Consider the following 62,482-nt stretch of genomic DNA (forward strand, 5'->3'; position numbering starts at 1 on the left):
ACTAGTGCTGCGTGTAGGCACGGTTCGAGCTTTTTTCAGGACGCCCCTCGTATATGTACTTTCAGAAGCTGATATTAACAGTGTTTTCCTGTTTTAATGTGTGGTTAGCTAAATCAGGTACCTATAAAATGCAATTCTATAAATTCCTTGTGTTAAATTTCTAATACCGACATACCCTTTTCGTCAGCAATAATGGTATAACTGCATGTTGTCAGTTTCACAGTACTACCATTGGATATACTGTACTGAAGCAGAAACCCCATTGATAATGTAAGGAAATATGACACTTTATTTTGTTCCATTCAATTGTTTCACTTATATGCAAGAGTTAAGTTGTTTGCTTTACAGAGAAGAGAGAAGTAGCTTTATGCATTGAAAAATGAGTCTGTACTCATGGTTCTTGCAAGCAGAGTGTTCCAAACCTCAGTGGAAATATCAACACATAATACCGAGAATGTATAAGGAGACTGATAAATTACAAATTGTATTTCTTAATCAATCACTCTTCACTCTTATCTCATTTAGTCGTAACTTTAAAAATAATCAAGCATTTTAAGATAAACTGCGTATGATAGAATTCCGTAATCCTTTCCTAGGTTGTGAATTGTAGTAATTTTCCAAATTCACTATTTTGCTATTTGAATTCAAATCGTAGAGAATAAAGCACTTAAGTAAATTTCGTAGAAGATAATATTGGTACTTAACAAATCTAAACCTGGATCTGTATGAGTTTATTAATTCCATTTGCAAAAACATCGATTTAGTTCAGTTTGTAATTGTCAGGAAAAAATGTAAATTTTGTCCTGGAAAAGTCAGGGAATTTCATTTCTGCTTGTTTGTAGCCACCCTGATAATGCAAAAAGTGTAAAATGTTCCAAATATTTAGAATGCAAAATACATTGACATGTGTAGAATACTTTCTATTTGTAGGGAACTGCTACCTCCCTTTTGCGAGTAGCTTCATCTTACTCTCAAAATGTCTGTGCAGGTTGTTTTAACAGTTGGCAACAAAATATAAAAAGTAAATGAAAAGTATATACAATGAAAATAATTACACAGGCATTTTTATAAGTGAGGCTTTGAGGAAGTCTAGTGAAGTTTTCTGAACTTCGGCAGCCTAAATTGTAACAAATGTGTGTGTGTGTGTCTGTGATATGACATAATAAAATAATTTGAAAAATGTAAAGTCACTAGGTTCATGTTTAGTAGTACTGATTTGCGAAGATGGGGGTGAGTGATGATAAGATGAAATTGATGAAGGGACACTCACAAATATCCATGCCCAAGCCAGGATTCGAACCCAGGGCCCCTGGCTTGGTAGCGCGATGTGTTAACCACTCCGCCACGGAGACCGGCTTTTGTAGTAGTACTTCTTTGCATGAAAGTGGTGATTAAATAGTAAACCCAATTTTAAATGGCAACTACAATAGATATAATTATGTTTGCTATTTACATTTCTAATTCAATATCAATAAAAAATAACACCCATGTACTCTTAATTGATTTCAATGTTTTATGAAAAATGAAAAGGCACGTAAACACATGAAATTTACGGCAAAGTATCATGGAATAATATCTTCGATTTTTACGGCGTATTCAATTCATCTGAAAAATTGTTACAAACCCTGCGCATTCGCTTATTTTACCTCAAGACTCACAGCAATCCCACTTTAAACTGTACCTGCTGCAGCGGATCAGCCCACTTATGTATAAAGTACACTCAAACTTCGGCAAATCTTTGACCAAGCTACACAAGGCTGGTTCCGATTTTTCATATTGAATATTTTGCCATTGTGATTTTTTAACATGGGATCCATTGGTTCCTTTCTCTTAAAAACGTGCAAATTTTCTTGACATTAGAGATTTAGCATCGAGAGGAGAAACTATAGGCTCTTGGGATTTGGATTTTTGGATTTGATTTATTTTATTTTACTTCGCGTTTTGTGCCTCTTGGCTAATTTGCGAAGATGGGGATGAGTGATAAAATTATGAAAATGATAAATGGACACTCACACACAACCATGCCCGAGCGGGATTCGAACCCAGGACCCTTGGCGTCGCAGCGCGATGTGCTAACCACTCAACCACAGGGTCCGGCTATAGGCTCTTGGGACAAGGACAATCTGGTTCCAAAAGGATTATATTTTTTGTGCGAGAAAGTGTCTAAAATTTTTTAAAATTAATCATTTTTATTCCAGAAGTGCAAAAACAATCACTGGAACAGGGAAGGTATAGTGTGTAAAGTTCGAGATTTTCACCCGTCGGAAAATTTCGAAAGCTTCTCATCCTGAAACTTGTCCGGAAATTGTAATTTTTTTCAGTCCCGAAAGGCAGGATTATATAAATCCTGACCAAAAATGTTCGTTCCGCACATCCCTAGTTAAGGCATTCAAAATTATTCTAGTGCCTGCTGTGAAAACGTCCTCTCGTTATTTTTTTAAACATGGCAGTAATTGCTGTAACTTATAGCCCGTAAGCTGTGTGCGAATTAAGCTCTTTGCTTTGGGGAGGATGGTCACTCAGTGCCGTATTTGTTATTTTACTTCCAGGGGGGAAGGAGTGGTTTTTTTTTAGATATGCAAATTTGTATATGTTACCAGTGTTTTCTACTATTTCCTTTCAGTCCTAAGTACATTTGGATGTAATATAGAAACCAGTGTATTTTCATTCTAAGAAAACCCAAACCCATACAACGAGAAAATTGACCAATATCAATTACGTGTTCAACTCAATGTTGGATTATATTTTAATTGTGCTAACCGTATTTGGATATCAACAGTCAATTGTTTGTAAAGTTGTTTGGATGTAAAAATGTATGTTCAGTCATCTTAGAAATGGTTTTGTAAGTTGTGTATTAAATCGTTGTTGTTATGAATCCTATGATGAACCTACTTGTGTGCATAAATTAACTAAATATGAAAAAAAAACATTATTCTTCATCTATGATTGCTAATTCAATAATATCAGACAAAAGGCAAAGAGTTCTGACATGCTATCACACATTTTTCATCTCTAGGCATCCATACCTTCCAAAAATATCATATGAGAACCCATCCCCCGGAGTGGTACCGAGGGCCTAAATTCAGGTCCTGGTATCCCTGATGCTCTTCATTTGCTGACTGTGTACTTTGCTTTGTACAGGGGATATTTTATCTTATCCCTTTAAATTAAGAAGTAATTTATCATAGCCTATACTTTATTAGGTGAACGACACATTACAATTATTGATTTTATTTAACTTTGCTATACTTCCACTTTTGGTTAATCACGAAGATGAGGATGAATTGTAATAAGATGAAGGGGACGACGAGAAAATCACAAACACACATTTGCAGTACACAAAACCACAAAACAAGCTCCACGTAGGATTGTACTGGCTGAGAGTCCCGACGCCAGAATCTCGTAAGTCTCCTAAATGCAGTGGAAGAAAGGCTGACATTTGGATGCCAGACTATAGTATATTGTTTAATTCATGCTACAATTATTGAAAATATGGATTGAAATCCGAATTGCCTCTGAAATTCTTTTTCCCTCCAATCCTCGAAAATCCTTTTCCCTCCGAAATCCGGATAGTAAATTTTTCGAATCCGGATTTCAAATTTTCCGAAATCTTGATTCCAGTTTTTCGTGGTCATCCCTACTCTCAACAAGCGCTCGAGTAGCATTAAAGGATGAAGTGATCCAACAAACGTCAAAACACGGCGAAGTTTTAGAATTGGATACAAAAACACTTCTGAAAGATACCGAATACACGACATCTACAATAGATTAGATGTGGTACACATCCGCTATAAATTGATTAACGATATTTTTAAATGTAGTTATGAGGCTCTAAAGTAACTGAGCTGACTCTATAAATGTTATGTATTTGGTAATGTACATAGTTTACATATTCAGTGTGTGGGAAGTAATTATAGTTTTAGACTTTGCACACACGCGCGTGCGCACACACAAACACACATACATGTGTGTGCATGTGTGTGTATACATGTATGCAGGGATGAGATGTAACTACACATTGAAAATTTGCTGTAGTTTTTGTAATATATAAGCAATCTCAACTAAATTTTCGTATATATACATTATGGAATTGGATTACATATGTGCCAGCTTAGAATTCAATGTAGTAACCCGCGGCATCCACCAGCTTCCTCCAGACGTTGGCTGGGACGACGAGGACCTCACGAATGGTCTGTCAGAAGTCCAGACCTTACTCTCTGTGACTTTTTCCTATGGGGCTGGGCAAAGGAGGAAGCGGACAAAACTCCGCACTGTGGAAAAATTGTACAATTGCTATCACAAACGTCCCGAAGGAATTCATGCAGAAGAAATCCACCCCCCCCCCTTTATCTATGTATATAGGGTGGTTTTATTTTTTTTCGAATTTAATAACGCATAATTGCTAATCTTGTTCCTTTCCCATGAATATGTTTTACTGCAAAAATTCAGCCAAATTGGAAAAAATTTAGAGGTCGCTCAAGTGACATGAGGTATTGCCATAAGGATGTATATATAACGTATAGCTATGGAATACATGGGGCGTTTACAACATTAAATAATTAATCAAGAAATTGTACTATTTGCAATATGAAATGAATTGTTATCACAAAACTACAATTATTTATAACAGAATTGCAATTGATTACAAAAAGAAATTAGATAAATTTAAATATTCAGTCGGTGTTCATTTTAAAATAAACTTCTATAAAATCCAAATCTAAGTGCCCGACGACCTGAATTAGGCTCTCCATTTGACTTTTCCCCCTTGTTAGTGACTCATTAAAGTTGGATATAAGAGCCACTAAACGTTCAACATTATCGTTGACAACCTTCAAGTGACAACGATTGTTTTGACTTCTAAGAATTTGTGCGAGTCAGTCCAGCTCTTCGGTTCATATTGGAACCTGAAATCAACATTAGCTGGTAGCAAACATTAGACTGAATTAATCAAATCGAACAGACCCTTTATTTCTAAGCTTTTACAGTCTGTCAGTTTCATGCATATTGAACTCCAGTTTTCAACACAAGCCTTAAGACAAGTTATCATTTCTGGCTTTTCCTTGGAAGATACCTTCTATCTAACCAGCTCAGCTCCAAATACCCCAAATGGGCCTCCAAATTGTTTCTTGCAGCTTGTGGATATGATACCTGCAAGCTAAATAGAACAAATTTCTTGCAATACATTGTTGCAACAGAATGCTGATATCTCTCATCGTTATGTCTTAGAGGCTGTTGTATCGAAACTCATGCATTCAATGTCATGAAGCACCTCCCAAAAGAGCAGCTAGCTCCTGAATATTATTTTCCTTCTGCATCTCCTGTTCCAGATGGTGCCTTTGCAGCACGTAGTATTTTGTCAACTTGATAACCTGTAACAGGTACGCACTGAAAGTCTATCCACAATTGCTTTCAGATTCGTTTGTTTTGTTCGATCTTTCACCAACGTACTATCCCAGTGCAAGACTAAGGGAAGTTTTTAGGTGTTACAAACTTCCTCACGCACACGTTTTGTCAATGATTTCTTGATGGGCTGCTCGCTTGTGCTTTACTGTTGAAACGTTATAGTTGAATTGTTGTTTTAAGTTTACTTTATGCAAATATATGCTTATCGGGACTGGATCTACAGTATAAAGTGGAATCCGAACCACTATGTGCCTCCACCGGTTATCGAATCCGGGACCCCTTGATTACAAGGCGAGGCCGCTACCACTGCGGTATCGGGGAGGTGGAATGTTATAGTGTTCGGCTGTCAAGATTGTGGCTATTTGCTGTGGCAGTAATAGCTGCTGTGAGCATTGTGAACTTTCTGTCCGAAAGGTCGATAGAATCTAAAATTGGAAGAAATTCAAAGGAACGCTTCAACTCCAGACCTCCCCCCCCCTTTCACTTGTACAAGAAATAAACACTCAAATTTGAAACAACGAACTGAGTTGCAGATGAAGTTCATTAAAATATTTACTTCTACAGGACCTTGTAAATGTCATCTTCACAATCAGTCCCCTACTTTTGCTTTTCATGAAGCGTTGACTCAAGCTGAGGGAATAATGCAATACCGCTGTTGAAATATATATATATATATATATATATATATATATATATATATATAAGTTTCCACATCAAGATTATTTACTCTTCAAATTATAAATTTATTTCTCGATCCCTCTAAGCGGAACACAATGAATATCTATGGAGGTGGAGATTGCATTTTGTACCCCACCCCAATGAAAATGTTCCTGCGCCACTATGTACGTTCATCAGATAAATTTAGTATTTTCCAGATATATTTCTATTTAAATTGAGTCGAGACCGAGACGATAACAAACACAAACGAGAAGGATCTCTCATAACACAGTAGACGAGACGAGGCTGTGAAAAGTCTCGACTCGTTCCATCTCGATGCCATTCCTCGGTGAGCAGCGATGTTTCCTAAAGCAAGGTGCGACTTGTGATTTTATCGGAGGGAGGGATGAATTTAGTGGATTTACTATCCCAATAAGGTTGTTGATGTTTTCCAGAAGTTCTCCAGAAACAGGTTTCCATTAAATTAAATTTTGCATGCAATATTTTTTTTTTACCTTACCTTAAGTATCGTTATAATTGATCATTAATTGTTTAAAATATAATTTGGATATGGAATGGAACACACAGAATCGTTCGAAGTTAAATTCTAAAATCAAACAATAACAAAATTATATAAATCAGATTAGACATCTAAATGGAACTGTTCCTGTGGGTTTTGCCAGTTGCCTTGCCAAGTGCACTGTGATGCTTAAATCCATTCTGTTGCAATTTCTTCTGCATCATCGAAGCAATGCACTGGAGGCCTATTTATTGAAAGGAGAAGCTGGTTTAAAAGTATTGTAACTTCTAAACGACTTCTATGATCAGTTAAGACTGATTCTTGGGAGCGAACTTGCTTTCACATTCATCTGTAGTATTGGTACAATTTCGTTTGGTTAAACAAGGTCTCGAGTGAGGTGGCAACCTTCTTTGAATTTTCTTTGTATGCCCGAAAATATTTTAACTAGTGACGCCGCACATGCTTTTGCTTGACTTAAAGCTCACCTTTTCACATAAAACGAGGGATTGATATGTCACCATAAAACACACGTTGACACTCATCTGAAGGCAATGTATGTAACTATATCCGGAAAGAAATCTAACTCTGAATCGGCTCTTCATATTGTTCACTAAAAATTTGACTAAAAATAATCTTTCGAACGTATATGGTTTTCCTCTAACTACGAATCACTGCCATCACCTTACACAAGGTGAATCAATCGTTTTCAATGTTTCGCTATCCTCATGTTACCTGGTTCGCTGAATACTTTACTAGAACATGTGGGACGCATACTTGACCCTCTTGTTTGTTTTACATTATTTGCACACGTCGAAATTTTTCGGTGGTTTCACGCACGTGGTTGACTTTTGCTTCATTACCAAAGAATGCACTTTTCACGATTTTATTTCAACGAGCACACCATTTAACATAGCGATAACACGCTTCCGTAGTTTATCACGCAGGAGTCCCTACATACGGCGCTCACAAGATAAAACTAGCCGCTCAGCGCTCTTTTACTGTATTTGCAATTTACATTAAATCGACGTCATCTCAACCTCAAAGAACTTCTGTCCCGAACTTTAAGAACCTTTTCAAGCAGACCTCATCTCGAGGAAGTTATCAACTCGGGTCAAACTCCGTCACCTACCGACCTGTTGGGTGAGAATGAGTCAAGGCAATAATTTTAAATACCTTCTGCTCCCCCCAAAATAGGCAATAGTTCGAAGGAGGAGGAGCAATATATGCTACGTGTATCAATTTCAATTACCACTTGTCCGAACATTGTGTTACATTATGTAGTATCAAAATTTGAACAATAAGGTGTTCTACACTAACCTGTCCTATTGATGAGTGGTATTTAGCATTTTTGTGACATTCAGACCTCCATAACTTCTAAAGTATGTGACATTGATGTAAATATATGACCAATATTTTAGTTTTCAAACGTAGATTCGAAATATCTAATCAATCAATATATGCTCAATTTAAGTCTTTCTCACATCTTATGAAAACAGAAAATGATTAGTTTCTTAGCTGTGAAAGTATTTCTTTTCATTGTCGACGTTTAACTACTCATCTTGTGTCTGTCCGTCGCTCCATATAATGATGCAGTTTCACAAACACATAACTAATCCCCAAAATATGTTAGCTCCGGGAGCCGAGAGAACGTTTGCAACTCCGAGAGACTGCTATGTCTTCTTATAGCGATTATAATTTCTCTATTAAGTTAACAATACCAAAATATCTCTCCTCTCTATTTGGTGACATTTGCTAGTTTGCCAATAAAAATATTTTTGTTTCTGTGTTTGTGAAAGATGCCAGATGATGAATAGTGATGCGTTTTCCAAGACTTGCTCTCATCCGGTCGTTTTGTGCCACAAATAGTTCTCCCTTAAAAAGTCCCACCAGGTTAACATCTAGTGGCTGGGTTTGATGAGTTCACTGAGGGGAGAATGTTACTGTAGTTCTTGTCTACTCTTACGGCGATCGCCCTACATGCTGGTAAGAGAAGTGGAGAGGGGGGACATAGCAGCCTGTAGTACAAGGTGCTGTAAGGAGTTCTCCTGCATCGTCGTAACTCTCGGCGCCACCGCTGTTGTCTGGTTCGTCTGCGACATATTCCCCGCTCCCCACTTCCATTGCCAGCATGTAGGTCGCTCGGCGTAAGAGTAGAAAAAACCTATAGAACTATTCCATTATCTTTGGCAAACAGAATAGCGTCAAGAATGCAATGGCTGTCGTGGCTACCTATTAGTAAAACAGTTCGCTACATCCAGCAAGTTTCGTAACATGTTCAAGAGATTATGAAAATAAAGTTCCTTTCATCCATGAACTACCATTTGCAATCGCGTGAAATGAATTAGTTCATATTTTATAATGATCTTACGGAAATTTCGATCACTATTCAAATGTGCACCGAAAGTGCTGTTCAAATATCCCCCTTCCCTTCCTCTCACGCACGGCTATGACAAACAAATCCACGCACCATGGGGAAAAGCTATACCGCGTTTGTTACAAACTGTCCGGTTTCCCGCGCTAGCGATCACTTGACAGTTTCTGTGGCAATGAGAAACTGAGATAAAATCGTCTACTGGGCAGCGTGGAGCGAATGGAAGCCAGAAGAGGTCAGATTTAAGCAGATGCTGTTGCCACGTTGCGATCTAACTCCCATATGTTTTGTTTGTGTCTGCAAGAAGCTTGCTTTGTAAACGTGGTGCTGATAAGTGTGGTGTTGAATTTGTGAATTCTCGTGTATCTTATGCGCAACCTGGCCTCGGAAAGCGCGGGAAACGTGACAGGATCTACCAAACGCGGTATAGTAGATTTACGTTTCACAATAGTAGCACACAAATCTAGCAATATAAGCACATGAGCAATAATATTCCGTAATCAAACGCAACCTCTTGGCCTTCTACGTATCCTTATTACAACTTTTGAAGGGAAGACAGGGTAGGGTGGTTGGTTACTAACTTGGAATTTCTTGATTTCAGGGAATTATACGTGAATTGTTCGCTCCGGGAATCATGCGTGCATTCTGCGCAAACTTTTCTCCGTACACGTGCAAAATTGCAACTTTAATTAATAGAAATCCCATTCGTTGTATACATACGTATAAATGCTCTCAGGCAAGTTTTTCACAGTTTAGATTTTATATTTATCGAGGAAGGAAAATAAAGCTGCGTGGAAAATAAAACAGAATTCTCTTAATCAGTTTACTTTGTTAGTGTTCTTTTCAGAACAATCTACCTGACAGCTGGGAGATTATTGCAAGATAAGATATCTTGAAATCGATTAGGTAAATTTGAGTCGGAAATTATATATTACAATTAACAATTTTTCGTAGATTAGTATGTACCGTAACATTTGTGTCTTGTGTTTGTAGATGTATTTCGAGTCTGCATATGTGAAATAGCATAATTAAATATTTTAAATATGTATACATTTTAACTGAATTAAATTAGAACCTTTCGATACTCTGGAATCACACAGACTCTTCATATTAATACATTTGTATGTGAGTGGTGAGAGGCGGTAATACGTAAGGTTGAAATAGAGAAAGCATATGCTTGTACCCTTGAATTTTTGGAAAGTTTGCCTTGAAAACCGGGAATTATACTTGGATTTTATCATGGTCCTAGAGTGGCCACCCTAGAAGATTAACTTTTCAAGGAAGGGCATCCCCGATTGCACGTCGTTGCCTTGTAATCAAGGAATCCCGGGTTCAATTCCCGCTGGAGGCACATGGCACAGTGGTTCGGATCCCACTTTAAACTATAGGTCCAGTCTCGATTAGCCTTACTGTGCATAAAGTGGACTTAAAACAACAATTCAACTTTGCAATGAGTCAGAAGCACGATATCACCCTACATGTTTAGGAACTAATGTATGGTCCGACTATCGGCTCATGGCGCTGTCATATACTACTACTGCTGTCAATTCCGGACAATTTATTCTCTCGTACAGGATTCTCTTACAAATGTGGCACATTTTCTTTTCCCAAGTATTATTAATAATTGTGGCTTTTCTCGATGCAAGTCCATTGTCTTGTTCGCATTATATAGAGTTTGGTAATTCAATGCTTTCAGAAGATACATACCACAAGATTATTCTTACCTCTTTGTTGTAGTGTGCTCTTCTTCAACTTTGATGCTATAAGTGGACAACGAGATCTGTGTTGAAAAATCGTTATTTGACGTAAGTAGATAAAAACTTCAAATAAACTTTCAGGGAGTGGCAAGTCAATAACTAACAGATAAGGAAATGCGTATTTGCTGAACATCTTACGTGAGAGAAGGGTAGGACATTTGAGACGTTCCTATTTGGGTCCTGGGAGTTCTGACAAAAAGGAAAAAAAAATCCACCACCAGAACAGAGGCGAGTTGTCGATGTAAATAATTGGAAAATTGACTGAAAGCAGGATGTAGATATTTTCGCAGTGGAATGATTCCATTAAATATTGGACTTACCATTTCACATACAACCAAGGGTTGGAAATCCTAGGAACTACAAAACTTGGGAATTAGTATAGGCGTAAGCGCTTGCTCAGCAACATTTTGAAACTATTACAATGTAATCAATTATCAAAAGGAGAATTCTTAATGCCTCATTTTGTAAGAAAAAAATAAAATACTTAGTTTTTATTAACATTTAAGAAGTGTCGAGTATGTAGATAAAGAACATACCTCAGTGATTGTGCCGACCTCTGTGTCAGAGTAGATACCTTATCGCTCTACGAAACCGGGGTCGCGGGTTCGAACCCAAGTCAAGACATGGGCGTTCTTTGTAAATGTGCCATCATCAAATTCATCATATCATCTCACATTCTCCTCTTGGAGATTAGCGAAAAGAGATTAAAGTGAAGTAAAATAAACCAAAATAATCAATCAATCATTGTACTCACGTTAGGGTTCCCAATCTTTTTTTTTTTTTTTTTGTCAAAACAAGATAAACTTTGATGCCACATCATGACTCCTATGAATGTTACCTCAAAACAATTTTATTAAATCAAACAAACAAACTGCTACAAAATTACCGCAGATATTTAAAGCTATAACTAACTCCCTTACACTATCCGTTCTTGATGTATGGATGTAATATTTTTCTTTTCTCAACTTACCTATCCGCACAAGAAACAACAAAGTCCAGTATATCCGTGCCGCAAACCCGTTAAGAACGTACTTTTACATCGCAATACAGAGTCCACGATTACTTGTTCAACAATAATTTTCATATTTGCATAGTGTGCTCTTCTTCAACTTTGATGCTATAAGTGGACAACGAGAACTCAGTGTTGAAAAATCGTTATGCTAGTTGGATAAGCAACACAAACTAATTTTGGAAGTTTCCACTCTGTTCATCATCTTGATCCATCACCGGGCAAGCATTTTATCAAGAGAAAAGCTATTTTCTTCATAATGGAAATCTTCAAACTCTTCCCAATTGTTACAAGAGTAACATTTAAGAGTGCGCCTGCGTCAGTCGTGTCCATCGACGCAAAGTGTGCTAATTGGGAGAGTCCATGGCAAAATAGGGGTGACTGGTACAAGTGGAACGCAGACAGGGAAGCAGGTTCCCTGAAAATACTCTGCTGCTGAAACAATATTGAATTTTCGCCTAATGAGTGATACAAGTTGGAAAAGCAATCGCAAACCGTACAAAAACAGCGAATATATTTAGTTTTCTCTTTGTTAACTTCCAAACCTATCTCTTTAGCAGTTTTGAAAAATATTTTAGCATTATTCTTAATTGTATTCACATCATCCCCCAATAAGTCTACATCATCTGCATATGCTAACAACTGAGTCACACCATTTAATTTTAGTCCTTCTTTAGTTTCTTTTACCTTCCTAACAGCATATTCTAAGGCAAAATTAAAGAGCAATGGAGATAATGCATCTCCTTGTTTTAACCCATCATGAATTGTAAATTTGTCAGGCACATTAATACCCAAACGAATTTTACTTTCTGTTTCACTGGTGCATACTTTTATCATACTAACAAGCTTCTTAGGTATTCCAAACTCTACTAATATATTATATAATTTATCTCTTTTGACCGAATCATATGCTTTTTTGAAATCAATGAATAGCTGATGGACATTTTGATTATATTCCCACTTTTTTTCAACTGTCTGTCACATGAGCAATAATATTCCGTAATCAAACACAACCTCTTGGCCTTCTACGTATCCTTATTACAACTTTTGAAGAGAAGGCAGGGTAGGGTGGTTGGTTACTAACCTGGAATTTCTTGAATTCAGGGAATTATGCGTGAATTGTTCGCTCCGGGAATCATGCGTGCATTCTGCGTGAATTCTTCTCCGTAGACGTGAAAAATTGCAAGTTTAATTAATAAAAATCCCATTCGTTGTATACATAGGTATAAATGCTCTGAGGCAAGTTTTCCTCAGTTTAGATTTTATATTTATCGAGGAAGGAAAATAAACTGCGTGGAAAATAAAACAGAATTCTCTTAATCAGTTTACTTTGTTAGTGTTCTTTTCAGAACAATCTACCTGACAGCCGGGAGATTATTGCAAGATAAGATATCTTGAAATCGATTAGGTAAATTTGAGTCTGAAATTATATATTACAATTAACAATTTTTCGTAGAGTAGGTTGTACCGTAACATTTGTGTCTTGTGTTTGTAGATGTATTTCGAGTCTGCATATGTGAAATAGCATAATTAAATATTTTAAATATATATACCTTTTAACTGAATTGAATTAGAATCTTTCGATACTCTGGAATCACACAGACTCTTCATACTAATACATTTGTATGCGAGTGGTGAGAGGCGGTAATACGTAAGGTTGAAATAGAGAAAACATCTGCTTGTAGCCTTGAATTTTTGGAAAGTTCGCCTTGAAAACCGGGAATTATACTTGAATTTTATCATGGTCCTAGAGTGGCCACCCTAGAAGATTTACTTTTCAGGGAAGCAGGTTCCCTGAAAATACTCTGCTGCTGAAACAATATTGAATTTTCGCCTAATGAGTGATACAAGTTTGAAAAGCAATCGCAAACCGTACAAAAACAGCGAATAAACAAAAGAAACCGAACGCATGGGAACGAAACTCTGATCTGAAACCTCCACCATTGTTTCCTGTGTGCTGCTTCTTCCTTCTCCCCTTTCGGGTGTGAATTCGTCTCCTTCACCTAGTCTCGTCTTCTGCTGTCGGACAATAATATCTGCTCCAGTAGCATTTCACTCTACAACACAAAAAGGGGGCGGGGCACTTTCAAATCAAGATCGTATATACATACTTCTCAGAAATCTACTTGCTGCAAAAGTAGGATCATACCTGACAATCATACTTTTAAAAACGTCGAGAGATGAGAGACAACAGTGACGCCATCTTATTCGGACGTATGGGGCTCGAGCCCACCAAATAATTTGCCTGTAATTATATTTTAGTAAACAAAATGTTTCACCATTATACATTTAGAGAATTCTCACAATTTAATTTCTGAGTGTTATCAAAATATTTCATAATGATTTGTTACGTCTTGTCCTTTATTATTTACACAGGAAAGCAAGGGAGGATAAGGGACTTTAACCATGATGAGGATCGTTAGGCACTAAAAACACTAAAATTAGGCGGCAAAAAGTACCGGGAAATATTAAATAGGCATTGAAACTGACTAAAACTGAAGATTTTTCATACCAGTTATCTTCAAGGTAGGCATATATGAAAAGGAGAAAAGAGCCACTTTAAAACTCGTGTGTTTCTCTCAGATATGGACTGAGAGGATTTTAAAGTAAAATCATATATTTCCTGGCCAAGGAACAAAAAAAAAAAAAATGGCATTTTAGGTCAAATATTCAACCTGCTTATGACATATATACTTGCATTATATTATGAAAAATCTAAGAGTTCAGCCCTTCCATTGTTTCTCATAAGTTGGTGCTCCTGGAAGACTAGTAGGCAAATTATTATGCAGCATTTATCGACATACATGGTAAAGAAGCCTCTTCTCAGAAAAAGTCTGGGTGATGGATGGGTGCGTATTTCAATTCAGCGTGATAAGTTATTAGAAACGCCGACCCAAAAATCGTCCCAACCTGTGTTATTGCTTAATGTAATAAGAACAGCAAATTTAGTGACTATCATGTAGCTGTGAAAATAATTGTCGATCACTGAAATCATCTGTTATTTTTACTTCCTACTGACGTGCAGATACCAAACAGAAACATTTTACGCAATTTGTCGACTCTAAATCTCCTGAAGACTCATATGCATCATAATGACGTTGTTCATGACCTGCTGTTCATTCTTTAGATGGCGAAATGTCATAAATAATACAATCACAATAAAAGTCAAGATGACACCGAAGACAGAAAACAATATAGGCACGTATATAGGGGCAACTGCTGTGATGGTTGAACGAACGGTCGTTGTGTTGTTTCTTCGTGACACTGTTGACATTTGAGACTTCCTTCCTGATTCTTCGCAGGAGTCTTTAAGATATTGAAGAAGCAAGATAATCTCATATTGAGTTTCGTAGAATTGCGAAATCGAACCTAAATGTCTTTGTAACACACAGGCATTAGTAGATATATTCATGTTCCAAGTCCACTTCATAAAACTGTATATGGAACAATCACACAAGAAAGTATTCCCTTGAACAGTCAGCACTTTCAATTTGCCTAACTGATGAACTGCATCAAGATCACCGATTTTCAATTTGTTACCGTCCAAATTTAAAATTATCAAATTATTCACCTTAGAAAAAGTTCCCTTTGACAAAGTTTCAATGCCACATGACCACAAATTCAGTTTCTGCAAAGAGGGTGAGTTCAGAAAAGGTTCATTGTCTGGTATTTGCAGCTCACTGTTCAGCGACAAATCAAGAGATCTCAGAAGTGTGTTTCCAGCGAATGTGTCAATATGAATCCAAGTAATACGATTATTACTAAGAGATAGATGAGTCAAGTTTCCAAGCCTCGAGAACGCAGTGCGTGAGATTGCCTGTATGTTGTTGTATTCCAGCCACACAACCTGTAGATTGTGGAGGCCGACGAAGTCATTGTAAGATAAGTTGGTGATTTTATTGTAAGCACATGATAGAGAGTTGTAATCACCTCGAAGTCCGTATGGAATACTGTATAGGCTTTTTCCACCACAATCTACTGAGTCTTCGTAACATTCACACACTGAACAACTACCTTCAGCTAGTTGAATGAATGTTGCCGTTGTTAAGATGAAACACAAAATGGTGTCCATTCCTTCTTGATGATTGTGTGCAAGTTTTTTATGCCTGCAAGTAAAATAAGACTTTATTTCGAAATAATCTCTGTTAATCTTTCTTCGCAATAAATATGTCAATAAGTACAGAAACTAATAATAGGGAAACTAACTTATCTTCAAGAAATAAACAATAGTGTCTGAGGAGGGACATTGACATTCCATGACAAAGTGCCGCAGGCGCAACCACGAACTTTTTTCTGAGGGGGACAGGTACCGGGATAAACGTACCAATAATAATAATAATAATAATAATTATTATTATTATTATTTGAATAAATTTTAGTAATAATAATGTTAATAATGTTATTATTGTAACATTATTATTATTATTATTGATTTGATTTATTTTACTTCGCTTCTTGTGCCACTTTTGGCTAATTTACGAAGATGGGAATGAGTGATGAAATGATGAAATTGATGAATGGACACTCACAAATATCCATGCCCAAGTCGAAATTCGAACCCGGGACAAACATTATTATTATTATTAGTAGTAGTATCAAAAACGTTATTAGCCTCGTAAATTATGCAAAGAAGGGGGTAGAGGTTGTTGCTAAAGCATTTGTGTTCGAACAAAATATTTGAATTATTTCTTCAACACGTATAATTTCACATTAATAATAGAAAAGAAACACACAAACTATTTTTGAAAGACAGAAAATGCTTGATAAATGCATTCCAAATATTTTTTTTTTACATTAACATGTATAACTTTCATCGATATATGTTTCACACATATGCAACATGGAGCGACGTGGACACTAAATTGTGTAAGCATTCAAAGTATCTTTAATACATATTATGTACAACATATATTATTTAAATACATTACACAACCAATTCATCCATCTCATAATAAACCAACAGCAAAAATTACATAAATTGTGTCTCAAATGTGCACGCTCCCTTTCCTCCAAATAATTGTTCATGCATTTAAAACAAAATCAATTAAGACAAGTCTTATTTCTCTGTCTGGAAATTTACAATGCATTACAGAGAATAACGATACAATGCGAGCGAAGAGAGCAAGACATTTTTTGGACCCATTTATCTTGCAGATTGAAATCAATATTAATTTAATAGGGTACAAATAATTTTACGGGACGCCAATGCATTCTCTCTTTAACAACTTTTGTGCCTCCCCGATGGTGTAGTGGTAACATGGCACAGTGGTTCGGATCCCACTTTAAACTGTATGTCCAGTCCCGATTAGCCTCTCTGTACGTAAAGTGGACTTAAAACCGCAAATCAATCAATCAATCAATTTTATAACTTATTTTCATTTAGATCGTTCGGCGCTCAGGGCCGACTCCCACCGTCCCCTAGCTACAGTTCTGAACTTGATAAGATTAAGAAAACGAGGCATTGCGAGCGAAGCGAGCAAGAAAATTTTGCGAAAAGCATTTTACTTGTATAAAATTTGAAGTTGTGGGCGGTAATTTCCCCCTGCAGGTACACCTGGCCGTCAATGTTTGCCCCCCCCCCTAGAACTCATTTCCATCCAAGGTTGGGGGGGGGCAATCCCCCCTGTGGTTGCGCCACTGCCGCTGAAGCTCTATTTTTAAAAATAAATGCAATGCTGAAATTTTATCTTGTGAGTCAACAATCATTAGGATAGAAATTCAAGTATTATGCATAATTCAGTTAATTGTAGAAGGTATTTTACATATTTTTTGTTTACTAGCTGATTACCCGGCGTTGCCCGGGTATTTATTTATCCCAATCTTCTATTAGACAGGAAAATAATGAATTCTAACTATAGTGTAAAATGAACTTGGAGTTGAATGGCATTGGGAGTGTCACTATTTATCTTAGCGACCCCGAAAACTATGGATTCCACACTAATATCGGTCGTTTTCGATTACTTTTACAGGTCACTCCCTTCTCACCCCACCCCTAGTTGTGCCAGGGGTGTCTTACCCTCACCGTATTTCTTTCCAGATTGTAAGTGATATGTGTACCAAGTTTGGTTGAAATTGCTCCAGGCGTTCGAGAGTTATGCTGGAACACACACACACACACACTCATCCATTTTTATATATATAGAATTTAATTATTTGATTTACTTTTGTATTGTGTCCCACCCGTGTCACCAAACAACAAATAATTTATCCTGTAACTGTTACATTTTCCTTCAAATACAATAAAATATCCAAAGGTCAATTACGCCCTCCCTATGTCTTAATTTATTTCTCATAATTTGAAAATTCACAGAAATTATAATAAGGTTTTTATTAAGTAAAGAGGAAGCGTTTTATCTTCCCACACGTCGCAAAAAATATTCACCTGTAGCTATAAATCTATAAATCTGGGAAAGTGTTCTAAGGGTAGTTAGTTTAATAAACAGTGCTTAGTGTAATAATTTATTGCACAGAAAATTCTAAGAAAAATGTTGCTTAACTGTTCAAATAATAGTTACTTTTGGAGATAGGGAGGAACTAGCGCTCTGCTTGGAATGCTATGTATTTATATATAAATAAATATAATTTTGTGGCAATCAAAGGAGTATGAATAACGTTAAGTTGGATTAGCACATGGTGTACTGAGGGTTGGCCACCCCTTGCTTAAATGACACCCTAAATTTGCTGAGGTTTTAGTTTCCTTACGAAAATGAAGTCAAACAGAGAGACATTGCCGAGAAATTTCCACTTGAGATCACCTACTCTGGGAATCATAATTTTAATTTTCTCTAACACTCAGAATCCCCACTGTTCACACCACATTAGCTCCGAAATAAAGAACAGACTAAATTGTTCTTACCTCTAAGTTATGTGCTTCTTCACACCCCAAGTAGTAGATCAGCAAAGAAAACAAAATATCGAAGATTTTTTTTATAGGCGACTCAAGTGAGATACGGTATCAGATCATCCTTCATAAAACGATAAGCCAATAAATATCACATAAATATATTTTTGTTTTCGCAACCTCTTATTTGTCCTTGGTAAGGGAATGGTGGGGTAGGCGAGAATTTGTACTGGGAGGAATATTAAACCAGAAGGAAATGATTTCTGATATCAGGGGTGAAATCTGAGTGTACATATTTTTTTTTTTCCGAGGAAATGTTTAGGTCATGTTTACGTTATCATAAGAATGAACGTTCACAGAAGAGAGAAAGAAGATGCGATAGAGAATGAGAAAACAAATAATCCAGATAGAGAGCGAGCGGGTGGGGAGTAAACGGAAGATACATAAAAAAGCTAGGGACAGGCATACCAATAAAGAGCGAGAGAGAGTTGAAGAAAAATGAAAAACCCAGGTACAAACACAGAGGAGGAATTAAAGAAAATGGAAGAGAAGTAAAGAAGCGAGCGAAAAAGAATGAAATGAAGAAAAATATAAAGGAGCCAGAGGGAGAGAGAGAAAAGGGAGAGGTAACGAAATAAATGAGAGAGAAAGTAACGGAGGTGCAAGATAAACAGAGTGAGCATGAGAAACGACACACACAGAATGAAGAGAGAGAGAGAGAGAAAGATACAAGGATAAAGAGATGAACGAGACAAAGCGGGAGAGAAAATTAAAAAAAATATAAGCAAGACGGGTTGCTTCATGAAATAATCAATCCTAGTGACGAATCAACAGTGTGTTGCAGCACATTAGAAATATATAGCGGCCACACTTGCTATACGTAGTATAATACAGCATGAAAACATGGCGGACACTTCCCTTGCTCATATCCATTCCATCTTAACATAAAAATTCTTGTTTCGCAGCAGGAAAAGAAGGTTTGCTTTAAGTTCACTTTAGCTTAATTTTTGTTCCAAGGTAGATTATAATTAGAATGTACCTCACAAAAATTTCCCTACCTGCAAAAATTCTCAAGGCTTGTATGTATCTGCAAATTAAACATGCCAAACCTTTCAAAAAAGAATAGATGTAACATGTATACATTTATTTGCTTCCACTAACATAATTAAACAGTCTATGTTTTGCTACATTCAATGTACGTACATTTAAGAAAACAGAAACAAAATTATAGTTTTTCGCCATTGCCCATGTTGCTACTTCCTTCATAACAAAACAATAAAGCATACAACGTACAGTGGGATCCATGAGTATTACCTTGCAAATTGTACATGACCATGTTCGTGCACTTTATTTGACCCAACAAGAGCTTCAAGAATTAAAAGAAAACTCAAAACAAGCTGTTGACAACTTCTGCACTAGCATACATAAAAATCCATCGCTTAAAAACAGATAGGATGGAATAGAAAAATTAATGAAAATAGTCATTGACAATTTGCACGGTAATACTCATGGATCCCACTGTACCTGTAGTAGTTAGAAATGTAAAATACGTCGAAGTGTCGAACCAAAGCTTCAAGACACTAGAAAATTAAAAACATCTGAACGAAGAACAGGCAACGTGAGGGAAGAGATGGTGCAGGTAGCTGGTGAACAGAAAATAATTCTTCAGATTTCATCTTCAATATATTTTGAAGCTGCCTAGATCATCTTCTTCCCTTGCCTTGCTTGTTCTTAAAATCAAGTTTTAATCTTTTAGCCAGTAAGAAAATCCTTAGTGCTTCAGGTCTAATCATAAACTATTTTACGGTTTTAACCATGTTAGCTTGTATTTATAAACATATAACTTGTGCATGTGAAAAACCTAAATAATCACAACAGTGATATACGTTAAGTATGAAAAACTCAATATGCTCACCATTGCAGATATTTATTTTATTATAAAACATAAACGTAACGTTTCAACCTGCTAGCAGTTTCAGATAATATCTATTAATGTTAATACCATAAAGCTGCAAGAAGTATGTAAGATAATACAGTCAGAAAATTCCCATTGCATTTAGATAATTTGTTAGTCAATCGAAACTAATGCTTCAGGTTATCGTGTCGGATGTAGAAAATGTTAAGGACACCTTATCAGTCATCATTTATTGACCTTCCATGGTAAAAATGTTTTAGAAAATACACGAGCCAGAACTACCGGGTAAAGTTAAAGTCCTGATTCGAACGCCACTTGACTTTTAAGGAAAGTCCGAAATATAAGATTCCCTCTGACAACCATGTGACAAGTCCACTTGAGCCCAGTAACCACCCCCCCCCCCTCAAATCTTTCCCACCAATAGCGTCTGTTGTAGGAATGTACAGTACTTGTCAAGTCCACGTGGAGTAAATGAGATGTTGCCAATGCAATTTCTTTAGAGATTTCATAACGTCAGGTTGAGGTTATCATTGCTAGGTTGTGTTATTTTGTTGTGCTACTTTTCTTTTTTTATATACAATGTGGAGACCTTGGGAGTTTAACGTCATCGCAGTTCGTGTTCGATGTCTAAACATTGCAGGTAAAAGTTACAACAGCGCTTCTCAGGAAAAACAGGTGCTGGCTCGAAACCAGATACGCGTCCTGTCGGCTTCCTAACGAGCTATGCCGAAGATACCCAACTGGGGTTCGAATCAGGACTTCAACTATACCACTATGTGTCGCCCCTGTCAACACATGTTTTTTCGAGCACAGAACTATTCAATCTGTATTGTATTAATCTATGTTGGAATCTTTTCTTTAAAAAAGTGTTATTGTTAATGTTACAATGGGTAACGAATTGTTTAACTTAAATCAGGAAAAAATGTTGAAACTATAGAAATACTAAACAACTATGTAGTAACCTTGGTAAATTGTAAACAATGTTATGATATAAAAGAGCTAGATTTTTGTAAGTCTACGGGACATTCTCCTGGTTGCCGAAAGGTTGATGGTTCAGGGGACGTTGGGGAATATCTTGCTTCAATCTTCGGATTGGCTGGTGTACTTGTACTCCACTTTGGCAGATATTCTACAAACCCAACTCTGAATAAGGTGTTCTCTTGCATCATCAAAAGACCAGGGTTATAAACTTCGGTATAACTAATAGGTTTAGGCCTACAAGTTATACCGGGTGAATTGTCTGTTTGGAAAAAGTGTTTGTATAACATCAGAAGTTTAAATAAATCTTCGAGTAAAAGATCTTAATGATCTTTTATTTTAAACCTACGTAGGTGATAATTAAAAATAAATCGTACACCACAGACCTCGCAAGGGCTTGGTCCTACTAACCCTTAGAAGCCTTTGAGAAGTCCGATAAAAGGGTTGTAACTGACTAACATAAAGCCCTAAAGGCAGAAGGTGCGTGTCAACTAGCGTACGCTGGATGTTTTTTATGGTGGGGTCTGGAATTGTAAAGATGGGTATCACATACCTGCTCTCTAGGTAGAGGGGGATAAACTGCAAAATATTTTGGAATTACGGTCATATTAAGTGGAGTCTGCATAATCCACTATTTTTTAGCAGCTGGGGCGACAGGATTGATCATCTAGTGGTGCTGAGGGGGTGCGGAATAAAATTTAGGGGGTGCGATGTTGAAAACAAAGAAAATATGTGCATCAAATGCCAACCATGACATCAAATACCAAACTTTTAGGAAAATATGCCAACGAAACTAAAGACTTGCTTAATTTTTTCTTGCTTTGTCCAAAACAACCACATGTTTTGCAATTTGAAACGAACAAAGCTTGTTAGGGCAGGCTAATGGTACTATGTCTTGCAAACTTGCAAAATACGAACCAATGCTCAACAACAATAATGACGAAAGCTGAAAGGAAGACAATAACTGTTGATCATTGTAGGGACTGCCCCAGTACAGGAAAGTAAATGCGGCTTCTTTTTCAAATTAGGATCAATTGCAGTCAATTGTATACAACAATAACAGCGGTTTCCTTTCAATATCAAACGTTCTACACTCAATATGACGACATGGATTTAATAAGTCATAGAGTAATGTGACAATGAAAGAATTAATTGTTTCTTCAGTTGAGACTTGGCTTCTGAAAAGGGTTGTGCAAGCACCCCTTCGCACACCCTGGCTCCACCCCTGATCTGTAGCCCTATCAGCTATTCCTGCGTACGCCATTGCCGGGTTGGAATCCCTGCATGAGTGTTTGGGAGGGTCTCTTCATCAACTTCAACGTAGCATCACTCATCCTCATCGTCGCAATTAGCCACGAGTAGCAGAAAAATCAAAACGAAAATAGATGACAATCATCTTATAATTATTTTCCAGCTACTTATATATCCATGTTTGCGACTCTTCCTACTGACAGAATGCGAACGTGAGAAAAATACAAAATTGTTATCACTAGTTCGTGGGCTTGACGCTGAAAATCGTGTTGATCTTTTGAAGTTTGATTACGGCAAACTAGTGCGGTGGTTATCTGATTTAAACGAAGAGACTTGATATGGATTGATTGATTGATTATTACAACATTGAAGTAAATTTCAGTCGAGGACACAACCGACATCTGAGTCATAACTGTCGCCATCTTGAAAAGTGTACATCATATTGCATATTTTCCGATTTGATATATCTCGGGAACGGTGGCATCTATCACCGCGAGGATTTCTAAATACAAAACAATAGCCTTTCAATAGTTAAGCTCATCTTTAATTTAAATAAAGCCTTCCAACAAGCGTTTCTAAACCTTACAATGGTATATAACGTGGAACAAATTTTTGATTCGAGAATTATTAACACTGAATTCGCAGTTATTCTTATGAAATGTTATAAAAATGAGTTTTTTTCCTGAAAATAACTATTTCTTATTGTAAAAATCGTTCATCGATTTATTATGAAAGAGTGTTTTTTTACTGTGAAAATCTCGAGTTGATAGATGCCACCGTCCTCGAGATAAATTAAAGAAAAAACTATGCAATATGACGGGTTCTTTTCAAAATGGCAGCCACCATCATGCAAGTGGCAATTGGTTTCATGACTGTCCTTAAATCTTAAAATTATTTATCCTGCCAAGTCTTTTGCTTTTGTTACAAAGTACAACATTTTTTTTCAGTTAGCAACCGGACTAAACATACATCCCTTTGAACAAAAGCGTTGTTAGAAAAAAATGTTCAATATTGTTTATGAGCCATACATTATAATATTTATTCTACAGTACAGTGCAAATTTCATAAGTAGCAAATTATATTACATTAGAGAGAGGAATATTTCTTTCATATATGTGAAATATTTTGGATATATGTGTTATGTGAAAGCTGTATATTATTGAGCATAGTTACGGCCTTTGTCTCCATTGCCAGACTGAGCAAACTGTGGATTGTTGCTGTTGATGTCATCAGAAAATTCACGAACTTCCCTCTCCTCTGCGGCAAGGAGTTCCTGTGGATGTTTCAGGGACAGACCATTGACGTCATTTCTCTGCTGTCTTGATGCAAGCTGATAGCGGATGCATGGTATCACTTGGACAACCTTGTCCGAGTTCTTGCTGAAGAAGTAGAACATCGTGAACAGCACCGCAAGAAGTATCGATCCTGAAAGCACACCAACGAAAAAGCCCCACCCGAAGCTATTCGATGATGTGGTTGGTTGTGAGAAAGAAGTTTTGTTGGTGTTCAAGGATACTGCTTCCACACAAGGGTTCTTAAGGGTTTGGGACCACGATGAACCATTCACGCTAGCTGGTGCTTCACAATGGACGCGTTCACCATCCATATGGAGTGTCTCTGTGTACCATACGTGAAGATCTGTTTGGTTACAATCGCACACCCACGCGTTCTTGGACAGATGGATGGATTTTAGATGGTCGAGGACTTCAACGGTATCCATACTTAATGTCTGCAAGGAGTTGCTGGAAAGATCCAAGGTTTTAAGGTTAGGCACTTTGTGGAAGAAATCTTTTGGGATTTTCTTTAGATGACAGTTCGCAAGGGTGAAATACTCCAAGGAGGAGATGTCTAGAAAGACCTCGTCGATACTCAATGGGTTGTTTTTCAAAGCAAGTCTCTGGAGTTTTTGATTGTACTGGAATGTCCTTGCAGGAAGCCTAGATATTCGATTTCCTCCGAGGTCTAACTCAAGAAGGTTGCTCAAACCTTGAAAGCCTTCGCTCTCAACATTGGTTATTCGATTGTAGGACAGTGAGAGTTGCTGCACTCGATTGTGTTGCACAAAACTGTTGTTTCTGATGCTGGGAATGATCATATCGTGAAAGGAGAGTGTGACATATTCCGGTCGCAGTTCACTTAGAATAACACGTATTTCACCTTGAGCACATTTAGCACTTTCCTTGACACAGTGGCAGGTGTTAGGACACAGAGCTGTTTCGTTGTCCTGTGACGTAGCTTGATGCACTCCGACCACGAGGAGCACCAGTGGGAGGACGATCAGTGGATGTTTGCACCAAGGCATGTTGGTCCAGTTATCTATTCTTCATTCCATTAGGGCATAACGTGAAATAGATACCTGCAAGGAGATTAAGAAGAAAGTTATAAGTGTTTCGTTTCTGAACACAAGAAGCAACTTCCGTACTTTTATATTGAATGGAATAAGTGCTAATAACATTAATCTATATATATATATATATATATACACACACACATGCAAATTCGGTGACCAATCGCGTTAAGCGGTGGACTTTCGATTTCGCCACAACGGGTCCCAGGTTCAAATCCTGATGTGGGCGTTAGTGTTTCTTGTAGGTGTCAATTTTATCTGATCATCACTCACCCATGTCGCGATTAGCCAGAAGTGGCACAAAAATGCAAATATTAGAATTTTATGGTTCTTGATTACCTTTGTTATGCATTTCAACATCATTCATCGTCATCATCATCGTAGTTAATCTAAAGAGGTAGAAGAAAAGCGACGTAAAATAACCATGCATGAACTTATCATGATGTTCTAAAATTGAAGCATGGGCGTAACCTTGGGCTTAATTCAGCAAAGGGGGGGGGGGGACGAAGAATCGAAAAGTTTTCCATCTCACAAGAATAGCGTTCATGATTATGTCCTAATTAACTGTTCCATTTGCGAAATCACAAACATTATTTGTTATTACTTTTCTCTCCTCGGGTCCTTGAAAATTATGGAGGGGAAGTGCCCTCTTGTCCAGCCAAGTTACGCCTATGAAAGAAAGAATAAGAGCAATCTGAATTTGCAACAAACAAGTGCAAAATAGAGCTTTCATTGTTTAGCATTTTCTTTGTGTTTTGTCAGTTCCAACTGTTTTGAAGCCAACAAGACTAGCACGATATCTATTTATTTAGAAACTCTACAGTAGTCACTTACTCATGAATAGACTTTCTATATCTCTAAGATTGATTACCAGCCATAAAGTTGGTTACGTATATAAGGAACTTTCTCATGTGGCGTAGGTCGAAAACCCTTTAAACATTTTCACAGAACATCTACTTAGGTATTCAGGAATGTCGCTTTTCAATTATGACATCCCAAGAATAATTCAACATAAGTTAATTTGTAACTTCGTAAATAAGGTTAAATAATTGTTAATACATTTTAATCCCAATATCCTTAAGAAAGTCAGTGGTATTATCTATTGAATACACATAAAACGACCGCTCTGGAGTACTTTTTCAAATTTAAAGTAGGCTATTCAATGCTAAATTAACGCAAGTTAATTTGTTAATATTGTAACTCCATAATTATTCAGATAGTCAAGAGCCTACAAGTAATGACGTCATGTATACGTGTTCGTTGAACAACTCGGACGAGCCCCCACTTGCATAGTCTTCATCATGGATGTATAGCATAGATTACTAAAAGAAAACCTTGCGCTGGGCGGCCATGTTAAGGTCACACTCACTCTGCTGGAGAAAATGATTTCAAACTCAGTATTGATTGCTAAGATCACATCAGTTTTCGAACTGGTTTGTGAAATATATGCTCGTGAAGCAAATTCGATTCCACATTGCACTTGATAAGAACTTCACGTACTCACTCCTAAACACATTTGCTAACGTAACACCTAAGGTAGATTCTGGAACATTTGTTGTAGGTAAAAAGACAAAGAAATAACTAGTAATACTCACAATTCTTAGTGCTTCTAGCAGTACCATGTTTCAATTACTTGCGAGGAAAATCTGTCGGACGAGATGAAGACGTCACATTATTGAGCGAATAACGCAGTTCTCTATCTCTGCTATCTGGATTGTTAGGCACTTATCTGAAGCCATATTGATTTTAAGTCATCTTATCAGGAGTCGCAATGTATCAGCAAGAACGGTATCTCTATAACCGGACATGTGACTTCTGATTATTGTGTTTTGCAATAATCCATTTTCAGGAATTGTAATTTATCTATTCTTCATTAATACGTCAATTAACTTGGGTTAATGTCAACTCCTTTTAAATATTTTATTTGCAAAGTCTGTACAAATGAAACAAGAGGTTTCCACATGAACTGGGTTTTATGGTGTAGCGATTAACAAATCACGTTCTCAAGCACAGACCTAGGTTCGAATCTCTTGCAGGTTTTGCTTCATTTAGTTCATTATTCGTTTCAAGAACGGGTAGAATATCACATAAATAACTTTGTACAGTGTATATATACAGTATGCATTTAGCCTCTTGCATTATTTGACGCTCAAAGGTATTATTTAGTAAGAACAAGTAATGGAATTCCGAACTTTCTGTGATTGTTCAGGTTTTTTTTTATTATTTGCAAGTCCACTTTATGCACAGAAGGTTAATCGGGACTGGTACTACAGTTTAAAGTGGGATCCAAACTACCTACTATTTGCGGTTTGATTACAAGGCGACGACGTTATCGCATTCGTTGGGCAAATTTCAGTGTATATCATATTGGCAAATTTTGTAATAGAAAAAGGTTCAATGAAATGACGAATTAACTAAATCAGCCTAACCTACTGAGGATTATTTTGCGTTTACTCACACAACTGTCCCCAGGAGGGTAAATGTTTTAAACCAGAGAATATACAAGGAATTAGAGGGGGAAACCGCCCCTTTTCTTCTTCATAAACCACTATGTGTGAAACAATTCTTTTAACAGTGTTCCTTTTATTTCTTTTCAGATGATGACGCCAGCAGGAAACCGAAGGTAAGTTAAAAAAATTGAAATAGGAAAATCTTTTATTTTTCCAGGTTCCTAGCTTCCTTTCAAGATTGAAATTTTCTAATTTATGAGTCTTTGATGTAGTAACTATCAGTGCCTTGGAATCGCTGGCTATTCTAAAGTCTAATTGTGTTTATTTTCTCGACAATAGATGTCTGTATACAAATTATTCCTGAAATTTCGCGAATTTATTGTTTAACGGGGAATTATCCATGTATTCTGGTTGAATGTTTTTCTCCCTTAAAAGAGGCAGCAATGAAAATAGCTGAAACTGCGTCATCCAAATTATTAGTCATAGGAATTGTAGTCTTAGGATTGTAATCTTAAACAGTTATCACTTTTCTACAATGGTGTGTAAATATATTTATTAGATTACAAGTTTATCAATCCATTTGAAACTTTTATTCTAGCATTCTCTCGGAATTGGCAACAAGAAATTTACATTTACACCAAACACGACACCTTAGACATGTAATATTAAAATATTGATGTATAGGCTGAAACTGATTGAAATTCTCTTGCATCTTAGGCTACACCTTCTGCTTCGTCACAGAATCCTAAGATTTTGTTGTGGTATTTTCTTATGCAATAAACTTGACAGCTAGGTACATAAACATCTAACTACTTTACGAAGGTTTTACTAAATGAACATTTGCCACCCAATGAAATCGAAGTTATTTTGTTCTGGGATCTTTTAATCTTATAAAGAATAAGACTATTTTTCGTCGCCTTTGATGCAATCATTTAGTGCTAGGTTACTGTTAAAATCCATATTTGATTATTAAACTAGTTTGAATATACATTATCGAAGGTAGTTTGTCAAATAGGGATGGTCATGAAGTACAAGTACCTAGTATTGAAGAAGTTGAATTTGTAATGAAGAAAATGAGTAATAATAGAGTTCCAGGCGAGGATGAGGTGATAATTGAACTTATCAAACTTGGTGGTAACGCATTGTTGGCAGCAATACATAGATTGATTGTAATGACATGGGAAAATGAAACAATGCCACATAAATGGAAATCTGGAATAATATGCCCAATTTATAAGAAAGGTGATAAATTGATATGCGGAAATTACAGAGGCATCACACTTCTTAGTGTGGTCTATAAGATCTTGTCAGGATTGATCAGTGAGAGAATAAAATGTTACACAGAAGATATACTGGGAGAGTACCAATGTGGATTTCGCCCTGGCAGAAGCACTACTGATCAGATTTTTATAATTAGACAGATGATGGAAAAGTTTTATGAACATGATGTGGATTTGCATTTTTTATTTGTTGACTTCAGGCAGGCTTTTGACAGTGTTAATCGAAATGAACTGTTTAAGATACTTGAAGAGTATAATATTCCCCTCAAAATAATAAGACTAATAAGAATGACTATGAGTGGTACTAAGGCACGAGTGAAAGTTTGTAGTAAACTGAGTGAAGAGTTTAAATTCAATACAGGAGTGAAACAAGGGGATGGCCTTTCGGCAGTATTATTTAATCTAGCATTGCACAAAGTAATGAATGTAGTTGATCAAAAGGGAACCATACTTGGAAAATCCAGTCAAGTATGTGCATATGCAGATGATGTTACAATCATTTCTAGAACAATAAGAACACTTAAGCAAATCTATGAGCAAATGGAAAGAGAAGCAATAAAAATAGGGGTCAATGTAAATGAAAAAAAGACAAAGTATATGAGAATGTCTAACTCTGAAATCAGAAGAGCACCTCAAGATCTGACAATTGGAGATAATAAGTTTGAGGGAGTTCCTTGTTTTAAATATCTGGGGACAATGGTATATAGTGATAATGATATGAGTAAAGTAATAAAGGAAAGAATACAGGCAGGCAATCGTGCATATTTTGCAAATATGCAGTTGTTTAGAAATAGACTGATCGCAAGAAATACAAAGCTTAAAATTTATAAGACACTGGTACGACCAGTTGTCACTTATGGATCAGATAATTGGACTTTGAAACTGTCAGATGAAAATGCCCTCAGAATATTTGAGAGAAGAATATTAAGAAAGATATATGGACCTGTGAGGGAAGATGACGACTGGAGAATAAGATATAATGCAGAGCTAGATGATTTAATAAAAGGCCAAGATATAGTTAGATTTGTCAAAGCCCAGAGAATAAAGTGGTTGGGGCATGTGGAGAGAATGATGGACGATAGGATGCCAAGAAGAATGTTGAAAGAAAAGCTTCACCACGCAAGAAGAAAGGGCAGACCACGACTTCGATGGATAGATGACGTCGCTGCAAACTTGCGGACAATGAAAATTAAAGGATGGAGGAGAAGAATTGATGATAGATTGGAATGGAGGCTGATTGTGGAGGAGGCCAAGGCCCACCAAGGGCTGTAGAGCCCGAAAGAGAGAGAGAGAGTTTGTCAAAATGACAACTTTTAAAAATGCTCGTAAAATGATTTCCATACTTGGAAAAATAGATCCCACTTATTAACTTGAACACTCCTAACGGTTTGCGCAGTGTTAGCGTCGTCGCATTGTAATCAAGGGTTCGATATCCGGTGGAGGCACATAGTGTTTTTGATCCCTCTTTAAACTGTAGGTCCAGTCCCGATTAGCCTATCTGTGCATAAAGTGGATTTAAAACTACAAATTAATCAATGGATCGTACTGTGTCGAAGGAATGAAAGCTTTTTATATACTGCTGGACAAAAAAAGCCGGACACTTGCATTTTTTGTCATAACGCAATGGGTCGATAAAAGCTCTGGTACAAGGGCTAACTAAATGTTGCAGAAACTGAATTAAGTACGAATGCATAAACAAAGTCCGAGCCTATGAATGGTGCATATGGTACTACATGATCTGCCGAACATTCTGTAATATACCTGCGAGCTGTTATTGCAATTCAGATGTCAAATATTAAAGTGTCCGGTTTTCATTGTCCAGCAGTATAGTTTATAATTTTAATGAAATGTGTATAGAGGTACCAAAAACGTTTTTTGGGTTTCAAAAGTGTAAGTGTACAGTGACATGCGCAAATATTCTTCGGCAAATTATCTCTGACTATTTTCATTAATTTTTCTTTTGCACTCTACATGTTTTTGACAATTTGATTTTTACGTATGGTGCAGAGATTTTCAGCAATTGTTTGGCTTTTTCTTCCAATTCTAGAAGCCCTCATTGCGGAAAACAAGGAGAATAAACATTATGATGGACAATTTTCTTGGTAATACTTATGTATCTCATGAATAAATCACATGAAACAATGAGTTGGAATGCACAAATTACAGAAGACAGTTAATTAGTTTATTATATTATTACAAAGAGAAGCGACATTTTATTTCTTCACAATGCTTCCGTTGACTTGGTCCTTCTTCTTTGGAAAGTTCACTCATCTGCTATTTCTAGGGTGAAGAGAAATGCGATTATATAACACAGAAAAAGTACAAGAGGTAACTTATATGCAAGACAATAAACCTCCTTTTCTTCCTCTATTTGATAGAATTGTGCAAAACAGTTAACTGAAGTATATGGAGAAAATTAATAACAATATATTTGCCTCATGTTGCACATACCCCAAAATCTGTAAATTAAGAGAAATTGAATTGTTTCTTCTCATCAGTTTTTATACCTAAGGGTGTTGATCAAGATTTATAGTCAAGTGAAAGTTAGTTTTCGCAACCAAAGAGAAATAGCTTGTAAAAGGGTTGGAAAAATTAATGGCAACATCGCAGTCACGTGACCTGTGGGTGTCGGGTGTACATGATTATGGTAGTCATGCCTGTTTATGTAACAGTGCCAGCTCCCTAAATACATATTTATTGAAGTAGAGCAACGCTTTTGAAAAAAAAAACGTAAAGGAGAGAGAAGCCGTTCAGTACACGGCACGCCCAGATTGACCATTCTTATTCATGATAATCCACCACAGTGCTGTCTTCCATGAATCTCCTGGGAGATAGAACAGCCTGTATACTGTCCCGACTGAGCCATTGACAAGGAAATAAAACCATACCAGCAGTGCTAGAAGTGAATCAGGATGTGGGGGTATGGTATCCCCCAGCTAGCAAAATGTTCGCAAAGTATCCTCCAGTTGTATCTAGGGCTCGGAATTTGAGGAAAAATCATTTTTTCCCTAGTGTCCGAAGATGAGGCCCAACATAATATATGTTCATTTTGGGTCATTGAAGGTCAGAAAAAGGTGGGTTTTATTTGTCCTCTTTTGCTTTTTTCGGCGATTTTTGGCTTATTGGTCCTTTTTTAAGTCTCTTTTTACGTCTTAACGGTTGTTTTTTTTGCAACTTCACCTTCTTTCGACTACGTTTTTACTGCCCATTCTCAATTCGAATCATGATCAGTTCATCACCTCTTAAACATCCTTTCTGTAGTAAAGATATATATATAAAAAAATAAATATATTTGATCCATCCCTGAAGCGAGAGAAAAACATTTTTGGACGACTGAAGCAGGTACGGTACAAGGTCCTTTAACCATAACTTCTCTGGAAGGTCGCGCTGTAAGTGGCCACTTTATCTTGTTTTGAAGCTTTCAGCACGGTGTATACGACCAGACAGCACGCGCCTGCAAAGATCTCAAGTCAGATAAGGATAACTAAAGTTAACTGATGTTATTAATTAATTTGGATCACATTTATACGTCCTTTTTTCCGTTTTTAGGTCTTTTTATAGGTCTTTTTTGGCAATTAATAGGTCTTCAACTTGCGAGCCCTTCCACCATATTAAACCATAGGAGCATCGCCCCTATGGCTCGTCCAAACATCTCCTTAGCTAACATTTTCCACTTCAAAACACCATCAAACAGCAGCACCTAGTTTTAGATCTCATCGCTAGATGTCAGTAGTAGGCGAGGCATGATCGCATGCTCTGTGTTCTTGATAGAAAGTGAAACTGATAAAAAGGCTTTGTTTACATCGCAAACACTAGGGTACGCAGGATTTTATTATCTGGATGCATGGACGTTTGCATGGATTTTTTTCCAGGTGGGCAAAAGAGGTACATTTTCCGCAATAATAGTGTTGTTCCATCAAAAAACATTGCTTAAATTTGAATTTATCATATTCATGCAATAATTAAAACATATTATTGTGGCGGAAATGAAATTATATGCGACAAATATGTAATTTTTGGTTGACTTTCATTTCCCAGGGGGGGACACGGCCTCCCCTTGCCCCCACCTTCCGGACGCCTATGTCTGGAGTAGGAAAAGTGGATATTATTAGCTAAAAGTGGCAGAAACGCGAAGTAAAATAAATCGTCCACTCATTCATTCACATAACTGCATTCTGGGGGGGGGGTGTCCGTATACACAACAAAATTTTGCGTGATTATAATTTTTAACCTTCGTTTTAAAAGTTCTTCAAAGGTTAAAATGGTAATCGGGGGCCATTTTAAGGAACGGGTTCCAACTTTATTTTCCACGAGTTCTTACTGCTTTCTCTCTTTTTCAAAGTTTCGGGGGAGGCTGTAGCCCCATTGTACACCAGTGGTCGCAAGCGTCGTATTCTGGGAAGTTATTTTCGGCTTCCATGCAGTTTTATACATTGTGGAAAAAATCGTTCAAGATTGAAAAAAAAAACAATCATCACTTGCGTCATAACCTCGCGTCCCAGCTCAACCAACTTAAGAATCAAATCAAGTGCAAAAGGATGGCGAGATACATGACACGCCTAAAATTTAGCTAAAAATCAGCCTCACGAATGCCTAAAATTATGCTAAAAACTAGTTACAGATGAACACATTCGCACACAAGGCTGGTCCGTTGCGTTCACAGCAGATTAAATGCTTCCTCCAGCATTTTTATCTGGTGCGTACTTAACGGGCCGGCTCCGTGTGCGCATATCTATTCAACACTACCGTATCATGAAGACACGTAAGGGGTAGAGAAGTAGGGTACCACATATTTACCATATTTGAGTGATATGATCAGCATCATGCACTGGCTGCCTACACACCCTCCCAGGTATCCATTGATGAGAGGAGAAATGGACCCCAGAACCTTCAACTGGGCCTTTTTAACATCCTATACAAAAATTGAAACACTGAATAGTTCAAATCTAGTTCAAGACTTGAAAGATGATACCCCGTATGACTTACTGATGCATCTTTCCTGTTTCCAAGGAACTGTGAAAAGGCTTCCCTCCTTCCAATTGACAACGCACAACATGTCGTCTCCAGAACATGATGTTTTGCTGTTATTTTGGCACAAACCATAAGAACCTGTAACGAAGTTTACATTATTTAATTCAAAATTCCTAAAACTATTCAAAGATTTTTCGTCTACAGGTACTACAGGACCTTGAGGATCTTTACCTTAATCCTCCTCCATTGGTCCATATCCATTTTCCTACTCCAAACAGCATTCTCTTTCCCTGTAAGTCCCATTCCACACAGTTCCACGAGGGACGGCGTTAAGGAACAGATGACCAGGAGGTAGATCTTGATAATTTTGGGCTGGTAGACTGGGTTTTGCAACCTCTATGTCTTCTCTATTCTCATCTTCCTCGTTCCTTCATGTACCCCTTTTATTTTACTCTCTCAGTATTTTTATGTATTTCCTTCTATCTATCATTATGCTCGTGTGAACTTCTTTCACTACATCTCTTGTTCTATTTTTATCCTATTCTTAATTTATTTTCTTCTCCATATTCTTTCTATCACTCCCTCTCTATTTCTTAGCGCTCCCTCTTTCTCTTTTTACCTCTTCTCTATTCAGATTTCCAGAAACAAACACTTGAAATAGCAAGAAAGAACTAAAATTTAGTTATATTAAATTTATATTTTGAATTTGTTGGCATGTCATCCAGCCATCTTGATTTGCGTCTGCCTTGTATTATTGCGCCTTCTGGCCTATAGTAAATGACACCTTTCAGTAAACATTAAAATTATATGTACATATACAATCCTGGTATTAAACACTGTTTACATCAAGTGTTTTATCTTTCAAGTTTGCACATAACCTGCCTGCTGTAAGCAGAGTGTAAATAGCGATGTATCATTTGAGTCATATTTTCTAACATTGTGAATCATATCCAATCGTGATTGGATAGTTTACTTTCCTAATTTTGCACGAATATCTAAATAACAGATTCTCAAGCAGAAACATTCATCTCTTATTTAGATTATGATTATTTTCTTGAATGTTGTTGTGGAGGAGAGACATAGTTACCAATAAATACCGTGAGTGATACAAATAACAATGTTGTTACCTATCATATAAAAGCCCTCAGGTTTGTTATTGGGGATATTGGCTGCGAGAGGTACACTTAGAGCTTGGGGGTAATACTCCGGAGAAACAATGGTAAAACGTAAACAAGAAATGGGGGCTTTCCACTGTGAAATAAGAACACTTTAAACATTAGGTTTTAACACTTCGATGGTCTGGCAGGGTTGTGAGAATAATAGAAAGGGGATAAAGGAACGTTCGTTTACCTCTGGTGTCCTGTAGAATTGATGGTCTCGATGATCCAGTAGACAAGGCACGGTCCTGAAATAAACTTCTTTCAGTAGCGCAAGTCCCGTGGTAACCTTTTACGTAACAATTCGGATAAATCGGAGGCAACGACTGTTCACGCGATAAAATTCTGAGTACAACTGGGTGTGAGAAATTGTCTCTCTACCTATTTACGGTAGATTGAAATTTTCGATCGTTAAAACCGTTGACAAGTCCGCGTCTGCCGTTAACGGTGTTTTTAGCATAAGGCTGAGTTTACTTCATTCTTTTTAGTACTATTTCCTGTAGAATTCGTGTCAGCGGATTTTTCAAGATCCGCTGAAGATTGCTGGTGTTATGTGCTTGTAAAAAGTTCTTTCCCGCGTTTCCACAGGACCGCTTTGGTGGAGTGATTATCGAGTTATGACGCCAGGGGTCCCGGATTCGAGTCACGCCTTCGGCGTGATACCTATGTAGAAATTTTAGCAAAGAATGCAGGCTCGAACAGGACTCGAACCCAGGTATCTGATCGAGCCTGCATTTTTCACTAACATTTCTACATAGTACATCCCCTGTGTGTGCCAAATCGTATGATAGTGTTACCTAACCTAACGCAGTGTAATATATTAATAATAATAACGAACCGTTCTTCATTGGTGTTCTTCTTTAATAGTTACCTAGGATAGTTGATACTTACTTTTTTCACACGTTCCTAAATCCAAGGATGCGAACCTTCCTACTGCCATTTGCTGCCAACAGACTTTGCCTGAAGAACAATCTTCCTTACACACCTTCCTCCTCCTAGTTTCTGAAATAAATAATTGGAGATTGATTTTCAGAAGCATACCCAGGAATTTCCTGAAGGAGTGAGAGGAGGGTTCGAGTACTAAAAATTCCATTTTTGAAATGCAATATCGAATAAGGAAATTATTTACATTGCTCCATTTACTTTTGCATGTAAATTTTTTTGGGCGGAAGATAGTTATTCGTTTTTTGCCGGGAACATGTATGGTTTATTATTTTTATAATATTTTGTTCCTGTTGAAAGGAATATCGCACTACGACGCTAGGGGTCTCGGGTTCGAATCCCGGCATGGGCACAAAAGCGAAGTAAAATAAAGCCAATCAATCAATTATTTTGGGTGAAATATTTTATTTTTTATCACAGACTAGTTTGCGGTATATAATATTTCGCTACTAATGCATTAGAGTAACAGCATGTTAGTTCGAATGTTTATGTTCAAACTAATTTTAAATGTAATTATATACACACACACACACACACACACACACACACACACACACACACACATCATCATCATCATCATCATCATCATCAAACTATTATTCATTGAAATCAAGCACAACGGCAAATGGAAGAACATATCTTATGCATGGGTTGTTACCGCGGTTGCAGCTGGCTACGTATACACATTGTTTAAAACGGCCTCTTTGTGGTGTAGAGGTTCCAATTTTGAAACCATCGACATCGTTTCAGCAAATGACTTACCTTCAATACGTTCACACGACGTGGACACTTTGTAGTAGTCGTTTCGTTCTACAACTTTGCGGCTGCAGAACTTCTCCTCTGGACACTCCACGTCCTCACATGCCTCTCTCACCCCTGTCGAAAATGCAAGAGTTAAATATTTGGTTTAGTTGATTAGTTTTTTCTACCCCAAATTAATCGTCAGGTGGTCAAAGATTCCTGTGAGAAAATGAAACTGAAGGAAACATCGATCCTAGGATTCGAGTCTCTCCGGTACAGTTGTGGATGGCATTATGGACTTTTAATCAAGGTGTCTAGGGTTCTGTTAACGACGGGGACACGCAAAACCTTCAAAATTTCTCTTTAAGCTGTAGTTTGAGTTCTGAGTATAAAGTGGGCTTAAAATAAGCTCCGAAAGCAAACTTGGATTCATCTGAGCGTGCAACTGAAGTTTTGTTATTTTAGTTTTACGAGTAGGAGGAAGAGTTTGTGTCCAGCGAGACACGAGGACCCTAAACCGCTCCTCCCTCACCGAATTTTCCCTGCAGCGAACTGGAGAAAGAGAGGATCTGTGCACTGGGCGGTTGTAGCAGGGGGAGAAAACTTAGAACTACGCTTATGGAAGTATTACTTTTACTTGTTCTCTTGGGAATATCAAACTTCTGATGGCGTAGAAATACACATGAACGGAAAGAGGACACGTTGAAAATTTTATTTGTCGTCGGAGAAGTAGAAAACTGTATTTCATTAGTTGTAACTTGAAGTTGCATTTTTCCTCCATAAGGAAGGCATGAGCTATATACGTATAATATTTTTCAAACATCGTGTCTAACTTAACAATCAACTTGAATAACCGCTTCCACTTGCAACGTGGGGAGAAATTCATACTCCCTTGTGTGCTTGGGTTTCTTCTTAGTGGCCATTCCGACGATATTAAAGTAAGTGAAAACCTGGTGCGAAACTGTCACTCTTCGCCTTAAGTCCAGTTTTATGCACAGATAAGCTAATCGTGACTGGACCTACTGTTTAAAGTGGGATCCGAATCACTATATGCCTCCACTGGGTATCGAACCCGGGACCCGTTCACCTCAAGTACCCGAGGGGGAGTCACACAAGAATCTGGCCGTGTCCATGGATAAAAACCGCATATACGTGGTGATCTCTCGAATAGTCCTAGTAACTTCTCACCCATAAGACAAAAAAATGAATCTGTAGTTTTCATCTTTTCACTTGTCCATGGACGTCCGAGAAGGCAATGGAGGGTCACACTCCTACTGGAAAATAAATGCCAGGCTAAAATTTTATATTTCATGGATATAATTTCATTTCAGTGATAGCAGCGTTCATTTGTATGAGGCACCGACTGATACAAATTAAAGTAGTGTTTCATGAGCTGGTGTCACGTTTTCGTAGCGTCAATATGCCTTGCCTGCTCCTTGGATAAAACTCTGCCTACGTCCTTGTACGTAATCATTGGCGTACCCAGGGGGAGCTCATAGGGCTACAGCCCCTCACGACATTTTGAGAATATCAAATTTTTCAAATGAAAGTAGTAAAGAATTCTGTAGAAACCAAAGTGGTAAATGCAACCCCCTCCTCAAAATAACCCCCGATTACTATATCTGTTTTGAACAACTTTCAAAATGAAGGTTAAAAAATTATAATTACGAATTCAGCTTCGAACGCAGCTATGTGATATTCACCTTTAAAATTCCATCTCCCCCGGAAAGATAATCCTGCGTACACTATACACTGTCCCAGATAACTGTAGAGCAGGGCTGCGCATAGCGGCAGAGGAGGAGGAGGGAAATGGAGTAGCGAAAGCGCAGCGTTGCCAACCTTATGGCCAGACCTTAATCCGTACGCTAGATGCACGGCTTGTCAAAATTTGCACTTGCAGTTTTATCCCTAATATTTCCCTAAGAAATTCTTAATCCAAGCGTACGGACCGGGAGACAAAAATACGGTCCATTTGCCATGTGCGTACGGTATTATCCTTTTCAAAGGTTTGCAACGCTGACAGAAAGGAGGACGAAATCGGGTAACTCCCGTCGCCCATTACACAATCCCGTTTCTCTCACTGTTCATTGGTGGAGCCGTTTCGCGTCACTACTTGCGCTGACACTTCTTCTCGTTCGCGTAGTCTACAGTTAACTGGTACGGAGTTTAGTGTACGTAACTGACATATTTATTTTAGAATAGCCCGACCAGAAGAGTGCATGTAGCTCATATAAAGCGGTCCGTTACTTTTTCACAATTATTGCTCATTTTTCGGTGCAACATTTTTTAAAGAAAAATCAGAAGGAAGCAGACAAACGTAGCTATTTCTAGTTAGGAAAATACTAGTAATTGTACTAGATTAAAACACACAGTTTGCTTACCCTTTCGTATAGATTTATCGCTGAAGGTGTCCTTTTTCGATTCCGCTCTGCAGACATTAGTAGCGGCGATGATGATAAATAAGGCAAGGTAAATTGCGCATCGCGAGTCTCCAGCCATTGGAATTAGAAAGGGTTTCCTACAATGCAAACGTTAGTATGAATATTTAATTAAGGAACCTCTCAATGGTTTAATAAACTTGTAATGAATTTACATAGACACAAAACAAACCAATTCAGAACTTACCAATAGGCTATCACGTAACCGGTTACACGGTGAAATGGACACAAGAAGTCTCCTAGAGAGAACAGTTTTCATACTTCAAGCCCAATTGAACAGTTTCCTGATTGCATGTAAGTGGCCCTTTTTCCACAAATCATTTATGAAGCAGTTGCGTTTTCGAAAAGAACAATGGATTCTGTCAGTATGACATCACTTGAGAACTACTATTGTTTTCGGAATGATGTCGAAAGAAAATCTCGTGTTTCTGGTCAATTTCGAATCTATTGTGTTTTTGTCATAATACCTTGCTAATTGTGTCTTGAACGATGTACTAAGTTTTACAGAGGAGTCTGTAATGTACTACTTACAACAGACAATTTCGAGTAAGTCTTCAACCAGACACAACCACGCACTGTGTGGTCTGCTGATGTTTATAATAAGGATTGTCGGCGGACGACACCAAAGGCAAAAATGTGCTAATATGAGTCCTTTATGACAGTCGATGATCAAGCGGTGTCTGGGCGTGACTAATCATCTTCTGCATCAAACGATGGCTGCTTGTCAGTAATGAGTCGGAAATAATTAAGGTCTTGTTATTACGGAGATTGACAATGTGGAAGCAAGATTAGCGTCAATAAAGTGCTTTGAAGTAGTCAGTGGAAGAGTTCTGTAAAGTTAATGAAAAGTTTATAAGCTTCTTCGCTCAGTCCCATGACTATGTAGGGATATTAATTTTCAGGTCAAGCAATCAATTAGTGTCTTTTAAGCCACGTTCTTTGAATAATAGCTCCGATATTGCTGAATCCTGAAGAATTATGCGTTTTAAAATGCTCTTGGGACATTTATGAGGAATCTATTTTTTGTAAATTTGTCTCTCTTGGCGACCAGAAACTTGTGGCGGTGGTACCATAAGAAAGGAGTTTCTAATCAAATCAATTTCTCGGAAATCAAATCATATCTACATGCTTCTTCTAAAAAACAAAAGACAATTTTGATGCGTCTAACGCAGTCTTAAGTCCGTAAAATGTGTGCGTGTCTTTTTTGTGTGAGTGTGTGTGTAAGATAGTATGCACTATAATCGAGATCCGCGGTGGCGTCTGAAAACGTAATGGGGAAAATTCCGGGATGAAAATAAAATGAAACTGTCAGGATGATGATGACTATGATGGGAAACTTTACCGTTTTCGAATCAAAGTTATCTTGTTTCAGAGTGCACTATACTAGCGCATGTAATATGGAGGTTTGAACCTAGAATTGAACACACCTTCAATTCAATGAATTTGCACAATATATCTTTACTATAATGTTTAAACTCCCATGTTATTTGATAAGAACTTCTTATTTGGATCGCGTTATAACACTGCGAATATGAAAGTACATTTTTATTTATCTATAACAGCCATCCAATGACCCACCCACACCAACTACTGGACAAGAGTTGTATGCTGCTGGCTTTATAAGAATCCTTCATGTTATATTTACAGGCATATATTAGTTGACTCATTGTGCGTAAGTTTGTACCTTATTTTATAATAGTTAAGCTAGAATTGAGCTAGAATTCGTTTAGATTAAAACTTCACAGATATCAAGTCACATTTATGAAATGTAATATTGTAGGGGAGACCGGGGCACATTGTCACAGTAGCAATTCTGAGAAAAGCCTAAAGTAAGAATCACGAACCTTCCGACCTTCTGTAAACAACCGTCTCACTTCGAGTAACGTATCACTCCGCGCTAACTGTTCGTGAATGACGCGACCATCATATGCTGCTCACTCGCAACCTTTAATTTTACGTAAGATGGAAAAACGTATTCTTATTTTAACTGATAATCTACACATTGAAGTATAATAAATTTTCTAGAAGTGATTAAATAGGTGTTCTTGTTCAAGAATGAACATATTTTTCTACGCCAAAAGTTACATTTATCTGACTCTGGGTTAACAGATCCCCCTTCCCCCCCTCCTCTCTCAGTATGACAGCGCCAAAGTTATACGTACAAGAGAGTGAGAGATTCGTTTCAGTAAATTGAAGCCTTTTGGTTTTATTGCTTCTTCTTCCACCAAATTATTGCCCAACATTGTTGACATGTAGAGTATTGTTTTCTCCTTTGTGCAACAGTTTTAGCAGAAGCTAAACAAAGATAAGCCGGGAATAAAAATATATTGTTTATCTTTCTCTCGGTTTCTTGTGCACTAGAAAACAAGCAGACGATAATAAGCACATTATTTACGCACGTCTCATGCAAGTAATGTATTTTCTTACCTTGATTCAGCAGTTGAGGCATTTTCGGCGCTAGACATCATCCTGTCACAGTACGGTCTGTCAAATTTGCTTCCCAAAAAGGAACTCAACGTGGCACAAGAGGCGAGTTAACGTCGACTGCTAAAATTGGGGAGATCGTCATCAATCATCACTATCAACATCTTCCCCAAAGTGGACAGGACGGCTCTTTGATTGAAAGAATACGAAAGCACCTCGCGTTATATTGCGCTTCTCAAAATCGGTGTACTTGTTTATACGAGCAACAACGTGTTTTTTTCGAGGGACTCGCAACTTGACCGGTAGTTTTCCTTTATTTCACCACACCGAAAACACAAAGACGCAGACACACAATTACACTTGGACACCAACTTCACTGCTTGCTCAGGATAGCACCGACACAACGTCACATAAACGTTAAGAACAACCTGCTTCTTGCCACTTTTCAAACGGCTGTATTCAGTGGCGGATTAAGCTTCCTCGCTGCCCCTAGGCACAAACTTAATGTGCGCCCTTCTTAAAAGAAAAGTAGTAACTTATTTGCAGTATTTTTACAGGCTAATATAAAAATTAGTGAACATACTACTGAAATAAAAAACAAAGGATAAAAATCAAGAACAAACAATTCATTTTCTGTATGTGCTATTCCTAAAATGATGTAATGTATTGAGAAATTAAATTCACCACTCACCAGTCATAAATGAAGCCGCTTCCACCTGACTTTGGTTGCTTGTCTTACCTGCTATGAGTCTTGCGATTTAGAAAAATCGTTTTCAGCATTCTGATTAATTCCGCGTCTTAGAAGGATGTCAATTGTAGACTCATTCAGACACCACTCGGCAGGATCGTCACTAACGAAATTTGCACTCTCACTGTCACAATCAGGAACTTCTACGAACTGAGGGGACACTACCTCAGGGGCACTTTCTTCCTCCACTAAACCCACAATATTTTCGACATTTTGCGTTTCACAGAGTTCACTCGATGTAGCCGCTTCCACTTCAATTTTTGAACTGCTTTCGGAAATAACTTGTTCCTTTCGCCTAAAAGACGTGTCCACTGTACCAAGCTTTTTCTGTAAGGTTGCTTCTCTTTCACGCTTTTCGTTTGCAAGCACGCACTAGCAACAAACTGAATGCACCAGCCAGAGAATACAGTAAGACAAAAAAACTAGAGTGCGCTTCAAATCTCCTGCATATGGCTTTAGCCAATAGCAGCGCACTGCAGCGGTGCCATGTCGAAATCTCACACGGAAAAGAGAGAGCGTGGTTGAGCGAAACGCCTTGTCACAGAACTAGGCAACGCCGCACGTCTGTGATTCATTGGTGCTGTTCAGCCGTTCAAGGTCATATGCAGGAGATTTGACGCGCACTTTAGTTGCGGTCCACGCGAAAGCTGCACTCACTCACTCACTTATCAGCAGTGTTTTTTTTTTTAAGACTGGCATTGTTACAGATGCGAGTTTCAAACAATCAGTCTTCTTTCCTGCCTGGCCATTAACAAACGCTTAGTGGAAGATCGAGGGGTATGTATTACAAAAACAAACCAACAAAGGCTGGTCGGCTTGCATTGTCATTGTAAGCGATAAAAGCCACAGCACGAGTTAAAAACAAATTGATTGGCGCCTGAAGGAGGCAGAACAGACGAAACATTTCTTGATAACACATAAATCCAATACATCAAGGTTTCTTTCGTATGAAGCGAAAGTGTTGCAAACCGTTGATTTGAAACATTGGTTTCATAGGTCTAAATTGGCACTGTGTACGTAAGACACTTTTTATTATTCTTGATATTCTGGAAAAAAGATTTGCCGCCCCTAGGCACGTGCCTAGTGGGCCTATTTGGTAATCCGCCACTGGGTGTATTTCCGAAAGACTACTCTGAAAACACGGGAGACCTTCCTGCACGCATGGAAGTCGCCATGTTCGAAACTGGCGCTATTTTCTTACTGTTCACGTGATCGATTGTAATTTATACAATAACCACGTATTATTATTATAGACAAACCTTTAATGAAAATATATTTTAAAATGTATAATGCAATGTAATTTACACATTCTTTTTCCATTAGCTTATTTTCATAGAACGGACTACATGATGCGGAAGAAATCCGTTATTAGGATGTTTGCCAACCTCAATACTTCTCACTAAGTCAAGTACAGAAACGGAAGTGGTATGTCGAATGTCGGCATATGATAGTGTGATTTCACATTGTCAGTGACGAATGACGATCCTCCGGGGATGGGGGAGGGGGTGGGACGCAGGAGTCTATCTATAATCCAGAGATGTTCACCATCCGGATGGTGACATCCTCACACTCCGGAATACTATTGCGGGTGAAGGAGGGCAGGCCGTAGGGTGAGGGAGGTTGATTTAAAATGAACACCTCTCAACAAAGGAGAAGAAAAATGTGACAATATTTAAAAATTCACCCCTAAATATGCATTTTGTTTTATATGTAGCGTACAATAAAATGTGACTGCCTCAAAATATTTCTGTATTCTGCAATCTTCTTTCCCCACTTTTATGCTTCTCTAAGTTGCCGTTTTAGTTTCCCTTGGTGTCTTTGATGCATAATACGGCATTTTTGAACGGGATGATAAGGACATACGAGTGTGTTTTTGGATGAAGTAACTTTAGAGATGTTGAAGTACACTCTGGAAGATACTGGAATGTGTGACATTGAGGTGTAGATCGACACGCACATTTGTCATTAGTTACGAGACGATGAGGGATAGGTGAAATTTGAATTCCAAATTAGTTAGCCGCCCCCGTGACGGAGTGGTTAGCACTTCGCGCTACGACGCCAGGGGTCCCGGGTTCGAATCGTGGCCTGGGCATGGATGTTTGTGAATGCCCATTTATCGATTTCATCATATCATCATCATTCATCCCCATCGCAAATTAGCCATAAGTGGCACAAGAGAGGAAGTAAAATAAAGCAAATCAATCAAACCAAATGAGTTATTTCCATTATTTTTATCTAAATAATAATTATTAATTTAGTCAATCAAATCATATGTATTAGCTTACTTTCATTATCTATAATAATAAATCATAACACTTTCAAACATGAAATAAATTTAATGAAGAGACCCCGGTTTCAAAACGTAATTTATCTCAGTGTGTCACATTCTTCTAGCAGGTTTTTTTTAAGTAAAATATGAGAGAAAATTAATCCTTTGGTACGGAACCGTCTTACTCTTGGGGGATAAGATGTAAATTTTGAATTTGATTTTTTTTAATTTAGCGTTGCTTTTCTTCCACTTTTGGCTAATCTCCCGACGATGAGAATGAGTGATCGTCAGATGAAATTGATGAAGGGACACTCACAAATAACACCCGAGCCGGAACTTCGGTGATGAGTCTGAAAGTCGGCCACCAGGCAAGATGTACATTTTTAACTTTTTTTTTTCACATACATTCAATAACTTTCAACAGGTCATCAGTGATACACTGCTTATTCCGCATCTGTTGACAAATGGAATGTTTTTACACCTTGTAGGCTATGTGGATTATTTTTTTCATAAGTTTGCAACACTGTTAGGGTACACGTGCTTTTGTTTACAGAAGGTCTGAAGTTCTATGATTCTCACTTTAAACGTCAGCGAGGGCTGCTTTATCTTTTACCTACTAGATATCACTTCCAACTATACTCGTTTAGAGGAGTGCGGAAAACATGTGGCTGAGTCAGTTGAGCTTTGTCTGTTTTCAGTGCTTCAGTGTAAATTTTTTGAGTTCTGGAATTTTCCTACTGTGTGTTCGTGAAAGCGTGAGCGGTAAGTATTTTCGTGTGTATTATGTAGGTTAGAAATAGAGCTTCATAATGTGGTACTCTGAATGCGCTTAATCTTATTGCTTGGTACAGATATTTTTAAAAAAGAGGAACTACGACGCGTGGGGCAAGTTGTCACAAATAAGACGGGGCATGTTTTCACTGTGACAATGTGCCCCACTGTGTGTTAGTCATGATACAAGTGGTGTATTCCTCTTTTAATAAGTGGTTCTGTGTAGTTCTATTGCTTCGCAGATGGTGAGAACATACAAGAGAAAGACTGAGAAAAATGCCCCGCCCATGGGAAACCTACTGGCTGCAGCAAGAGCCGTGAAAGGAAACGACAACCCCGTATCAATACGTAAAGCTGCCAAAGAATTTCATGTCCACTACAGAACATTGGCGAGATTTTGTGCACGTGTTACAGATAGTGAACTACAGTCCGGGCAATGCTCATTCACATTGGGTTACTCAACATGTAACAGAGTATTTGCGGAACATGAGGAAGACTTACTAGTATCATAACTAAAACAAGCTTCGGACATATATATAGGAATATTTTTGCAATTTATTAACTCTAAAATCACAAGAAAGTTGAATGCCACTGGCAAATTTTGTGTATTGGAAGTGTAGGCCCTATCTTTTGCAAATGTTCTTACTGAAACAGTTTTCTGTAATCTTTACGTTTGTAGTTTTGATTCATTATCTACTCTGTAAGCTAGTGTTGTTTTCATGAAGTTCTGGTTTACCTACAAAGATTGATGTAACAATATATGTATCTTTTGGGATGAAGAAAATATACAGGCCCACCTACTTTATTTCCTGTTTAACTAGCATAATTTATCTTTTAATTTAATTAGCTTTTAGGTATCTTTTAAATGCTAAGTATTTAGTGCTAGTAACATTTCCAGTCTTTTTCTAGGAGTTGCATTAATAATATATACCTATTTAATGAAACTGCCACTAGAATAGCATGTGACAACTTGCCCCAGATATTGTGACGACTTACCCCGACTTACCCCGCATATGGGGTAAATTGTCACGACTGTATTGATCATAAAGAAGAGTTAATAAGTCCAGTTCAGGATGAGTTACATTGTACAGAGGAACATATGTTGTGCACAAGATAACTAAGTATTTGCATGTAAAAAATTATAATTTTCGGCCTTACGTGAGAGCCACAAAAAAATAAAATGTGAAAATTGTGACAAAGTGCCCCGGGCTCCCCTACATTGCAGTGTACCTTAATCAAGAAATTGGTATAAATATGTCAGTGACCATATAAATGTAAAAATCTTAAACCAGATATTCTACTCTCTCTAGAATACACAACTTATATCATGAAAGTTAAATTAACTTAGGTTCCTACAAGACATTGAGTGGCAGAAAAGCGACGTAAATAACCTAGTTCAATCGATCAAAGGCATTAACTATAAGTTGTCAAAAAGGATAAAGAAAAGGAACATTTTATATATATATATTTTATTCATCAAACACATCACACGATGTTTTGATCATTTACAGAAAGCTTTACACAATCATGCTTTAGATTGGATGCTGAGGAATGAAGACGTCTTATGAATGTAGATACGTGTAGATTGCGATGCTCGTCCTTATTTATTCCTACAAAAGTTAGAACATGTATGTATAAATCACAATTAACGAGAAAAATTAAATTCAATAATCCCTACTTCCTTGGATCTCTGTATTTATGCATCTATTCCCTTGTCTACGGATTTATCTTTATTTATTACAATTTCCAAAACCATTATTCGTGTATTTCTGCCTTAGTCTTGGTTATCAAAAAATATAAATATGCTGACCAAGGCAGTAATTTATTTTATTAAAAACAAACTAAACGTAACGTTTCAACCTTCTAGCAAGGTCTTCATCAGACTCTGTATCAAGTACAAAAGTCTTGTACTTTTGTACTTGATACAGAGTCTGATGAAGACCTTGCTAGAAGGTTGAAACGTTACGTTTAGTTTATGTTTTTAATAAAATAAATTACTGCCTTGGTCAGCATATTTATATTTTTTCATAATAATGGAAACAAGGCTTAATGGTGTTATACTTAGTCTTGGTGTATCTCTTTGTGTCTACGTGAGGATATTGTTTTCTACTTTGGTCAACGGATTTCGACTTCCGTAGATTTTCCTTATCTTCTCGTATGTTCTTGCTTCCCCCCCATTTGTCCGCATTCATGTATGTATATTTAACTCTAATATTCTGTCTCTACTTCATTATATTTGTCTCTACTTCATCATATTTGTATCTACCTCAGTACCTGTTGTATCTCTCCATCAGATCTTTTTCTGTATTTGTACTTGTATTGTTGCTACCTAAGGCAAGTCCCTGATTCTCCAGTTCTGTCGCTGTCTTAGTCTTAACTTGTCTCTTAACTCCGAAGATCTGTCTCTACTTTGTCAGGTCTCCCCGATTGCACAGTTGGAACGTCATCGCCTTGTAATCAAGGGTTCGATACCCGATGGAGGCACTTAGTAGTTCGGATCCCACTTTAAACTGTAGGTCCAGTTCCGATTATCCTTACTGTGCATGAAGTGACTTAAACACTAACTCAATCAATTAATCTACTTTGGCAGATCTATCCTGATATCAGCATACCTCACTCTTTCTCCATGCTTCTTCAGATCTGAATTCCTCTGATAAGTCTCTATCTCTGTACATTCGTCCCTATTGCCTATCCCTACTTTTTCTTTCTGTACGTGTATTTATGTGTATTCAACGGTTCAAATGGTATTTTTGTCATGTCATAGTCAACTATTCAGCAATGGCCTTTTTAAACTAAAAGGAGTGCATTGTGCAAGCTGTTCAGTGGAGACCTACCGAGCAGAGCTCCTGGTTGTAAGTCGTTCCAGGTCCGTCCCTCATCTCCATCGTACTCACGCTGCACATCTTTTTCTTGGCCCTGCAGGTGTTTGTTCCACCGTCTGTGCACAGGCCGAAAGGAGCTGCAAATACAAAAAGAATTCCTGCGATTGTATTGAAACTGAAGGAAATGCAGGAAAATTACAATGATGCATAAAGATGTTTCCTTCGGATATCGGCCAAGTTAAGGTCTGGGAAGGTTTCTCGAGCTTTTCTACGAGGAGAGGCCAAAAAGTTCTTACCCTCACCATGATGTAGATTTGCTAGGGCTCTGAAAATCTACAAATTAATAGGTTGGTCTCGCAATAACAATCGTGTCGATTTATATCATTACACGCACTTTTGACCTGGAGTTAGAGCCACGAGAGTAGAAGACGGAAGCATGTTCGACAAAATTGATTTTCGAGCTGTGATCAACTGCATCTGGAAGGAAAATCTGTACAAAGGATCCATGACGAGTTGGAAGCTCTGCATGGTGAGCAATGTCCACCATATAGCACTGTCAAATGATGGAAGAGAGAATTCAAATGTGGGCACAAAAGTGTACAGGATGACCCAAAATTAGGGCAACCATTCACAGCCACAAAGCCAAGCATGGTGGCACAAGTTGAGCAGATTGTGCTTCAAGATGGACGCGCGACGGTTAATTTCTTAGCTAGTGATGTGAACATTAGTAGGAGGTTAGTGTAAAACATATTGCATACAATCAAGGTGGCTGCGAGATGGGTCCCCAGGTTCACCCTCATCTTCGCAATTAATTAAAAAGTGACAGAAAAGCGAAGTAAATAAAGGTTGTTAAAGGTCCAGAAAATGTAACCGGAACTGATTTTTTTTTTTTTACAGTTTCTGGAACTTTGTCATTAAAGTACATAAATTTGGTAACGGAACTTACTTCCGGATCAATTTAAATACGGCCCAATTTCGAAATTGAAATGAAGCAATACGCAACTTACGTGGCGTTCCAGCCTTGGAAAGCGGGGATCTTGTCAAAGGATGAAGCCCCCCCCCCCCTCCACTTGTAACTTTCGATGGTAGAGACGGCCCTGACCAGGACACTTGACTGAGCGAAGGCTATCTTACACTGCTCGGTTTAAAAATAGACCAGTAGACCTAGCTCTTGCTCCTCTGACGATCCTAGGTAAAAGACCACGTTGTATAACTTTCCCACCTGCTTTTGTCTCCTCTCCTTCACCTCTCCTGACTCCCTGTTAAGGTCCGCGCCATCGCCGCTTCCTGTGTAAACTCTTATTCTACATTTCCCAAGAGCAACTTATTCATAGACCGAGCGGGTCTTGGACCCAATAGACCCAATAGAAACCATTAGAATTTCTGCGTTCCTGGACCTTTAACAACTGTCAAGTAAACTAAACAAAACCAATAAATCCACGACGTTCTTTTTAGAAAGGAAAACTGTTCTTAAGTATGTGCTAAATTAAGTAAAATTCCTTATAAATAGGGACGTAAAGTTTTAGTCTTATTTTCCCCTAAATTTCCATGTTATTTTTCTTACTGCAATTCGGTGTTATTTTTTAGCGTTTTAAGGCAAAATTGGGTGTTGTTAATTTAAGATCTGTTTTATTTTTACATGCATTTTTACTATCCCTTCTTTCCTTAAGATTTTCATATTGTTCTAGTTCTGAAAAATTGAGATAAATTTTAGGTTTAATGACAAAAAATAATATAATGGCTTACCTTGGGGAGAAATTACCAAATTGCTTCCATTTGGAGAACTATTTCATCTCGTCAGCCACTAAATATGAAATGTTTATTGAATGATAACACCTAAATCTTTGAACACAATCATACGCATGACATTTTCCTAGCAAGGAAAGAAAAATCCCTCTACAACTTCAAAATACCATTTTGTGTACAACAGGTACTTCTCCCAGAAAATTTTCCCGTTCCTTAGAAATTTTCCTTCAGGGGAGATCCCCCCCCCCGATTGAATTCTATTTCAGGACGAGGATAAACACTGTCAACCATGTCTGCGCCAAACTGCAATAAATGAAACTTGACAGTCTCCTTTGAATCGAACTATCATCAGCTAGACTACAAATGACAGAAAAGCGCTTCAGGTAGTTTTTCTTTGAACAAAAGAATTGTTATCCTCAGTTTATATCGTATATTTCGCGGCGTTTTCCCCGCTAGAGTGTAAAATTCGGTGTTATTCTGAAAAAAAATGGCAGAATTCGCGTTATTTCGTGATTCCGAAACACCGAAAACTTGCCTCCTTAACCTAACCAAATACATTTTAAACACTTTATTTTGCTTTCCTCAACTTCTCGGTGTTATCGTTAAAACAAAAACTTTACGTCGCTATTTATAAACTTTCGTCCACCACATTTTTATTCATTCTGTATTTATAGCAATGATTGCATGATTTAAGTTAACTTTCTTTAAATTAATTTACATTACCACCATTTAGTAAGTATAATAAGCACTGTACTTACGTGGCACACATTCGTTGTTCTCACAGATTAGGTTTTGTTGTTCACACCTGGTTTCGCATGGTTTTCTGAAAAACAGACTCCCTAGAAATGAAAGAATATAGCACGTTGTCAGTACTACGATCCTTATGTAATGCCTTTACAACTAATTTTCATACCTTCTTATACATGGATTTCGATACGATATGTGAACATGTAGAACCATACAATACAAGCAAATGTGCTTCTGAAATTGAGCCACAAGTACTAGCGATAATTCAAATCTCTATCATTAAGTGCAGTGGATATTGATTCTACCAAATGTCTTTTCACTTTAGAAATACTCTTGAGATTTGTAGTAAATATTTAAAAAATGAATACGTACCAACCTTTCGTTATTGATGAACACATGGCATATATGTATATGGTGTTCCCTCGTCTTAGAACCTTCCTGCCGCAAAAATCGTCATCGAAGCATGTGATGTTGCCACATATCTCTTGCAACCCTGCCAATAGAGAAAAAATGGTAAGTTACTCTGTTCTGACCTTCAGAAATTTTGATACTACTCCATTTTTCAGGGGAGAGGATACCTCCTAATATAAAATTTGCAAATTGTAAATAATGTAATTTGTTTTACAGAGCTAAAGCAACTATAATAATAATAATCGATTTGGCTTATTTTACTTCGCATTTCTGCAACTTTTGGTTAATCGTGAAGAAGAGGATGAGTGATGATATGAAGTTGATGAAGGGGCACTCACAAAGAACATCCATACCCAAGCCGGGATTTGAACCCAGGACCCCTGCCATCGTAATGCGTTGTGCTAACCACTTTGCCACGGAGGTCGGCAGCAATAATAATAATAATAAGGATAACTTGAGGTCTAACTTAGGGGAACAGAATATGAGACTCAGGTTACAGAAGGCTTAATCAAATACCCCTAACGTAAAATTTATTAAACCGCGAATTTGGGGATAGGGGCGACTGCTCTCCCCATCCCCCGCCAAGTTGCGCCTATGGTAACAATAATTGAGCTTCATTATTTACAAAGGTAAATAATCATATAATTGGTGTTTTCTTTCGAAGAAATACACATTGCACCCTTGATAGCAATCACAAACCATCCTCGGTACCTCCATATTCCAGAACCTAGCGTCACCAATGTGGCCCCTTTATACGCGAAGCCCCCAAGTCCCCTTGGAGGCACACGACAAAGTGTACTCACCTTGTCTGGCTTCATCCTCGGTCGTGTAAACTATATTTTGCCCTGACTCATCCAGAAGCGTGACGAAAACAAACAACGGTATATACTTTATCATTACTCCTCAGATGGCCTAAGAAACAACGTTCTTGCTTGCTTCACAGTTGTTTACTAACATAAATCTCACATAAAATTAATTTACTTACCGATAAGGATTATACGAGGCGGAAAAAAATTCCACCCTAAACAAGTGGTTTATTTAGCACGTTACGTGTTTGGGCTAACTGTTTTCAGTATCATAACCATTCTTATACATTCGTATAATCTTGAATAAAACCCAGAAATCTATATATTCTACGACGTCTCAGTGAAATTTATTATTTTTGTGGACAGTTAATATCCATAGTAGGTAAGGAATGTTGCACGTTTAATAAGAATAAAAATGTTTATGTCGAACACAAAAAATCTAACTCGCGAATAAAAATAACTTTAATCACTCTTTTCTTTCTTACTTTTCATTATTTTGTCATTCAAGGTTTCGTACAACTCTCAAAACAATGTCGAAGTTACTTGCGACATGTATAATAATGAAAACTTATGTCGCCAATTCCTATCTAAGATGCTTTAAGAAATTCTTGTAAAAGTTTGTGTCGAATGTATATTATTTTATATTATCCAGTTGATTGAATCCTAAGTATTGACAAGAAGTCGGTGTAAAGTGTAAATCACCAACTCTGAGACCTTCTGTAAACAAACCGTCTCACCGATTCGATGTATCACTCGGCGTCAGCTGATCCATGACCGCAATCATCTGCTGTTACACTCATAGTTCGCCGCACCTATTCATTTTATATAAGAGCCTCTGAATGTGAGAACCCGCTCTCAAAACATCAGACGAATATGCAGCCGCATATATTGTTACTTTCCCGTTCATTCTCTCTTTCATAACCCTTAAAACTGCAGACACTGACACACCACTGCACTGGGATACCAACTTAACCACTTCATTTACTGGTTTCTCAGGATACCACTGACAGAATGTTACATAAATATTGAGTAGAATCTGTTTCTCACCCCTTTTCAAAGGCTGTCCTTGCTGGTGTTTTGAAAACAAGCTCGGAGAACACGGAGACCTTCCCACACGCATAGAACTCGGCATGTTATTTTTCTAAGGACGAGTCAGGCAATGTTACTAAGTAGCACTACTTCCTTGATGTTAACATGATTATTTTTAGAAAATAACCAGTCTTATAAAATATCATTATGTACACAAATCTCTAAGCTCATTGAAAGTTACAATGCATATTCCTACAAAATGATCACACTTATCTTGCCTTACCATGTCAACAACTTATTTTACGAAGTGCACTATATTTGGCGGAACAAAAATCGTTATTAGGATGCTTGTCAAAGTTTCCAACCGCAATAAATTTCTTCTTTTCTTTCCGACCCTATCAACTGTTAGTCGATTTTAGTCATCTTTCTGAGTATTTTGCAAAATATATTAAGTTCACTATGCACTTACTTTTAACAAACAAAACAAAACATATACAGGGTGATTGGTAATTCGACCTATTCCTGGAAGGGGTAATACTAGAGCACATTTGCAACAAATTTGACCCTATGCACCGGGGGTCGGAAATCAATGGGTTTCGAGTTATTGCAGTTTGTAGATTTTCGTGACATATTCCGACTTGTGACCAAAAAACTACTAATTGTAAAAAAACTAGTACACCCTGGACACTTAATCGACACGTTGCTAACAGCTGACGAATGAGTGAGTACTGGGAAAAAATTCATGCCCAAAATTCCCATACCCACAGAAATAAACAGTCGTTGGTGCACACGTCATGAAGAAATTTGGAAATTATCGTTTAAATCGAAGAGGATTACTCAAAAAATTGATAAGACACTTAGCGTAAGAATTACGGAAAAAACTTCCTCGTTTCATAAGCTCTCCAAAAACATACAAATGTTGTCAACTGGCACTCGGGTTGGGGGACATATCTGAATTAAAAGCGGAGCAGATGCGTTGTAGACCTCTTTGTGGAAATTGTCGGTTGTGAGAAATAAAGGAACGAAAATGAGTGAAATAATAATGTTATTTACCATTCACATGATTCCATGTTGTCAGAATTAACTGTTATAAAAACTACAAATCCTGTTAAAATTGCCTCCCCCCGGTTACGTATGCAAGCACGCAGCCTGCGGCGTACTTCAGAGACAGTCACTCGCGTTGACACTTTGTCTCTTATGTATTGGGCGGCTGCCACAATTCTCTCTCTAAACTCTTCTTGAGAATCCACTGGTGTACTGTAGACTAACTCTTTCATGTGACCCCAAACGTAAAAGTCGCATGACGTCAAATCCGGACTCCTCGCCGGCCAGCGGGTCGGGCCGCTTCGACCAATCCATCGCATGGGATAATTGTCGTCCAGCCACTGTCGCACACCCCGAAATAGTGGGCTGGGCAGCCATCATGTTGGTAAATCGTACTCCTTCTTGTGGCGAGCGCCACATCCTCCAGCAACGTCAATTCTTCCCTTAGTTTTCGTAGGTAATGCAGTTTAGGTTTTGTGGCAGAAAGAATGACCCGATCACATAATTGTGGATGATTCATATTTAGTGAGAATTTTTTCTGGAGAGCCTTTTCTTTAGATTTTATGGGGTTATGACCAAAAATGCGCATTATGAAAATTTGTAATACCATCGCGGTTAAATTTGGATTCGTCCGTCCACAGAATTCTTGTCAGATGATGGGGCTCTACAACGCACCTTCTCCGCTCTGTATTCAGATATTTCCCCCAACCCGAGTGCCAGTTGACAACATTTGTATGTTTTTGGAGAGCTTATGAAACGAGGAAGTTTTTTCCGTAATTTTTACGCTAAGTGTCTTATCAATTTTTTGAGTAATCCGGTTTCAAAATGGCGACCAAAACAATTCCGACCCCCTGAAGTTGGTGTTTCAAAGTTAGGAATTACGTACGTAAATAGCAAAACACAAACACCGTACAGAGTACATAAGATCCTCTTTACGAATGGTTTTCTGTCACTCACAATAAGGAATTCGTTGGCGTGTTTAACGGCTGCTTCGCCAACGAAAAAGGTCCTTTTCTAACAATTGATTGCCAAACCATTGTTTGACAAGAGAAATAGGCCTAATTGAAATGATAAGAAAAACGAAAGAGTAATCAGAAACTACTGAACAACGAAAACGAGAAGAATAGGTAAAGCACCCAGTGTGATGCACATTTACGAAATTACAGTAGATGTTCGAAATGTCTATCCTCGGTCTCAATGCATTTCTGCACACGGACACTGAAATAATTCTGTGCTGCAATAACTTCTGCCTCACTAATCTGTCTGCATGCAGCAACTATGCGCTCGATTATGTCGTCCCTCGTTGTAGGGCGATTTTGGTAAACTATTTCTTTCAGTCGTCCTCAGAGGTAATAATCTAAACATATTAAGTCTGGTGACCTAGGAGGCCAGGGCACAGGCCCACCTCTACCTACCCAGCGACCATGAAACATTGCATTCACCTGATTTCTCGCTGTCAGTTCAATATGTGCTGGGCAGCCATCTTGTTGTAGCCACATGTGTGTTCTGATGTGTAAGGGGACGTCTTCGAGAAGACTGGGCAATTGTTCTTGAAGAAATGTGCGGTACACAACACTCGTAAGCCCCGCTTGAAAAAAATGAGGTCCAATTATTCGTCCCCCAAAGATTCCACACTACACATTCACAGACCATCTATATATAACAGTGTGTGTGTGTGTATTATATACACACACACACACACTTTTATATATATGTTATAAAATATCATTATGTACACAAATCTCTAAGCTCATTGAAAGTTACAATGCATATTCCTACAAAATGATCACACTTATCTTGCCTTGCCATGTCACTAACTGTTTGTTATCAATAAATTTACGAACTTTCTTTGTCTTGTTTTGATCATCATCAATATATTTATTGGACTTACAGCAATGCATATGGCTGTTTATGCCAATTATATATTTTATTTACATAAGATACAATTTACATAAAATCTACAAACAAATTTCAAATACACTTCTATCTATATCAAACCTTAGAAATATAACATTACCAAGTTATATCATTTTGTCTAAAAAAATGGAAGTAAAATATATTCAATTCACATGCAAGAAAGAAGCCACATTTATGGAAAATGATTACTGGTGCAAAGAGTTAACCATAAAGGTGAAGCAATAAGTACAAAAGGAAGAGCATTGCGTTTAAAGCGAGACGTCATTTGCGGCAGCGCATCCCATACTACAAATTGGCTGTTGTTTTACCTTACGTAATGAATCCTGTAACAACGCTGGTTTTTCATGTGGATTATTTTACTTCTATGATTTTGCAATGCTTTCTGCATGCACGTGGTTTTGCTTACAGAAGGTCTCAGGGTTGGTTGATTTGAACTTTAGTCAAGGACGCTTGTGGGTTGTAACAATCACATTAACATAGATGTAACCCTCCAAATATTTTCGTCCACTTCTGCTTTCATTGTGTACAATTTCAGTTTGTTCACACATCCCATTAATTAAAAAAACAAAAACATTTCTTCTTTTAAAGTACATCTCTTCATCTTTAAAAGTTATTAGCGGAACCGATATATATGTAAATACATATTTATGTATGAAGCTTATATGGTGTATTATCTTTGCCCATCATGTCATGTAGAGTCGAAAAATTCCGTTTTTATTTTCCATATTCGAACATATATTAGGTTTTTGGATCATATCATATATTTTGGTTATTTTTAATTATTATTTTCATATTTCAGAACATTTATCAACATGTACTCCATATTCGCTCAATTACTACATGTTCACATATTGTGACCGAAAGAGTTGGGTGAATTTCTTGCGAATAACTAATAATTTTACGCCCCAGAACGGTTTGCTTTTGCAATTGTAAAACACTTGAAATTCCTGTTTATTTACAATTGTTGTCAACAAGAGAGAATGAGGACTCAAGCATCAGCTCCACACTTACAACAAAATTGGGTTATTAGTTGTTTTCGAAACAGAAAATGAAAAAAATTTTGTGTTGTTATACAATTAATGTCAATGTAAGTGTACTGTATTTTATGTAGCTCCTGTATGATTGAAAAGGTAATTTTTAATAATTGTATGTGCATGTGTAACTCCATAAGTAGTGGTATTGACTGTATTATAAACTCACGAAAGGAAGAGCACCCCTCAAGCAGGTTTGGCTATACTTAAAACAAGCTCAACATGGCCATATGAGCTTTTTGCTCTAGTGTGGAACCCTGCCTAATCCAAGATTTTTGTAAAAATGCCCTCGGGAATTTTTCAGAAAGGAAGAGCTCCCTCAGATTGATTTGTCTATACTTAAAACTATGGCAAGTTCTCTTATCATCTTATTGTTTATAGTATGTTTTTCTGTCAAAATCCCAGGAATCTTGAATTGATATTTATTGGGTTCTGAGACCCAGTGGAGTGTGGTGCATGGTTTTTATTGCCCTGTAATTGGGAGGCTCGGGTTTGAATCCTGGTAAAATGTGAAGCCTCCCCTGATGGCAAAATGTTAATATTGTTGTCTTGTAATCAGGAGGTTTTTGGGTTTGAGTCCTGATAGATTGAAATATGTGTGGCAAAATAATATCTCCACACGTGAGATTTTGAGAATAATTATTCCTAGTTGATATACAACTCCCAGATCTGAAAACCTGGTAAAAAGTGTTTTACAACAATATATTGTATAAAAACTGAATTTCTCAGTTTCCTTATTTTTTCATGTTTTATAACCACTCGCTCAATACAATAGGAGAAGAGCGGGTAAGCATAATTAATTGCCTCCATGCCTTGCCGGCACGCAAGAGATAAAATCTACACGCTAGAAGGGAGCATTAATGATTTTTCTGTACGATTCACTGAAGGGGCCATTAATCTTTCTGTGCGACAGGGGAAAAAGTGTAACATGTCTGCAACATGTAAAAGTGTAACAAAGATTATTGAGATAAAAATACATATTTTCACACAGTGGCAATGAACTGCCCCCCTTCATGCTGAAAGCAATTCTATTCTGATAATATGAGCCTAGGCAAAGACTTAGAAAATATTATGGCAGTTCAAAATCCAATTTTGTCTGTATTAAGGTCTCAGAACCCAGTAAAATGTGGGCATATTCCATATTGAGAAGTGTTAATATTGTTGCATTGTAATCAGGGGCTTTGGGTTCGAGTCCTGATATAAGATTGAAATATATACAACTGCCCACACATAAGATATTCACTGCTAGCTGATAATACAGTTGAGGTTTGTGTGTTGTATAACAGCATAATAGAAGCAAATATCTTCTAGAATTGCTCTGTGACCCTCTCATTTCTTACATCATAAACATATGATTTTTCACCTATGAGAATAACACTACATATGGTGTCATCGGGTAATGCCTCATGGAATTCACAGATAATTTTAATGTTTGTCCTGTCATTCACCACAACTTGTTTTCTTTTTGAGGTGTTGATTACAAACATGGGTCTCTGTGCTTTGAATTCATCTGGTGTGTAATACATGTCAGTACTGCCAGTAGTGACCCTTTTGAAAGCCGAAAATGCCTCATATAATTTGAGGAAATCATTCTTGGACATGTCTAAATTGTAATTTTCTCTAGGGAATACCTCATTTCTGCCATTTTTAAGATATATGTTCTTGATGTTGCAGTTATCAAATCTACTTGATTTTTTTTCCTGATTATTGTGTCTCCCAGTCTGAAACAGTACTACCACAAAATCAGGCATGTCATATTGAATACTGGAGAATGAATTTGTAGCATCAAACTCATAATATGTGCCAGATGCAGGCTTCTGTACGCATTGATATGTATAAAATTGCAGAGGAACCTGTGGATTTTTTATTATATCAGCTTTGTATTTAAGAGCATAACTGGCCTCATATTCAACAACCGGGATTCTTAGCTCCATAGTCTGAATAATGCATTTGCCTTCATCAGGTAGGGTATTAGGCAGAGCTTCCCCTGTAGAGTTTAATGTACTGTACCTCATCAAAGCATTATTATCATTGGCAGCTCTTCTAAATGTAATTCTTAAACCACCCTTCCACATAATATCTTTGTAATCTGAGAAGAATCCTGGCAACAGGCGCATCGGGAACAGCACTGTGTGGTTTTTAGATAATATCTTATCACCAGCTTCAAATCCGCCTATTTTGTAGTAAGAAGCCTCGGTTTTGTATAATTTTAGTGTGGCCAAAGCTGTGGAGGTAATGCCGGGATAATCCACTCTGTTTATAACAACACCATGCTTTCTGATCTCAATTTCAGAGAATAGATGCGGCACAAAATTATCTACCAATCTTATATTTGAATTTGCCGGATAATCTGTTCCATCGAACTTTACAACATCAAATTTGATGTATAGATCTGCTCTGTGAGGGTGTATAAAGCCATCCCCTACATCAAGATCAACCTCAATCTCTGTGTTGGGTTGATTTAAATTTGCAAATGTCCTCCTGTTTGGGGGGAATGATTGTAGCTCATAACTCTCAATATTTTCCATTGTATGTATTTTTATTTAAATGTTAATCTCTATGATTGCAGTTGTTGTGGCTCCAGCAAAATCAACTAATTCTTCTTTCTCATTAGTGACCATCAACTCAATGTAATCTATTCTATTATGACACACAGGAAAATATAATGTTGGGGATGGATTGTAGATGATTGGCTCCATAAATTCAGAATTAGGTTTAAATGTTGCAATGATGCCAGTTTGTTTGTGAGTGCCTATGCCATTTGATTTGGTGATCATACCCTCGGCCACATTACAGTGAATATTCAGAGTCTCTATGGCTAAGAATTTGGGTATATTAATAGCAGTGTGTTTGATGCCTGCTTCAAGTTTTGTGTTGTTCTCAAATACTAACAGCTCTCCTATAGTATCCAGATCCACTGTTTCTGTAGCAGATACAATCTCTACTCTGTGAGTGACAGAATTTTGACTTAACACTATACCTCTGGGTAATTGAGCATTTAGAGTGGATAGATTATATTGCCCTGGAGTGATGACAATTTTTTGATCCCCTACTGCAATTTTGTTGTTGTGGTGTGTAATATTAGGGATCAAGTACATGCCATAAAATGCTCTGAGAGCTATTGTTTTGGGATACACTATGTCATCATGTAATTTGAGTTTCAATATTGAATTTTGGCTGGTGAGATGGAATACCCCCATGATGTTTCAAATACCACAAGGCTTTTTGAAAATTTTCAATTGATGGTTTATTTATTTGAGACATATATCTAAGAACAGATAAACACAAATGTCCGCAATTAACATCTTTGAAGTTTTGAACACGGGCATTATTGTAATAAAGATTAGGTGATTTTAGATATTTTACTAAATTTTCAGGTGGAACACCTCCAAATGAATCAAACACAAATGCCTCATTTTTTAAATATTTAAGATAACAGATCCAGTGAGTGCCCTGATTTTTGTACTTATCCAAATTAACAATGCCACACTCTTTGTTGAGTGGTTGTTCTGGTAAAGAATCAGACATGTACACACCTCTAAAATTTTTGATGCCCAGTGGCTTGATTAAAGCTTCAATATCTTGGTTTGTAAGCGGCTCTTGTTTTTTTTAAACTTATTCATGGCTCTCTTAACACCTTTGCCTTGTTTCTCCATGGCCAGGTTATGGCGCCTCTGCTCATCTAATTCTGCCCTATTTTTCTTGGCATCTATTACTGTTTTTGCTATGGCAGCTGATCCCCCAGCCAAGCTCCCAACAGCCCCGAGAGCAGCTAAGATGGCAGGGATAGTAAATATAAATCCCCCCACATGTGATTTTTTCCTGGATTGCTGTAATTTTTTTAATTGGGGGGTACTAAGCAACAATTTCATACCATGGCCCTTTGCAAGACAAGAGCTTTTTTTCTTGCGCTGCTTTTTGGTCAAGAGACTGTCAATAGTTTTAAGAGATTTGAGACCTGCATAAGGTATTTGATACATAACACCCTTGGCCTTCATTGTAGGTTTATTATATACATATTCACAACCCCCACCCCAGTTTTTGTTTGGTGCTCATAGCTATGGTGGTTCCCAATGCTGCTATTTTCTCACTCAAAGAAGCATCTTTGCTTACAAATCTACCAAATGCAGCCTCTTCTAATTTCTTGTCTGCAACATGTCTCTTGTCAAGATCAGTATGTGTGTTGTATGCTATGTCATGGTCTCTACAAGCAGCATCTAGGGGATTTACACCAGGATCACCTCTGTTTAATCTATGATCCAATTTTGTGCCTGGACCACAATACTGATAGCCTGGAATGTGTAGTTCAAATGGCAGCTTGTTTATAATGTCATTAACCAGGCCCCGACCCTCAGAAATATTCCAAAATTGGGGGGGTAGAGTATTAATAATTTTTATGAGATATCCAATCCCCTTAGTGTCATTCACTATAAAATTAGATAATTTGGTGCTTATCATGTCCATAATTCCAACCTTCTCATTGTAAAAATTGTGGTTCCCAGCATTTTCCTCCCCAGCTATCACCAATAACCTATCTACAAGTTTCCTGACATCATCAACCCACACAAATTCTTTAGGCAGGGTGTTGTATTGTTTGATTCCACTGCCAGTCTTGATCTGTGACCATATGGGCTTGATTAAATTATTGTATTTTGCCCCACTGCTAGACTTAACCCTTTTTTGTGTGGGATCATTGTTCTGGTATAGAGCATCTGATTTTATTAATATTTCTTTGTAATAATCATAATCTTGATCTGTATAGCTGCCAGGCCTTTTCCTAGTCATCAGTTCCCACAACCCAGGTGTGCCGGGGTACTTAACAAAAGCACCTTTTTCTCCGAGACGAGATTCTGAATAAACAATTATATCATCTCCCATAAATGTTACTCTGAAATTGCCAATTCTATGTATGATGCTACCATCAAGCTCTGTGTCAGCATATAAGCCAAAGACCTCATCTTTGTTGTCTTTAGGTGTGGTTAAATATTTTTGTGCAAGAAGACCCAATTCAATAGGATCCTGAGTAGCTTCAATTCTTCGAGGAGCAATAGGACTAGGTGTATGAATACTGGAAAGTGGGGTGATTGGATAATCTAATATGTTCCTTGCAGCTACAGACACAAGCTCTGTGATCAAATTTTGATTTTGCTCTGTAACAGTTTTGATATTCTTACCTAATTCACTAATAGCATCAATTATGGGCTGTTCTGTTTGTTTGTGTTGTTCATAAATTCCTCGGTTCTCTGATTTCCATCCCTTAAATCTTTTTACAAGATAATCTCTTAACTTAAGATCATCAATGATTGGCCTTTTCATGTTTATTTATTTATATTTCAATGTCTAGAAAATTGTTGATTTTATTTCTGTATTTGCCACTATTGGGTGTTCTTGTCATATCAATTGTGACAAACCCATAACTGTCCTGGTTCCAGCACCTGCTGCAAAATTTAGAAAAGTCATTGTAGCTCAAGTCCCCACCTACATATTCATCATGTATGTGTTTGAGGTTGGTATGATCTTGATGAAACACACATATAAAATTGCTGTTGTCTCGGATCAGCTGCTTCGGTATTTTAGAAAAAGTCTGTGCCAGGTAGAAGCAATCAATGTTTTTGTGCCGGCCCTGTGTAAAGAAATTTCTAACCTTGTTTTGATTATCCAATATAATGTCATCAAACACAACAACAGA

At 37.5% G+C, this 62,482-nt stretch overlaps 4 protein-coding genes across 5 annotated transcripts; all 4 read right to left on the minus strand.

Moving 5' to 3' along the window:
- Nucleotides 1–14,739: 14,739 nt before the first annotated feature.
- On the minus strand, nt 14,740–18,604 carry LOC145991635 (leucine-rich repeats and immunoglobulin-like domains protein 1). The gene is made up of 2 exons (XM_083127696.1): nt 18,574–18,604; nt 14,740–15,823 (listed from the first exon to the last, which is right to left on the minus strand). The coding sequence occupies exon 2, from the start codon at nt 15,787–15,789 to the stop codon at nt 14,779–14,781; it is 1,011 nt and encodes a 336-aa protein (XP_082983822.1). The 5' UTR covers nt 15,790–15,823; nt 18,574–18,604; the 3' UTR covers nt 14,740–14,778.
- A 5,199-nt stretch (nt 18,605–23,803) lies between these two features.
- LOC145991633 (uncharacterized) lies at nt 23,804–26,754 on the minus strand. The gene is made up of 2 exons (XM_083127695.1): nt 26,645–26,754; nt 23,804–25,058 (listed from the first exon to the last, which is right to left on the minus strand). Exon 2 carries the CDS (start codon nt 25,002–25,004, stop codon nt 23,859–23,861), a length of 1,146 nt encoding a protein of 381 aa, XP_082983821.1. The 5' UTR covers nt 25,005–25,058; nt 26,645–26,754; the 3' UTR covers nt 23,804–23,858.
- Nucleotides 26,755–30,947: 4,193 nt separating this feature from the next.
- Nucleotides 30,948–39,697, minus strand: LOC145991636 (uncharacterized). 2 transcript variants are annotated; one of them, XM_083127698.1, is made up of 6 exons: nt 39,560–39,697; nt 38,972–39,108; nt 36,612–36,725; nt 35,799–35,909; nt 33,766–33,888; nt 30,948–31,059 (listed from the first exon to the last, which is right to left on the minus strand). In XM_083127698.1, exons 2-6 carry the CDS (start codon nt 39,087–39,089, stop codon nt 31,043–31,045), a joined length of 483 nt encoding a protein of 160 aa, XP_082983824.1. In that variant the 5' UTR covers nt 39,090–39,108; nt 39,560–39,697; the 3' UTR covers nt 30,948–31,042. The 2 variants fall into 2 exon arrangements, with proteins under 2 accessions (XP_082983824.1, XP_082983823.1); XM_083127697.1 differs by lacking the exon at nt 39,560–39,697 and adding an exon at nt 39,216–39,364.
- A 6,995-nt stretch (nt 39,698–46,692) lies between these two features.
- On the minus strand, nt 46,693–51,903 carry LOC145991638 (uncharacterized). The gene is made up of 5 exons (XM_083127701.1): nt 51,770–51,903; nt 50,932–51,048; nt 50,567–50,647; nt 48,075–48,199; nt 46,693–46,850 (listed from the first exon to the last, which is right to left on the minus strand). Exons 1-5 carry the CDS (start codon nt 51,861–51,863, stop codon nt 46,845–46,847), a joined length of 423 nt encoding a protein of 140 aa, XP_082983827.1. The 5' UTR covers nt 51,864–51,903; the 3' UTR covers nt 46,693–46,844.
- Nucleotides 51,904–62,482: the final 10,579 nt, after the last annotated feature.

Source organism: Lepisma saccharinum, chromosome 8, assembly GCF_977018435.1.
Source record: "Lepisma saccharinum chromosome 8, izLepSacc3.1, whole genome shotgun sequence".
Taxonomy (NCBI): domain Eukaryota; kingdom Metazoa; phylum Arthropoda; class Insecta; order Zygentoma; family Lepismatidae; genus Lepisma; species Lepisma saccharinum.

Excerpts from the sequence above, each read along its gene's own strand:
- LOC145991633 (XM_083127695.1), bottom strand. The coding sequence starts at position 25,004 with ATGCCTTGGTGCAAACATCCACTGATCGTCCTCCCACTGGTGCTCCTC.
- LOC145991635 (XM_083127696.1), bottom strand. The coding sequence starts at position 15,789 with ATGGACACCATTTTGTGTTTCATCTTAACAACGGCAACATTCATTCAA.
- LOC145991638 (XM_083127701.1), bottom strand. The coding sequence starts at position 51,863 with ATGATAAAGTATATACCGTTGTTTGTTTTCGTCACGCTTCTGGATGAG. Across the intron at positions 50,648-50,931 it reads GTGTTCATCAATAACGAAAG|GGAGTCTGTTTTTCAGAAAA; the intron begins GTTGGTACGTAT and ends TTTCATTTCTAG. Across the intron at positions 48,200-50,566 it reads GAACAACGAATGTGTGCCAC|CTCCTTTCGGCCTGTGCACA; the intron begins GTAAGTACAGTG and ends TTGTATTTGCAG.
- LOC145991636 (XM_083127698.1), bottom strand. The coding sequence starts at position 39,089 with ATGGCTGGAGACTCGCGATGCGCAATTTACCTTGCCTTATTTATCATC. Across the intron at positions 35,910-36,611 it reads GTCGTGTGAACGTATTGAAG|AAACTAGGAGGAGGAAGGTG; the intron begins GTAAGTCATTTG and ends TATTTATTTCAG. Across the intron at positions 33,889-35,798 it reads TTTAGGAACGTGTGAAAAAA|GTTCTTATGGTTTGTGCCAA; the intron begins GTAAGTATCAAC and ends ACTTCGTTACAG.